The sequence below is a fragment of the Chiroxiphia lanceolata genome, chromosome 10 (assembly GCF_009829145.1).
Source record: "Chiroxiphia lanceolata isolate bChiLan1 chromosome 10, bChiLan1.pri, whole genome shotgun sequence".
Taxonomy (NCBI): Eukaryota; Metazoa; Chordata; class Aves; order Passeriformes; family Pipridae; genus Chiroxiphia; species Chiroxiphia lanceolata.
In genome coordinates this window covers 20991087-21059640 of record NC_045646.1, presented here as the reverse complement: position 1 = coordinate 21059640, position 68554 = coordinate 20991087, and the positions used below count along the sequence as shown (strand labels likewise).

At 51.1% G+C, this 68554-nt stretch overlaps 3 protein-coding genes and 1 long non-coding RNA gene across 4 annotated transcripts; 2 read left to right on the top strand and 2 right to left on the bottom strand.

Moving 5' to 3' along the window:
- Positions 1-9777: 9777 nt before the first annotated feature.
- On the top strand, positions 9778-33837 carry SLCO2A1 (solute carrier organic anion transporter family member 2A1). Its single transcript, XM_032698480.1, has 14 exons — positions 9778-9867; positions 20233-20370; positions 22222-22384; positions 24207-24422; positions 26380-26478; positions 28061-28194; positions 29248-29329; positions 30197-30361; positions 30664-30853; positions 31887-32046; positions 32407-32567; positions 32738-32802; positions 32918-33038; positions 33166-33837. Exons 1-14 carry the CDS (start codon positions 9778-9780, stop codon positions 33284-33286), a joined length of 1905 nt encoding a protein of 634 aa, XP_032554371.1. The 3' UTR covers positions 33287-33837.
- Positions 33838-35855: 2018 nt separating this feature from the next.
- SRPRB (SRP receptor subunit beta) lies at positions 35856-42637 on the bottom strand. Its single transcript, XM_032697619.1, has 8 exons — positions 42513-42637; positions 42288-42382; positions 41450-41527; positions 40279-40361; positions 39634-39770; positions 38748-38802; positions 37340-37673; positions 35856-36534 (listed from the first exon to the last, which is right to left on the bottom strand). Exons 1-7 carry the CDS (start codon positions 42616-42618, stop codon positions 37463-37465), a joined length of 765 nt encoding a protein of 254 aa, XP_032553510.1. The 5' UTR covers positions 42619-42637; the 3' UTR covers positions 35856-36534; positions 37340-37462.
- Positions 42638-44715: 2078 nt separating this feature from the next.
- On the bottom strand, positions 44716-57561 carry TF (transferrin). The gene is made up of 17 exons (XM_032697616.1): positions 57228-57561; positions 54963-55126; positions 54657-54765; positions 53204-53395; positions 52876-53011; positions 52539-52594; positions 51335-51504; positions 51022-51208; positions 49902-50056; positions 49692-49785; positions 49206-49238; positions 48401-48559; positions 47135-47279; positions 46614-46678; positions 46302-46486; positions 45371-45557; positions 44716-44950 (listed from the first exon to the last, which is right to left on the bottom strand). The coding sequence occupies exons 1-17, from the start codon at positions 57268-57270 to the stop codon at positions 44913-44915; spliced, it is 2118 nt and encodes a 705-aa protein (XP_032553507.1). The 5' UTR covers positions 57271-57561; the 3' UTR covers positions 44716-44912.
- A 5947-nt stretch (positions 57562-63508) lies between these two features.
- Positions 63509-65119, top strand: LOC116791530. Its single transcript, XR_004358776.1, has 3 exons — positions 63509-63767; positions 64685-64824; positions 64923-65119. It is a non-coding gene; the product is annotated as an uncharacterized LOC116791530 (long non-coding RNA).
- Positions 65120-68554: the final 3435 nt, after the last annotated feature.

The window sequence follows — 68554 nt, the reverse complement described above, 5'->3', positions numbered from 1 at the left end:
CACAAGGAATGAGGTGGTCTGGGAGCAGAAGCACTGTCTCCATCAGGGTGTTCTCGCAGGACCATGGAATCACAGAATGGTTTGGGTTGGAAGGGCTCTTAAAGACCATCCAGTCCCCCCCCCGCCATGGGCAGGGACACCTTCCACTAGCCCAAGTTGCTCCAAGCCCTGTCCAACCTGGCCTTAGACACTTCCAAGGATGGGGCAGCCACAGCTTCTCTGGACAATGTCTTCCAGGGCCTCACCACCCTCACAGCCAAGAATTTCTTCCCAATATCCCATTTTACCCTGCTCTCCATCAGTTTGAAGCCATTCCCCCTTGTCCTATCTCCTAAAGGAGAAGAGGAATGAAAGGATCCTCTTTCCAACATGTTTGTGAAAGTTTTTTTTTCCCTTCTAAAAAGAAAAAAAAAAAGAGGAAGGGAAAAGAGCACATTTTGTTTCAAACCCAAAACTTTTCACATTCATTTAGAATGGGGGAGGAAAAAAAAAGTTTCAGAGTCCTCAGCCCATTTTTGAAAGGAAACAACAGCAGATTACTTTGACCTGAAATGATTATTTAGGAATGTGAGCTAATCCCATAGTGCTCAAAAAGCCATGATCTAAAGGAAATGTTTTGAAATTGTGAAAAGGTAACATTGCAGCCAACCTGAGATTGCAACTTTCCTCTCTTAATGAAGTTTTTCAAGAACAGGGGTTTTGTTCAGATTGGAGGTGGGAGTGGCCTGAGGTTTTTTTGAGCTCTCCGGATATGAGAAATGTGAGACTACAACAGAGCAGGGCTCAGATTTCTCAATTATTATCTTTTACTGTTCTCCTTTCACTTCTTTATGGAAAACTGACAAGGTTTTTGACTTCTCTGCTCTCCCATGCTCCTCTGGTCCCCTGGACACAGGTCCACAGCCTGTGGAGGAGATGCAAAGAGTCCTCCTCTTCCTGTCAGGTAGAAACCAAGAGCTTTAAATATTATCCCCTGCTGTTTGCCTATTTTACAATTCCAGAGGTCTTGCCACGTCTTAGTACCTTTATTTTCCTAGTTTGTTTGCCTTCCCCCAAGCTCTTGTGGCTCCTCAGTCCAAAACAGATCCCACTGGATGCCTTGCCCCTCCATTTTCCCCATTAAGACAGGGGTTTTCATGAGATGTGCCCACGCTGACTCCTTGGATGGCTCTCCGTCCCCCTGGATGTGGTGGTGGGATGGCTCTCCATCGCTCTTGCATGTGGCTCCATGGATCCCTCCTGCTGAGGCGGGAAGGGCCAGAGGAGAATGGAAACTGTGATGGGATGGTTGATGGTTCCCATGTGCATCAGCAGAAACAAAATGTCATTTCCATTGGAAAATATTTCAAGGTGTTTCAGCCTTTCAACATGAAACAAAGTCTCTCCTTGCAAAATGTCAGTTCCAGCCATTGTTCCAGTTGGACCTGCCTGTTCCAAGGAAAACAATTCCCACTTGCAATGGCTAACGCCGATAGCAGCTTGAAATCAGCCCTTCCCTGCCGCACATTCAGAGTTTGGAGAGGCTCTTGTGATCCAAAACCTTCTTGTTGTTTTGATTCCAGCTTCTCCAAACAGAAAGTTTCCAGGACTTTTTGTACAACGGATAGACTTCACAGCTCTCCATCCTGCCCTGGGTGACGCCCGCGTCCTCTGCTGGGAATGAAGCCTGGGATGGGGCCAGAGCTGCCAGTAGCAAGGTATGGCCAAGCCTTCACCTTAATTTTGGGCTTCCAGCTGCTAAATATAAGTGCTGGATGGAACTCCATGGGAAGAGACACCTCCAAAGGTGCTTTGTGTGGGGATGTAAGGAGCATGTGGCAGCGGCCCCTCCTGGGAAGCCTCTGCGGAGGAGGAGGAGGAGGAACGAGGAGATCCAAGTGCTTTGGGCATGCAGAAATGGGGCTGTCAAACCCAATTTCCAGTGGAGCTCTACAAAACACACGCGTCAGCAGGGCTTGGTGGCTGCCAAATCTCGATGTCTTACTCAGAGCCGCCTCTGCCTCACAACCAGCCCAGGGAGAGCAGGTTTTATGGACTTGTTTTGGGTTTGCTGCTGATTGAAATTCAGGCTGGTTTATGGAGTGGGTCGACCCTTCCATGGTGATGGCCAAAGGCCTCTCACAGCAGCATGGGAATCCAGATGGTTTCGAACCAAACAAGGAGTTTTTTTGAAGCTCCTGAGTAGCTGAAAAAGAAAACAGGAAAAAAAAAAATCAGATAATTATGCAACTTTGTTGGCACTCCTGTCGCCATCATCATTAAATAAATCAATATACAGTATAATAAAAATATTTTGTTGCCTATTAGTGGAGACTGAAGCATTTTCCTTGCAAACACATAACTCTCATTCCATATTTAACAATGCCCAGAGCTGCAGGACTTGCAGGAATATGAGCACGATCTCCAGCCAGATATATTGGGAATGAGATGTGATGAATTCACTCTCGTTTATCCTCTTTTTATTGAATTTAACTTTTTTTCCAAAGGGAAGCAGACAAACATCCAAAGTCTGTGGTTTAACTGTCCTTAGCACGGCTTCAGGAGGGATCAGATCAGAGCTGTGATCGCTGCACAGTGCTTGGACCAGCTCCTGTCATGTAATGGCATAAGAATCATGAAAGCTTTTGGGGATTTAATGTTTTTCAGTTTAATTGCCGTTCAGTGTTGGCTGCCAGAGCACTCTGAGGTCTTTTAGAGGTGGCAGAACAGCTTAAGAAAATAATTACCAAGTTTAAAGGTCACAGAAGCTGTGGCTGCCCCTGGATCCCTGGAAGTGTCCAAGGCCAGGTTGGATGGGGCTTGGAGCAACCTGGGCTAGTGGAAGGTGTCCCTGCCCATGGCAGGGGGTGGAATAAGATGGTCTTTAAGGTCCCTTCCAACCCAAACCATTCCATGGTTCCATGATAACAAGCATCAGCTCTTGGGGAAGGTGAAGATTTCCACTGGGGTGTGACCATGGGCACGTGGGTCTGCCCAGCTCCAAATCCACACAGACCCTCCCAGCCCTCTGCCCCTTCCTGGGCTGTCTATGGGGACTCTGTGGTCATGTCCATCCCTCGTCTGTCAGAGAGCAGAGACTCATCACCCAGAGCGTGTCACAGCTCACACGTCACCTGCCAGACCTTCCCAACAGAAGGAGGGGGCTGAAACCTGAGCTCTCCACTGGCTCTTTCCCTGGGGAGGCCAGTGCAGCTGGATCACACCCAACTGGGAGCAGCTGCTGAGGCAGGTGAGGATGAGATGTCACCACCTTCTTCCCTGGGCTGGGATGTGCCACCAGCCACCAGCCAGGGTGTGGGATGTCCTTCTGGATAGGACCATCCTTGAGCTGCTCGAGGTCTGATCCAGTCCCACCTCTCCCCCTCACAGCTCTACAGCTCTGCTCCCAGGGATTTAGGACACACCTATGAGCAGCAGCAGGTTTTGGTGCTGCTGGATGCAGCTTTCTGGGTGTGAAATAACAGATTTACCCCGAAATCCATTCCAAGGCACAGGAGAGCCTGGAAAAGTCTGTCTCTCCAGAGTGTGTAGGTCCATGGAGATAGGGAGGTTAGGGAATTTTACATAAATATTTGACTCTACCTTTCCAGGCAGCAGAAACCTTGCTTAGGGGCACTGTTTCTGAAATATTTACTGACTGTAAAGTTTATTGGCAGTGGGCAGAGATAATCTAGATTGTCTCATAGTGATCACTTGAAGCAATTTCAAGGAAATGCAATCCTGCTTTGAATGGCTCTGTCAGATCCTTGTCTGCCTCCTTTAATTGCTTTTCCTACAGGATACTGATGCTTTAGATTGCAAATCCTTCGAGGCAAAGACTGCCTCTTTGTTCTGGTGTGCAGAACACATCCTGCAGGGAAGGCCGGGGCTCTGGCCCAGCTACAAACCTCTGGTTGTTTTAAATACTGTGCTCAGAGAGTGCCAGGAGGGCCATGGGGTCCTGGCTGGCACAGCCCTGCTGGGGGCTGACCCTTGATCTCACAGAACCGAGGGATTCACGTCATCTCCTGCCCTCCCAGTTGCTCTTGTTTGTGGCGTGGCAGTGTTTACTGTGCATGCAAATGCCATGCAAATGACTGTATGGGGAGGGTGTGGAATGAATAATCTTCATTCCAATCTCTCACCTCCTCCTTTAACCAACCATCAGTTTCTTCTCTGGAATGTGCTGAGCTAAAGGCCTCAAACGTGACACCTTGGGGTTGGCATCTCCAAGAGTTGTTGGGGAGAAAGGAGAGGTGGGGAAGGACAGAGAGGATGGAGAGTTGGTTCTCCCATGAAAATAATCCATGCACCAGGTCACCTCCAGTTTGATTGAGGAGCCTTTGGTGTGCTATGGCAGGGATTTAACTGATGGTGGAACTCAAGTGTTCTAAGAAAAAACAAAATTTATTTGAAACAGAAAAGGCAGAGGGAAAAAAAAAGGCTGTTTAAGAGATATGAAGCACCATCACAGCTCATTTAAAAGCATTTCTTCCACTCCCCTGTTCACTTACAGTGCTCTTAGAAGTGGAGGAGCTTCTGCTTTCCTCTCTGCTCTTCTTAAACATGCACCCTGCCAAAATCCCAGCCTCCCAGTTCCCAGGCTCTGCAGCCACCCTGCAAAGCCTGCCTTCCCATTTATTCCTCCAGAATGCACCTTGCTCCTGCAAGAGGTTTGATTGCCTGGGTTTGGATGTGGGATGGAATTGCTTGATGTATTTATTAGTCACCCTCTCCTCTGCTCCAGGCCAGCACAGCTGACCATGGCAGAGATGGTTTAATGCTGACACCCACCTCTGCCAGCACCTTCAGATGAGCTCCTGCTCTCCCAGCCCACTTTGGCCTCACTCCTAATCTCTGGCTTTGCTGCAGGGCTGGTGGTGCCTCGGGTGGAGGACAGGCAGTGTCACCTCCCACTCTGGGGCTCAGCTGTTGTTTGTCCCTAAAGAAAATCCCCTGTGGACCTCTCCACCCCTGTGGTGCTGGTGAACCACGTTCCCCTCACTCTCCATCCCCAGGAGCAGGTCAGGCTCTGAGCCAGCCAAGCCTGTTCTTCAGGTACGGCTTTGTACTTCCCTCTGAGCAGTATTTCTGCTCCAAATCAAACACATTTTGCTGGCAAATTAAACCCAGCCTGTCACGCTCTGTAATTCCCAACCACAGGTTCTGGCAGGAACTGCTGATGCCCCTCCTGTCCTTGCTCCCTGCTGTGCCATCCCACCAGCCCTGGAGAATATGGGAGGTTCCAGAGGTGGGTTTGACATGCTGGTCTGCACCCCCAGGGACTGGCTCTGGTAACGTGGCTCTGGTGTTTTTAATCTGCATTCCCTGAGCAACGTTTGTACTTGCAACTCCAAAACCTTCCAGGAGCCCAGGGGCTTCGTGTTTGCTTCCGCAGAGGCTTGTGCTGTCCTGGTTCTGGTGTGCAGAAAGGAAATGAGGGGTCACGTGGCTCCTGGAAGCTTGGTTTTGAGCCGTGTGAGGTTCCTGAGTAAATAGAAGAATCACCTTTTTCTCTCTGCCTGATCCTGCTTGTGATAGCAGCACCCACAAAGCAAGAGACCCAGCTCATGATGGGCAATAACCTCCAGAGCTGCTGGAGCTCTGTGTAGGGCCCTGATCCTGCTCTTGTTCCTTCCTCTCTTGCAGAGCCTCCCTGGGTCTTCCCACATGATGTGTTTGTCCACCCTCACATCTCCTCCCACGGTCGTAGGATCTTCTTCGCTGCTATGTCTGAATGACTAAGTTGCTTGGATCACACATCACACCTCCTTCTGCTGAACTAGGGACTCCTGAGGTCCAGTCCCTCTCCAGCTTCTAGTTTTATCCAAGACCAGAGGATTTCCCAGCTGGGAGATGCATACAGGCTTCTCTGCTATTGCTGGATCACACAAAGCCTCCAAAGAGTTTGGAAGGCAGCTGAGAATCCACACCTTTGGATTTGGGGAAATAACTTCTGACCTAGGAGGAACCAGGTTCCTCCAGCTGTTTGACCACACAGTTCACATTTTTCCAGCTCCAAGACAGGAAAATTAGTTCCTTGTTCCAGTGTTCCCTAGGGTCTGGCTGTCTGGCTCCACACCATGGACGATGCTTCAAGCAGGTCTGTGTGAAGTGAAATACTGAAGCAGCAGCTCAATGTCAGCCCCCAGACACTGACAGGGAGGCTGCTGGGAAAGAAGCACTTTGGATGGGGCTTGGAGCAACCTGGGATAGTAGAAGGTCCCTGCCCGTGGCAGGGGGTGGAACAAGATGAGCTTTAAGGTCTCTTTTATCCCAAACCATTCCATGATTTCTGTGATTTTAAAGCCCAGTGGGCAACTAGTCATTGAGAAGAACAGGTCAGGGATATTGTGGAGAAAAACTGAGGTGTTTCAGTCTCTGCCAGATTGAATCCAGGTGGTGAAGTAGAGTGAGCCCTCAACCCAGGAAAGCATCACTGCTTGGCAGAAAGAAGTGAGGACAATGATGTGGTGGAAGAGTCTTTTCTTTCCTCACTGTCATGTTGAAAGAGTTTGACCCAATCTCCTCCCCAGCAGAAGGGAAGTGGCTTTAGAGAGTTCTGATGTTCTGTGAGCATCCCAAAGTGGGACCTATCTTGGATCCTGCACAGCTGCACCAGTGAAAGCCCACTGAAAACATGCCTGGTGGGCAGGTTCAACTGGTGGCTTGTTTTGGGTGAGGGAAAAGGTTGGGTTAGAGGATGAGCTGGTGGGGTACGTGGAGAGCTTGGCTGAAGTAGCTGTTCCCACTCAGCAGCACAAGGTGTTCTCCTTCCAGCCAATGCCTTGGCCAGGGCAGTGTGGCCACTGTAGGAGGAACTCATTTCAACTCATTTCAAAGGCTGAGGCAGAAGTGCAGCCCCAGGAGCCCTGTAGAATGAACCAAACCCTGCTGATGTGGGATCTTCCCTGCCAGTCACTCAACGCGAACCGTATTGCCCTGACAGAGCACGATGAGAAGAGTCTGAAGCCCAGCTCTCCTCCCCTTGTCAGCACCACTGTAAATCACTTTCCTCCTGTGCACTCCTCTGCAGGATGAGCAGTTCCTTGCCAAGGCTGTAATCCTGTGGGAAGGAAAACACAGCAGAGAATCCTCAAAAAGAGGCAAGAGTCCCCCATTTTCTCACCTGCAGCTCATTCTGTTGCACAGTCTGAAACCCACAATTTAGAAGGAATGTCAGTGTAAGAAAGCTGGAGATGAACTTGTGTCCAAGGGCTGGAGTTTCTCTTCCAGTGGGATAAAACCTGGGGAGATGTTAGTAGTGCTCTCTGATGGTCAGAGATGACTGGGCTTTTAAATTCAGATTTGTCAGCTTTTATTGTGTTACTTACTACAGCTATTTGAGCTGCCAAGGCTTAGGCAGTGCTCCCTGCTTGGGCTGCTTGGGGATGACTTCTCCTCTTTCCAGTCGTGCCAGTGGCCCCCCAGTGTGGTTCATGGACCCACAAACTGGACACTGTTGTTCTACTCCTTGTTCTAACTGAACTCATCAAATACAATCCTGTTCCTTGTACCTTAAAAATCACTGCCCAAGGAATTCTTAGAGCACAAGTCTGATGAGAAGCAGCTGGGGGGGCTCAGCCTGGAGAAAAGGAGGCTCAGGGGGGATCTTCTTGCTCTCTGCAACGCCCTGACAGGAGGGGGGAGCTGGAGGGGGCCGGGCTCTGCTCCCAGGGAACAAGGGACAGGAGGAGAGGGGGACAGCCTCAGGCTGTGCCAGGGGAGGTTTAGATGGGATATTTGGGAAAATGTCTTCACTGAAAGGGTGATCAGGCATTGGAACAGTGTGCCCAGGGCAGTGGAGTCCTCATCCCTGGAGGGATTTAGAAGCTGTGTGGATGGGACGTGGGGACATGGGTTAGTGGTGGGTTGGCAGTGCTGGGGGCCTGTTGGACTCAATTTTCTTGTGGGACTTTTCTGACATAAATGATCCCAGTGGGGAAATGGCATCCAGCTCACAGAGGGGCTCACCAGAAGCTGATTCCCTTTTTACTCACCACAGCCTTTTGCTTCCCCTTGTAGGGGTTACTGACCCCACCACAACCAGGTATCCAACCCCTTGGTCATGGGGCAACAGGGCAGGGGTGTTCCTTCCCACAGACTGGTCAGGTATCTTCTCTGGTATGTTTTGCTGGATGGAGACATATTTGTAGGGAAAAGCTGAAGTCAGCAGACGAAACATCTGCAGCATGGAGGTGTTTGTTATAACAAAGTGAGAGTCATGGGCTGCTCAGGCTCCTCCTGAGCACAGGAACGGCAGTGAGCGGGTCAGGCACTGCCCGAAAAATTAGGTCAGTGGAACGCTGGGCTCATGGGGAGGGTGGGAGAGGAGTAGAGATGTTGGTTTGCTTGAGCTTTTCTTTGGTGAGGCTGAAAGTCTCCATCTCTTGACATAGAATGGTGCATAAAAGGCCTTGGCTAACTTTGATAGGGGAAGAGGGTCTCTTCACATCACATCCTCACCCCAGATGTGGCAAATTTGGGGACTGGAGTGGAAAAGGAGAGATGGAAAACCAGGATGCTTCTATTGCCACCCCAGGGCTGATAACACCCACCTGTCCCAGGACAGGCTTAGGAAATTGGGAAGCTGACAGACAAAAGTAACTCTTTTTATCTTAGCAGTGCTGATTTTCCCACTGCCCTGGGCCTGGTCAGACCCCGGGGGTCCTGTCTTGGGAGGGTTTGGGCAAGGTGGGAGGACGGCGGTGCCCGGGGAGCCTCTCCATGGGTACAAGGCACCCTCTCGTGGTGAGCGCCCACGGAGGAGCCCGGGCGGGACTGGGGTCGGGGGGTGCCCACTGAGAGGGGCTCGGCCCCTCGGCATCATACACAGGGACCCGCCAGCCTTCCCGTGGGGAAACCATTCAGGGGGCTGGGATGGATTTCTCCAGGCTCAGGACACACCCAGGTGGGCTCCGAGGCTTCTCACGGGGTCCCTCTGCTCTCCCCACCTGCTTTATGGAGGGGAAGGCGACAATTTTGACTAAACACTGGCAGCTGCCTCCCTTCGGGCAGAATCAACTTGCCCTTCAGCGTCTGACGTGTTTCCCCCCCGAGAGGAGCCTGCAAAATAAATCAGTACTTTGCTTAAACAAAGCTCCGGAGAGGCGTTGGTAAAAGAAAAAAAAAAAAAAAGGTGCTCAAGAGCTTCACAAATGCAGCTTTTTTTCATGAAAAAAAAAAAAACAAAACCAGGAGAAGTTTCTTTTTTCCACCACAACCCCTTAAGCCAGGGAGGGATTTCTCCGTCCGGCCACCCAATTTCCCCCTCCCACCACCTGGGCGCCAAATCTCAGTTGCTGAAAGGTGCCTCCCCTTCCTCTCGCCCCTTCGGGGGGGGGGGCTTTTAACTAAAATCCCAGTGGCTTTCCCTGCGGGAAGGCTTCATTGCCAGTGCCGTTTCCTTGTCCAGCCCAGTCCCGCAGCCCGGGCCGTGGGCACAGCGGTGGGTCAGGGCTCTGGGTGCCCCCACGGGTGGGCAAACACCGTCCCACAGCCCCAACCGCGCGGGGGTCGCCGAGCCCTCGCTCCCACCTGCTCCCTGCGCTCTGCCCTTCGCTTCCTGCGGCTTTAAAGTTCCCTCGGTGCGCAAAGCAAAAGAGGGAGGAGAAAGAGAAAGCGTTTCATCATCGCTCCCCGGAGCCGACTTATAAAAACTTGGCGCTCACGCTGCCTGGCTCACTCACAGTCTCGGAGGGTTTTCGGCACAGACCGTGAGGGCAGCGGGACAGGCCGGACAGGGACGGGAGCCCAAGCTGAGCCCAACTACTGGGGGCTCCCCGGGAAGCCCTCACGATGGGAGTCCACGCCGAAGCTGGCAAATCCCCAGCTGACATCCCCAAAAGCTCCAGCACCTGCTCCCGGAGTATCTTCTGCAACATCAAAGTAAGGATGGGAGCCTGGCAGGGATGCGCCGCGGGGAGGGAGGAGATGCTTGTGCGGGTAGTGACCCCAGCCCATCCCACGCGTCCCCGCGCCCCGCGTTCGCCCCGCCGGTAAAACGAAGGCTGTTTGATGATGCAGAATTTGAATATCAGCTCCTGGGGCGGTGTGGGGTAACCCCGTCCTGCTCGGTGCGTGGGAAGGGCTGAGGGGCTCGGTGGGGTTCACAGTGGTACCCGGCACTGCACATGGGTGTTGTACCCCACGGGGCAGCTCCCTGTGAGCTTCCCCACAGCGTCCGGTACACGGTGTGCTGCTGCTTAGGGAATGATTAACCACATCCTGGTGTGAAAAGAAAACACTGCCCTAGAATAACATGGGCTTGCTCTAAAAACTTGGTTGAGCAGAGCATTTTGAGTGACAGAAGCAAAGGTTTGGCGGGTTGAAGTGGGTTTTCTGGCGTTGGCTTCCCGGTTACTCACCTGCTGTCATCTTGAAGCCGGTCCCTGCCTGAGCTCCAGGCTCTTGAGCTGGAGTGAGATAACACGGGTCATCCCGGCCACGTGTCACGTTTTACACCCTGCCAACCATCCTGATTTTGCACCACCCATCACCCCGTCTTTTCCCCCCCCCACGCTTTTCGGCCCGTTTCTGGATGTGCACCGAGGCTGCTGCACGTGCTGGTCCCTGTCCCCGGGGCATCAGCCTGCGTTGGCCAGGATTCCCCGGGTGGGGGGGGATTTTCGTGCCTCGTTTGGCAGCACCTCCACACCTCAGCATCCGGAGCAGCCTGGTGCAGTTTTGGGGAACGGCAGCTGCCTGTGGGCGAAGCAGCTTTGGGGATATGTGAGAAGAAACCAGAGGGCAGGACCCCCCTGTGCTGGTGCTACCAGTGGTGCCCAGGGCTGGGGTGTGATTTCCCACCAGTGTTACTGGATCTGAGCCTGTGTGTGATCCAGGGAAGGGTTTGTGAGAGCTTTAGAGCTGAGCATGTTCTCAGGATGTGTGGCCATGGGTAGGGCATCACAGCTGGGATAGGTTTGAGGTTTGTTTGCCATCCATCTTCCCTCACCTTCCCTGGAGGACAGTGCTGCCCACTCCTCCCTGGGCTGTGCTGTAACCCCCGAAGTTCTGTGGGGATGCTCTAGGGTACCATGGGGATGTTCCCAAATGGCTCCTTCTGGGAGATGCCTGGGCTGGAGGCATCATCCCAGATGATGTCTTCGACTCCTACATCCCTGAAGGTCCCCACTGCCCAGGCTGGGCTATTCCAGTGGGTGACTTGATGGCACTTTTTGGCTGAGGGCACCAGGAAGAAGAACTGGAGGTCACCCTGGGTGATTTAGGGCTGCCTCACCCTGGGTGATTTAGGGCTGCCTCTGGCTACATTAATGTGCCTCTGGAGGGGACTGGTGACCTGCTCCCTCCTCTGCTGGAGGTGCAAAAGGTGGCCTTAACCCGCTCCGGGCTGCTGCAGTAACGACCATGACTCTGGGTGAGTAAAGCCACCCAAAAACAGAGCCCTTCTTGCAGTTCATCCTCTGAGGGATTTTTCTCATCCCTCAGAGAAAAATTCTTGCTTTAAGAGCAAATGTATATAAATTGACAGGCAGCAACATCCCCCACTCTTTCCTGACCTGCCCACTCTTCCTGTGCTGTGACATTTGTGTTAAAAACATATATATATTAAGAAAAGAACTGCTTCTGGGTAGGAAAGCATAGCCTGTGTGCACTATCAGTCCTTCCAGCCCCCAAGACAGAGTAGGAAAGCCAAGTGTCCGAGTGGAATTTTCAGGTTTGGGAACTTTTGGAGTGAATGGTTGTCAGCAGCTGGGCACAACATAGTCAGCAGCTGGGTTTGAAGGGTTTTGTAGCTCTTGTTTGTACAAGAAGCTGGGAATGGTGGATTATAAAAAGGCTTCATCCAGCCCCAGATTTTGTGGGAAGCTGCTGGCATCACCCCCTGCCCAGATCCAGGTGCTATAAAGGTGTTTAAATTAGTCAGACACAACATCCTTATATAAGTGATGGCAGTTTCTGGTGGGGACAGTATTTCCAACACAACAGAGTTCCCTACTTTAAGCAGGCTTGGGAGGCTGTGGCTTAGGCTTGGAAGTCTTAAGTACGAAACTCATATTTAATCCCTAAAGCCACTTGTCGGGACCACTTTCAGGGTGCCTTTTGCAGGGCTTGGGCCAAAATAACCAATTATTGTTCTGTGCAAACCACCTCGTCCCTCCATGTTCCCTGTGAGGGGACCACCAGCCCCCTGCACCAGTTCCCATCGCTCTCGGGGTGTTTTCCAGCACTAGACCCGTTGCCGCTGATATTTGGAGGCGTTGGGAGCACAGTGGTGCCAGGGATGGGCATCAGGAAGGGAAAGGTCGTGGTGGACAGGGGTGGTTTGAGGGGTTCTGTGGGAGTTTGAAGAGTGGGATGGGGCTGTCAGTCATGGACTCGCTGCTCGGGATGCAGGAGCAGTGCAGCAGCACTTTGGGAGGCAGTGCCCTGTGGATGTGGCCCTGGCTCAGATCCGTGTGGTTACAGCTGATCTCTGTTCCCTGCGGGAACCTGGCTGGTGACAGTTCCGTGTTGTTGCTGAAAGTTACTCTCAGTCACACGTGGTATTTAATGACTGGCAGTGACACCACTGGGGCTCGGTCGGTGCTGATATTCCCGGGCCCCGCCCGGCTCAGCTGGCAGCGTGTTTGCCGTCGGTGCCGTATCGCACCTGGAATGAGCCCAGAGGTTGTGCTTTCAGTTTGAGTGCCCACTCCGAGGGGGCAGGGCTGCTTCAAGCCCTCGGGAAGCTGTTTGCCTTGATTCACAGAGAGACACAGTAGAAGGGAAAAGGCCTTCCGTTTTTGGGGCTGGGGGTGGCTGCCAAGCGCTGTCCCCGGTGAGAAACATGGAGCATCCCGGTAACCCCCCAGTGGTGGTGATGTGTGATGATGAGACAATTAGAATTGATATTAGGGAGAAATTCTTCCCAGGGTGGGGATGCCCTGGCACAGGTTGCCCAGAGAAGCTGTGGCTGCCCCTGGATCCCTGGAAGTGTCCAAGGCCAGGCTGGACGGGGCTTGGAGCAACCTGGGCTAGTGGAAGGTGTCCCTGCCCATGGCAGGGGGTGGCACTGGATGATCTTTAAGGTCCCTTCCAACCCAAATTATTGCATGATTTCTATGAGGAAGGACAGCTAGAGCTCCCAGGGTTGTGTTGACTGGCACTGGGATTTGGGGAACTTGGAGTTGTCCTGATCAGCAGATGCAGGATGAATCCAATCTTCAGGTGTCACTGCCTGTGCCCAGCATCACTGGGGACACCAAGGACCTCACAGCCTGGAGGAACAAAACAGGTTTGAAAGGTGGAGGAGAGGTGGATGGTTGGTTTTTTGATACCCACACATGGCCATGGACCCCATCAATGTCCCCCAGTCCAGAGTCCCAGTGATGTGATTTAAGCCCATATTGGCCTTGGTGATCCTGGAGGTCTTTTCAACCTTAATGATTTTATGATTCTATATCTGTCTTGCCCTTCCAGACATGCACTGGAAAAGGATTATTTCACAGGAGTTCTCTGTTTACAGAGCCTCAGATATTTTGGCTTCTTTGCCTTTACTGTCTGTTTCATGGTTTTGAGCTATTTTAATTGACTTTGGGATCCCCAGAAACATGACAAGGAGGAGAGCTTTATAAATATCTTGTGATTTAGAGGAGCTGGACTGGTTTCAGCTGGAAACTGGTGAGCTGGAGTGCAGGGGAGCAGCCTGAAAGTGCTGGGAGTGCAGGCTTGTTTTCCATACCTCTGGACTGCCTGGCATGGAAAAGGAAACAGGAGAATAACAGAGAATTATTCTCACTTATGTCAGCCAGAGATAATCCAGGAGAGTTTAAAAGCCCTAGGAGAGGCTTAAATTGAGTGTTATATCATGGCAGGAAGAGGAATGGAATGGAAGAGGGTAGGAGAGGGGACAGCAGGGTCAATAGGAGACTGTGGGCTCCTGGTGTGTGATAAGGCTTTAAAGCATCCCAGGGTAAAGGTGTTGGGAACAAGCAGGGAGCAGCGGACAGGAGTGGGGAGCTCTCCCCTCCTTGGGGAGGCTGGATCCCTTCTGCAGAGGAAACAAGGAACCCTGCCTTTGGGTCTGAGGTCCCAACAGCAGCAGGGCAAGTTTTTTTGTCCCTTCCTTTGAAGTGACTAAAGGAATTTGCTGAAGAGTGTATTTCAGAAGCCTGGAGATGGACCAGTTGTGCTCTCATATCCTGTTGGAAAAGATTATGAATTGTTTTGTTTAGCAAGGACAGGAGATTCATCAAGTCATGAGTGTGGAGGCTGTAGGTTTGGAGAGGGAAACACCAAGAGGACAAAGTCACTGTTGATTAGGGACATTGATTTAAGCAAAAAAATCAAAGCATATTCTAATACTGGACACTGTTCAGGGAGAGATGTTGGATTGGTTGAGTGTTTGTACCAAAGAAACAAGGAGGGTCCTTAGGACAGGTGAGGTGGGGAGAAAGACCTGTGGATCACCAGGAGTCTTCCAGCATCAGACAACAGAGGTTGGGTTTGGATGGATCCCACATTGTGTTATGTCTGGTTTTAGTGGGATCAGCTCCAAAAGGGAAGAACCACCTGGTCTTCACCAGCAACACCAGCAGTGGGATAAGGAAGAAGATGGGAGAGAGGCAGATGGCAAAGCGGGTTTGCAAGTTTAGTGGGATCAAGGTCTAGGAGACATGAAACAAGGTAATTTTATGAGAGGCGAGGTGGTTCGGTGCCCAAACACAAGCAAGGAGTGGTTAGCGTAGATAAGATTGTCGTGAGCAGAGTGGCAGAGGAGCGACGCTGATATGGAGCACGAGGCATGGCCGGGGCGCCGGGCGGGAGCGGTGTTTACACACGCTTGTGGGTCAGGGAAAAGGAAGCCAAGCTGGAGCTGCCGCCTTCAAGGAAGCTGGGATTGGACCCTGATGCACCATAACGAAAAGAGACCTTCAGAAAAAGATGAGAGAGCGAAGACCACCCAAACTGCGGGAGGGTCGGAGGCTGCTGAACGCTCTGCATCGTATTTTACAGGCAGTGTTTTCTTGGGAAGCATCAAACCCTCACACCTCCCACGCTGAGGGTCTGCCTCAGCAACCCTCTGCAGCCAAAAACCTCCATTCTGGGCAAAGCTGGGCTGGCAAGGACCTTGTGAGGGCACTGGGATGCAGTGCTGGGAAATCCCGTGTCTGCGTTCGCTGCAAAAAGGGCAAATATTGCCTTTGCTCGTGACAACTGGGGGCTGTAAAACATGCATTGCTTGGCAGTAGAGAGTCATCATTCCAACGTGCTTCAGGCAATCCCTGATCAGTTTAATTTTTATATTCTTTTATTATTTGCAGTAGAAATAACATTTGGGAGCCAACTTCTGCCACTTGGCTGAGCTCAGAGGTTCTGTGCTGCGGGACAGTCTGTGTGCTGGGTATTTGGTTCATTCTGCGGGAATGTTGCTTTTTTTTTTTTCATCTTTCATGGTGCTTTTAGGTCTCTAAATCCAGGCAGCTGCCCATAGGAAAGCGATGCCGAGAAGGGATGCATTTCCCTGTTCTTTCCCTTTCCATCTGATATATTTCTTTTGGACTGAGTGTTCTCAGCTGTCCTACTGCAGGAGAGTCTCCCAGTGTAGTAAGAGTTGATCATATACAAGCTCTAAAATAAACAGCTTGTCTTCTGCCTTTTAAAATTTTGGGGGTATTCTTATTAATTCCTACAGTTTCCCCCTCCCTTTTCTTTTTTTTTGTCTCTTGGAAGCTTAGGAGATTAAAGTGGAAGGAGCCTTCAGATGTGAGCAAGTTGGGGTCTCCTGACTTTGGGAGGAGTGCCTCCTGACTTTCCCCTCCTGACTTTCCACCACAGTGAAACAATTTTAGGCTCTCTGGAGCCTAAAATGCAACTCCAGTAGTGCCATGTGTAGGGAAAGAGCTAACAGAGCATCCTTGTTCCTAGTTCTTTTCCAGGGTTTACCCCAACCAGATTAATTTTGCTCTGGGCAATGTCCTACCTTGGTGTCATCAGTCACCTGGGGCTGTTTGTATATGTTCTGTGAGGGACTCCACTCCCCAGGCAGTCCTTGTGTCCATCTAACAAAGCTCTGGCTCTTTCCATCCACACTGCTGTGGGAAGGCTATTGGGCACAGGGATTAGCACCAGTGTCAACAGCATTTCCACCTTTTTTATCTCCAGCCAGGCCTGCCAAGGGGAAGACACTGAAAAATGAGGCAAGAGATGACTTTGGACATGAACTGGGGAAGCAGAGCAAGAAATTAACCCTTAACTCCCTGCTCCAGGTGGTAGAGAGGAAGGAACAGTGACCATGCTGCATGTAGCAGCATCTTCCCAAACCCTTGGCCCCTGCAGAGCACAACCAGGCTTCTACCTGGAGGGGTTTTCTCCTGGTTCCTGGAGGAGTCTCCTGGCTCCTTGAGGCTCCATAGAGGTGTTTCACCTTCATTTCACTTTGAAATGAAAGGAAATCTAAATATTTGTTGGACACATCTTCTCTGAAGGAGGCTTGGGTTGGGATTGACCAAATCGTCACCAGCTCTCCTTGTCCAGAGCATGGAAGGACCAGTCCCCTCTGTTCCCTGCAGTAGGGTGGGTTTATCTTCCTTTGGAAAAAGCACTGCCCCGGGAGGTGCTGGTGCCCATGAGCTGGGTGGGGGGAACAGCCTGTCTGCCAGGGACCTTCCCCAGGAGTTTGTTTCCTTTTTAAACGAAGCTCATCTTGGAAAGGAGTCAAGCGTCTTGTATAAACAGCCTGGAGTCAGGATTTCTTCGGCGCTCCGAAGGAAGCGTGGGGATGATTAAGAGGGGATTTTGTGTGTGGATGCATGTGGGTACATGCCTTTCGCCTCTCTGTGCTGCTCCCTGGCTGTCTGCAATTGCTCCTAGCCTGCAGCCTCCAAAATCCGCCAGGCTCTTATGGGAGCATCTGCTCCGGAGGGTCAGCACTTGGGAGTGTCCCCGGCTCCTTAACCTCCCACCGTGCCTTCACCCTCGCCTTGGCTTTGCGTCAGTGAAACCTCCCGGCAAACGAGCTCAGCTCTTCCTTAAAAGCCCCTTTCTGTCATTAGGGAGGATGGATTGTGGCAGCTCTGTCCCCTCCCGGGGCCGCTCGGCGGGTGCATGGGGTCAGCGCAGCACATCCAATGCTCTGCAGCTGGAAGGGCCAGGTCGGGGTTGATTTCCATGGACCAGCGGGTTGTGGGTGTTCAGCATGAACACGCGGGGATGGGAATGCATGGGGAGAAGGACAGGGATGGGAAAGACCCTTGAGGACCTTCAGGGGGACACGGGAGAGTGGTGCCCCCATCTCCACCAGGCTCAGGGCGTTCACAGGCTCCTTTGGGGGAGCCCTCCAAGTAATCACCTCTCCCAACTATTTCCACTCAGAGCCTTCAAGGTTTGGGCTGTCGTTATTTTAATTAAAACTGAGTCTGCTGAGTGCAGGGGAAGTCTTAAATCAGGCACAGCTCTCACCTTTAGACAGTCGGAGTGCATCTGGGAAAGCCAAGCTCCAGCTGCACAAGTCCCAGAGCAAAGGCTGTTTTGCTTTGCTCCAACTGTTCTGGGTGGCAGCTTCTTCCCAAGGAAAAAAATCTCCCCTTCCCATCCCATCCTCAGGCCTCTCGACATCTGAGGGCCGAGGCTGCTGTGTGGTCTCAGGGTGGAATGGATCCCTGGAGCATCCCTCTGGCTCTGCTGCCTTTCCAGTTAACTCCACTCACAGGAGCCAGATTAGAAGGACTCATGGGCAGGGGGAAGCAGCCACACCCAAAATGTTCCTCTCCCTTCATGGATGCTCTCCAGCTGCATTTTTCCCACCTTGCCTTCCCTCGTGGGATGGGGAGCAGGCAGCCCCAACCTGCTCCCAGGCACCTCAGGATCCAGGGCTCCATTTTGTCCATGCCCAGGTTATCACCAAGGCATAAACACATCTTGGTTCATCTCCTGCCAGCTCTGCCTTCTCCCCCCTGCCCTCTCTGACCATGGCTTGTCCCTCTCCTTTCCTGCTGTGGTTCCCATGGTCCTTCCATACCCCCAACTTCTTCCCGTCACCTTCCAACTCCAGCATTCTGGGATGTCAGGCTGCCTTTCCTCCTCATCTTCCCTTCCATCCTTCCATTCTCTCTCTCTCCAACACTTCATCTCTCCATCTGCCCTGGGACTGGGCTGACATTTGCTGCCCTAAATTCGACCTGGGTGATCCACCCTCTTCCCTCCCTGTTGGTAAACAGCTCTGCCTCTGCGACTGGCGCCTCGTGCCGGGAGAGCTCTGCCTCCAGCTGCTCTGCAGCTCAGGAGGTCCCTGCCACTGTTTAGCTGGTGCTTCCTTACTCCAGACACTTCAGCAGGGTCTGGCCAGAGCTGCAGGAACAAAAATTAGCATTCTCAGGCAACAGGATCCCTCCTCCAGTTCCCATCCTCGCAGGAGTCACCTCTCTGCTCCAGACCAGCCCAGGGTGATCCCAGCTCAGAGCTGGGGAAGGGGAAGATGGTGGATCCAGCTACCACCCACAGGACTGTGTGCTGGGATGGGGTTTTGAGCTTGGGAGTTGATAGCTGGAGGGTGGAGAGGTCATTCTGCTTCAAGAGTTCACTGGAGATATTTCACTTCCACTTTGTCCCTTTCTGGGAGGATTTCCCACGTTACACCCATGTCACTGCTCCGTGGCTTTTTGTCAGGGCAAAGTCCCAGCCTGGGAATTTGTTCCCTCCTGCCTGGTTACCAGGCAGCCAGATGCCAGCCAGATGCCAGCCAGACGCCAGCCAGACGCCAGCCAGGTACCAGCCTGTCTGCTGTCACCCCTCTGAGATGTGGCTGGGAAGTCCGTGGTGACAGCCTGTCCCTGTGAGCCTTCTTTCCTCATTTTTGGGGTGTTTACCTTTCTCCTTCGACTTTCCTGTGGTCTCCAGGTTTGTTCCCAGCCTGCCCTTGCACTGTCAGGACTACATTTTCTCCTTCCCTTCATCTCCATCCTCTTGTCTCCTCCTGTCTGTCAGCATCTCTCCTATCCCCTAATGCTTTTAGATACCCAGCTGGGTCTTCTGGCTGGAGCTCTCCTCCCTTGCAGGAGAAGCTTCCAAAGAAACCATCTTCTTGCCCATCTTCTACCCAAATTCTGCCACATTTGCTGGACCTGGCATCCTCCTCTGCTCCCCAAAACACCACTCCACCCACCTGTGGAATTTGCATCCTCCATGTTGGGTGGACAATTTTGGTGGGTTTTGATTTTTTTTTTTTTTTTTTATCACTCAAGGGGTCAGGGCTCCTGGGTGCTACCACCCTTCCAAATAATGAGTATCCCTGCTCTCCTGGCCAAGGACATCAGGAATTTGTCAGGCCTGCAGTACCTTTGATCCCCCATCCATCATCCCGCACTTCCCGCCGTTATCTTTGTGGGACACTCTTCCGGTATTCAGCAAATATTTGATTTCCTATGAATTTAAAAAAAAAAAAAAAAAGACCTTTTCCTTTTTTTTGTTTTATTTTTTTTCTTTTTTTTTTAACGATTCTGAAATACTTTTGGCACCGTGTAGAGGCATTTCATTCCAAGAAAAATAAAGGAAAACTGTTTTGCCTAAATATAGATCAAAAGACACTGGTGAGCTGCCTCTTGCATCCCCGACTGAGAGTGCCTTCCTCTCACAGGCCACCCGGGTTCTTTGGACAAGGTTTCTGCCCTGCCCCCTAAACTCTCTCTATTTTCCCTCCTCTGCCTCCATGCAGCTCTGCTCTTGGCTCGGCTCACAGCCTGGCTCAAGGGAAGATGCTGTTTTTGGAATACTACAAAGGTCTTCAAGTAGTGAGACCATGTGCATATTTCATCCTTTCCCTCTGAGGATTTTAAAACCCTTTTTCAACTTTCTCTAGTAACAGCCCTTGGAGCAGGGTCTGTTAATTGACTTTACAGCTGAGTGAACCCAAGGATGTTCCTTGTCAGAGGTGCAGCCGTTGGCCAAAGCCAACTCAAGTCCACTCCCCCAGGGTGTGATCACCAGCAGTCATGCAGCAGCAGCCAGGCACTACAGCCTCAAACAGCCTCCAGTGGTGCATGGAGAGGTTCAGATTGGATATTAGAGACAATTTCTTCACTGGAAGAGTGGTTAATCATTGGAATAGGCTGTCCAGGGAAGTGGTGGAGCCACCATCCCTGGAAGTCGTCAAAAAGCCAGTAGACGTGGCACTTTGCCATATGGTTTAGTGGCCATGGTGGTTCTTGGTCAAAGGTTGGGCTTGATGATCTTGGAGATTTTTTCCAACATTAATGAGCTTATGATTCTGACAGGGTTCTCACTGGCATGGCACGTTTTGTTTGCCCACAGGTGTTTGTGCTGTGCCATGGGCTTCTCCAGCTCTCCCAGCTCCTCTACAGTGCCAACTTCAAGAGCAGCCTCACCACCATCGAGAAGCGTTTTGGGCTCTCCAGTCTCTCTTCGGGTTTCATCTCCAGCTTGCATGAGGTAACTGGGAGTGGTCAGAACACGGGGGGCACCTTCCCAAAATAGGCTGTCAGAGTTGTTCACACCCAGTGCTTCCTTGGCCGTGCCCACGTGTGCTGGATGAAGCAGCTGTTGTTGTGCACTTGGACACCTCTTCACACTTCACTTCTACTCTACCACCTGCCAGGAGGGTGAATGTAGGGTTATGTGGTGATGGCCCTGTGGCCAAGAGCTGACTTTCACTGGATATAGAATCCCAGAATGGTTTGGGTTGGAAGGGACCTTAAAGTTCATCCAGTTCCAACCCCTGCCATGTGCACTAGCCCAGGTTGCTCCAAGCCCCATCCAACCCGGCCTTGGACACTTCCAGGGCTGGGGTAGCCACAGCTTCTCTGGGCAACCTGTGCCAAGGCCTCCCCACCCTCATATTTCTTCCCAATATCCCATCTAACCCCACCCTCTGTCACAGTTTAAGGCAAGTTGCTGAGCTGGCTGAGGATTTCCTCACAAACCCTTTCCAGTCAATAACTCCTCTGGAATAAGTTTGCACATTCAGATTGTCAGGAATTGTATCCTTCCTGGTAGCTCCTCAAGGCCAACTAGGAAAAGATGTGCAGGGGGAGACTTTATTTTGCTTTCAGAGACAAAGTGCTTGGTGGCAGCTCACCTTGCTGATGAGCTCCCTGGTGAGCACATGGGGTGCTCCATCAGGAATCTGGGCGCTAGGAATCCTCCTAGGTCCTTGGGGAAGTGAATGGTCTTACCTCAGCCAGCACCTACATTTGGGGTTAAAAAGACTGTCTCAGAGCCTACTGAGACTTCCTACTGGCTGTGACTTCCAAGCCTGTCCGGGACAACAATCTTTTTGCATTGGTGCCTGCAGTAATTCCAAGAACAAAAATCATGGAGAGACAAGTAAGGAAGCCCATGTAAACATAAATAGAAAGTTTTCTTAGCCATACATAGAATCGTGTGTTGGAAGGGACCTTTAAAGGCCATCTAACCCAACCCCCTGCAATGAGCAGGGACAGCTCCAACATGCCAAAGTTAAAATCATGTCTAGCTTGTCCCAAGCTGGCAAAGCCCTTGAATGGTAATTTTGTGGTGTTCACCCACTTGCCTGAGTGAGCTGAGTGATTTCACGGCTTTTTAGCTGATTGCATCTGCAGTTGCAAATGTCCAGAGTCACAAATATTTGCAGTGAGCTGGACCTTGTAGCTGGGCTTGTGTCTGTTTGAGTCATAGGAATGGCGGCAACACCCTTCATTTCTTGATGTGTTTTGTAGGAAATGTTAGTTTGTGTCACACTTCTCCCAGGTAACAAGTGACAGGACAGGAGGAAATGGCCTCAAGTTGTGCCAGGGAAGGTTTAGTTTGTATATGGGGGAAAATTCCTTCCTGGAAAGGGTTGTCCAGCCCTGGCATAGCTGCCCAGGGCAGTGGTGGAGTCCCCACCCCTGGAGGGATTTAAAAGCCATGTGGATGTGGCAACTGGGGAAATGAGTTAGTGGTGGCCTTGGCAGCGCTGTGAATGATTGGACTTGATGATCTTAGAAGGCTTTTCCAGCTTTAACGATTCTGTGATTCCTGTGGGGTGGGGGACAGCTGTGGGTACTGAAAGAAACCCCATGCAGACCACAGGGAGGCCATGAAGTTGTTCATGACAGCAAGGGATGCACAGAGGTGGCAGAAGCCAAGGAGGTGCCCTGCTGGTTTGAGGTGAGAAGGGAGCACTGACTCGCTGTGAGCGTGCAGAGTGGAGACTGCGCCGCTCCTGCTCTGTCAAACACCACCGGATAACAGAGCTCTCCACCCAACTGGGCACAGTTATAAGGTCTTAACACCCTCTGTGATGTCTTCTGACACTTCCAGATCGGCAACGTGGTCCTCATCATCTTCGTCAGCTACTTCGGCAGCCGCGTGCACCGCCCGCGGGTGATCGGCGTGGGGGGGCTGCTGCTGGCGCTGGGGGCCTTCCTGGTGACCCTGCCACACTTCCTCTCGGACCCCTACGAGTACACCACGCTCAGCACCGGTAAGGACCACGAGCTGTGCCACCACAGAACCACCTCTGGGCGCTCTGGGCTAGGGTGTGACTGCCCAAGGAGAGGGGTTGTGTCCAGTGCACACGCGATTTAGACACAGTGTTTTGAGGAGAGACTTGAGGTCAGCATTTGCTGATTAAGGCTGAGTTCATTATGTCTTTGAAACCCCTTCTGAGTGCGGTAGTTACATGTGGGATACCTTCTGCCTCTCCTGGGTATGTTATTCCAGCTGTGCTGTGGAATCAAATCATGTGGATTCCAAATCATGGAATGGTTTGGGTGGGAAGGGACTTAAGAGATCATCTCATTCCACCCCCTCCCATGGGCAGGGACACCTCCCACTAGCCCAGGTTGGTCCAAGCCCAATCCAGCCTGGCCTTGGACACTCTCGGGGATGGGGCAGCCACAGCTTCTCTGGGCAACCTGTGCCAGGGCCTCACCACCCTCCTGTGATAGAGCAAAGACCTCCTGTCCTCAGGGCCTGTTCTGCTCTAACCTATAAACCTTACGATCCACACTAAGGAAGGCTCCTGGTTTAACTGGGCAGGCTTTGGGAACAAGCTCATGTATATGATGACACTCTATTTTCTTTGCTGAAAGAGTAATCAGCATCACCTGCATCACCTGCCCCAAGGCTGGCTTTGGCCTTTCCTAAGTGACTTCAGCACCTAGATCCTTGGATGCTGATGAGCCTTAGTCTCCTCAGGGATTGCCACCTCCAAAAACCAGCTCTCTGCTGGTCCCCATCCCCAAGGCTTTTGAGTCAGACAGTTTGGAGAGTAAATCAGGCATCAGATGCCAAGTTTTCGAACAGCTTGAATTCGTGCACCAGGCTATGAACAGGTCAGGATTTGGGACAGGGGCTGCTCTGACTGTGAAGGAAACAGGAGGAAGGATCAGGTATCACCCTGCTCCCTGCCCAGAGCTTTGTGAGTTTTGACTCAGTGTTTATACTCCATATGTTCCCTTGTATAGGTAGTTCTGTGCAACAATAAGGAAACTGGCCAGGAATTATATGGAGAATGAGTTGGTCAAATAATGCTGATGCCCTGATTGACTGGTGTTAGATTTGTGTACAGCCATGGAGGTACAATCAGGAACCACTGAAAAGGTTGAAGGGAAGCACCAAGAACTGTGTTTGACTCTAAAGTTCTGCATGTGGTGCAATTCTTGCAGAACAGCTTCACTAAATTGAATAAGATTAGAGGATGGACTGTGTAAAAATAGACAAACAGGGCAAAGATATTGACATTATGAGGACTGCTGGGCAATGGAAAAGAACAAATTAACCCTGTCAACAGCCCATGAAGATGCTCCAGGCCAGGCCGGAGTTTTCACGGTGGTTTGGAGCAGGTTGAAGACCTCCCCACGGTCTTCAGAGGACTGTTTAAAGAAGCAAGAACCATGTTTTGGAAGGAACCTGAACGAGGAGGGCAATGGAGATTCAGGGACAGTGTCCTCAGGCAAACCAGGTCACCCCGGAGGGCATCACCCCCTGTTCCTGCTCGGGTACCACAAGGGAGCAAAGACCACAGATAACAAAAACCAACCATGGGTTAGGTTTGCCCTCATTAAACTGAGAACTCCATGCCATGAACTCTAAAAGTTTGATTAAAATCACAGCCCGGTTGTTTGCTGCCCTGACCTCAGTGTAATACTCCAAAGGAAGGGCAAGGCAAAGAGAACTGTAAATAAAATGAGCAATCCATCCAAAATCCAGCAGGTTTGGAGAGTCCTGCTATTTTGGGATTTAGTGTGGGAGGAGGCAGAGGATGTGCCCAGTGTTGTAATGCTCACTTTTCTCCCTTTCAGGTAACAAAAGCCAGGGGCAGGCTGAGCTCTGCTATCCAGAGAACAAGTTTGTGTGCCCAAACACCACCCGTGACCCCCAGAAGGAGGCCAACAGCATGTGGGCCATGATGGTCATCGCCCAGCTACTGGCCGGGATCGGGACTGTCCCCATCCAGCCCTTTGGGATATCCTACGTGGATGACTTCGCAGAGGCCAACAATTCCCCTCTGTACGTTGGTAAGTGGGACCATTGCTGTGTATTTTGTCTCCTCCAGACCTTACAGGTGAGATATCAAGGTATTTATCTGGAGAGGAACCCATGGACACAGATTGAGCAGCCAGAGAGACTCAGACAAAATCCTCCCTGATTAAAAAGCCAGATTGTCTCTCCCCTTGACAGTCAGCTGTTCTCTGTAGGGTTATGTTTATGAAGTGGGTGATAGGAAGCCAACAAATCAGGGCAAGGAGATGAGATGGATGAGCTGGGACTTCTCCCTTGCATTTATGAGATCTTGTGCCATTCATGGGGGAGAAAAGTTGCAATGAAAGCTTCTCAGAGACCATCTCCTGTTCTTACTGAGCATTGATTGGTCATGTTTTAGCCAGCAATATGATAGCCTGCAAGAGCCCACTAACACAGGTTTTGTATCAAGGGTCCAAAATCAACACTTTTGCCATGGAATCGGTCCCTGCCCGATGTGGGCTCCCAGGCTCAGGAGGAATTCTTGATTGCAAAGAGAGAGGTCCCGGCTTCCACATCAAATTGTGTTTTATCTCCTATGAATGTCAAACCCCATCTGGTGCTGACCTGCCTACGTGAGCTTTGAGCTCAGTCCATAAGTTATTTAAAAGCCTGATTCCTCCTGGTGCCAAACAATGTCTTTAGAGCAGCCAAAGGTGTCAGAGTGATTTAGGAGTCGAAAGCGGATGTCCCAAAATAAGGTAAGCACTAGAGGAGAAGGAAAGCCTTTGGAACTAAACTCCCAAGGACAGGCTTTGGACAAGCATTGGAGTGCTTGGCAAGGTCTCCAGACCCTTCCAGGAGTACTTTGCTCCGGGAAAGTTCTGCTGCGCCACCAAAGAGCGCTGCAGAGTCTCATGTGTGGGCAGTGCTCGCTCCTCTCAGCTCATTTGGCTGGTAAAAGCAGGGACAGAATCATAGAATTCCAGGATGGCACAGGGTTGGAAGAGACTTTAAAGGTCATCTAGTTCCAACCCTGTGCCACAGGCAGGGACATAATCCACTAGACCAGATTGCTCCAAGCCCCAAGCATCCTTGTCTTCCCCCTGTAGTGAGGGGCTGCCGTTCCCATGACCTCTCAGTGACATCTGAATTTCCAGACCTGTAAGGAAAATGAAGGAAAGGGGACTGAAGGACCATGAAAGGTTCTGAAGATGAAGAAAATGGGACTGGTGTGTTGTGTATAATACAGATGGTCACTTCAGGGCTACTGGAGGTCCAGGTTGCCTCAGTACAAGATAAATGCCATCACCCTGAGTCTGGTTTCATTTTATGGCTGGTGTAGTTCGAGATACTGTTTCCTTTTGAATAGTTTAAGAATGTTATGCAAAGTGTTTCTTTCAAGGAGGGAACTTGGATCCTTTCATTCCAAATGAGTCAAAAGGAAACATTCTGACCTTACAGGTTGGGTACAGGTTGTCTGTTTTGGAACAGGATGGTTCAGCTGGACCCAGGGTGGTCTGCTGGCCTTTTTGCTCTCAGAATCTTTCACTTCCCCTGATGTTTGCACCAAAGGTTTTTGCCTGTATTTGAGGACTGGGATGGGTTTGCTTCGCTGGCCTCCTGTAGGAGGTGAAGGTCTCCATCACCTGTGGGAGCCCAGGACGCCACCGTCCTGCTGCTCCCAGGGGTTCCTCACTTTGTCCCAGTGGATCACAGATATTCACGGTGTAGCTGACAACTTTTAGTGTCCCAGAAAAACCTTGACTGCAGCAGAGCAGAGGGACTTTTTCTACAGCAGCTGCCTTCCCCCTCCTGTTCCTGTTAGCTAAACACCACCTTCAGTGGCTGAGCAATGGGCACCTTCTCATCATCTACCAGGTGCTAAAGGGTGGTTTCTCCCCTCTGTATGTAGTACTATCATTCCTGCCTCACCTGGGAAGACAGAAGCCATATTTGCATTGGAACTACTATTCCCTGCTCACACTGGCTCTCTCTGCTCTCCTTTCCCAGCCATCCTCTTTGCCATCGCCGTGTTTGGCCCAGCTTTTGGATACTTACTGGGATCTGTGGTGCTGCGGCTATTCGTGGACATCGGGAGGGTCGACACTGGTAAGTATTTCTCAAGTAGTGATGGTCCTAAAAACCTTCTGTGAGTCAGAAGGTCACTGTGAAACCAAAGGTGACAGAAGCCACCAGTCCTGTGACCTGTAAAATGCACTGCAATGGAAAGACCACATTCCTCTACTCCATCATCCCATGAAGAAGGATACAGGTGGTCTTGAAGCCACCACTGAAGCAGAGGCCTGTGGTAGGGACAAGCCCAACTCATGGTGCTGCACTGGTGGTCATGGCTGGGTCTGCCCACTGCCACCACACTGAGGAGGTATCACATGACTCCAGCATGGTGGTGGAGAGGAGCAGGGACAACTGAAGCATCCAGGGATGGAGAAAACAACTATAGGGCAACTGTTGCCCTATGGATACCTGGGAGGCTTGAGTCTACTCATCCTCTTCCCCACCACCCTTCACCAGCATCGGCAGAGAGAGAGGGACCAAGCCGGCGCCACCGCAGGGATAATTTTGTTTATCAGCGGCACATGCTTATTATTTCTGGTAACTTAATCACTGAAGAATTCTCCCCAGCTCCATCATTTATGTGGCTCTTCCTGTGTTTCCTCAGAGAGATCAGAGCCTGCCTGACATTTTTGTCCGATGCCTGATAAGAATAACAAATGAACCTGGGCAGGAAGCTCCAAAAAGCCTTGGCCCGCTCCCCGCGGGGGCAGACGGATTTAGCAGCTTCTGCCTGGTCACTCCATGATAATGTCCGAGCTCCAGAGTGGAGTGGTCCTGTTTGGGGAAGTGGGACGATTGTTCCAGTGGGAAGTGGGCTCCTCTCCTGCCACACCCTGGCACAGGGCTCCCACCTGGAGCCTGCCGCTGGTTCCTTCCAGCCACCACATCCCGGCCACAGGGAGCTGTGGGCCCCATGCCAAGCCAAGCAATCTGTCAAACCTCCTGTGAGCATCTCTCGGCCCAGCCCAAGGATGTCTCCGCTGGAGACGGAGCAGCTCTCACCTTCTCCTCCCGTTTCCGGAGAAGGCGCCCAGGGTTTCGTCCACTCGGATATGGGGCTCATTAGCAGTGCTTGTCTGCCGACACGGGGCCTTCCCTTGGTCTCTGCAACCACAGAGTGACGGAGCCTGGAACAATGGGAAAGCAATTTTTTCCAGGAAAGTAGCTGCGGCCTTTCCTGGTCCCTGTCTTGGCTCAGCATCCCTGGCAGGCAGAGTGTTCCAAACCCACTGTATACTCCCAGAGGAGGAGCATGGAGCTGGACCCTGTAATCGCTGCTTGATGGGCTGGCTCGAGAGGGGAAGAGCTGAACCTGTGCCATCGGTGTGCTTTCCACGCTGACTAAATCCATCCTGCAGCCATCTGGGAGGCTCAGCACAGTTGGGATGAGTGGCTGTGCAGGGTCCTGGCCAGGGAAAGGAAAACACAACCAGGGCTGGTCTTGCTGCCAGTGTCGGTGGGAGCTTCCACCTCTGTCCATTTGCTCTTCCATGCCAGTGGAGAGATCCTTGGGCTGTGCCCACAGGGACCCTTTCTGTTCCACCAGTCCATATTTTCATGGACATTTGCCCCTTTTACCCCTGGAGCTCTTATAGTGTGTCCTCGTGTCTTGCAGCGACACTGCGCCTGATGCCGGGGGACCAGCGGTGGATCGGAGCCTGGTGGCTGGGGCTGCTGATCTCCTCAGGCTGCTTGGTGCTCACCTCCATCCCTTACTTCTTCTTCCCTCGGTACATGCTGAAAGGAGAGGTGAGACCTCATCTCCATAGGTTGGAATGACTTGGAGGCAGGGAAGTGCTCAGGGAGGGAATACCTGTCCCCGGGGTGGGGGTGGGGGCGGAGGAAGGGAGCCCAGCAAACCTTTCCACTAAAACAGGTTTTAAAAGATGCAAAATTATTAAAATTTCTCATGTTGGTGTTTTCAAAGCCAAGCCCCAATCTGGTTTTGTCACAAAAGTAATTGAGTTCTGTTTTGAAATTGTTTAATCATCCATTCTTTAAAGGTCAAAATCAAACCCAAAATATTTCATGGTTATGGCTAAAGGACTCACGAGACCTGAGCCTAGCTGACTCCAACTTTCACTTTCAGACTTTTTGCACAGTTAAAAGAGAGGTCTTTTGCCAGGGTTCAGGAAAGAAAAGCTTTCCAACTTCTTAAAGCCTCTCCAAGCAGGAAAAACCGTCTTGCCACTGCTCAGGGGCTGCAGTGAAGTTTGAGATAATTCACTCCTTTAGTCATAGAATCCCAGAGTGGTTTGGGCTGGAAAGGACCTTAAAGCTCATCTCATTCCATCCCCTGCTGTGGGCAGGGACACCTTCCACTAGCCCGTGTTGCTCCAAGCCCTGTCCAACCTGGCCTTGGACACTTCCAGGGATCCAGGGGCAGCCACAGCTTCTCTGGGCAACCTGTGCCAGGGCTTCACCACCTTCACAGGGAAAAATTTTTCCCCAATATCCCATCTTATCCTGCCCTCTGGTAGTGGGAAGCCATTCTCCCCTTGTCCTGTCACTCCATGGCTTGCCCAAAGTCACTCTTGGAGCACCTCTGGGCTCTGGAAGGGGCTCTAAGGTCTCTCTGGAGGCTTCTCTTCTCCAGGCTGGACACCCCCAGCTCTCCCAGCCTGGAGAAGTGCTCCAGGCCAGGTTGGATGGGGCTTTGCTGTGATTATCAGGCTTGGCTGGGGGTGAAAGGCACCTGGGACAGACCCTGCCCCTCTGCAGCCTCACTGTGCCCCAGGATGGTGCCAGCCACCCATGGGTGCTCCCCCTCTCACCACAGCCTGCCCCTCTCCCCTTCTCCAGGACCGGAACGGGGAGGCTGGAATGCTCAGGAAGATGGAGACAGGGGCAGCTGAAGAGACCTCCCTGCTGGAGTTTATAAAAAGTAAAGGGCTGGCATGTCCAGGCGAGGGTGGGCGGGTGGGGACCCCTATGACGGTGATTTCAAGCCAGGGGGTGTTGTGTGGCAATGCCAGGGCCAGCTCTGGCACCTCCAGGGCTGCAGCATGCCCTGCCCTAAGGGAAGGGGGACACAGCCTTCCTCTTGCTCTAAGCAGTGCTGACGTCTGTGGGGCCTGAGCTGTTTTTGATGATTGGTTTGAGGACCTTAAAATGGTGTGAGTGTGCTGGAAAAGGGGCCCCAGCTCCAGGGGTGGGCACGGGGCTGCTGGCGCCACCAGCCCCCCCTTCGAGGAGGTCACCCCACTGCAGCTGACACTGCTCTGTTTATGTGTAGCCGAAATGGGCTTGAGGGGGATGCCAATAGTGAGGGACCAGATTAATGACTCCCTTTATCTCCATGACGATTTCTTCCCAGATAAAGGCCCTCCTCTCTCCTTCCCTCTCCATCCACCACAGTCATATCCTGGAGCTGCCAGCTCCCTCTTCTCCATCTCAATGGGGTTTTGATGGATGATACCGGCTCTCCCCAGCACTCTCTGCTAATTAGAAAAGCTCATTAGAGACCAAATAAACAGAGCTGGTCCCAAGGAGCCTGGAGTCTGTCTGCCTCTGCTGACAGAGCTGGGGGGACACAATGTCCCCCCAGGAAAACACTGTGTTCATCCATAATCCTGCCAGCTGCCGAGACACATCCCACTTTCCCATGGCCGCAGACATCCCCAGCAGATCATCATTGTCCCACAGACATCCTCGCTGGGAACAGCCTAAGGGTGGGGTTTTTTTCCCAGTACAAGTTGCTGGCGTGAGGATCACATGGCTAAAAGTCATTTTTTCTGCTGTTTCCCCATAGGATTCCCGAAGATCTTCCTCAGGCTGCTGCTCAACCCCCTTTTCATCCTCCTGGTGCTGGCTCAGTGCAGCTTCTCCTCGGTCATTGCGGGTCTGGCCACTTTCCTCAACAAGTTCCTGGAGAAGCAGTACGGTGCCTCCTCCTCCCAGGCCAACTTCCTCATAGGTGAGCACGGATGGAGGCAAAAAATACCCATCAGCACAGACCCACCCTCCTGTATTCCCCAGAATTTTTAAATTCTTGCAGTAGAAGCCACTGGAAGCTCATTTTTAAGTGAGACCTGGGGTTCACCTTGGGGTGGTTGGTGACTTTCCTGGCCTGAGGTTTCCCAGCTGCCTTAGGCTGCCTTGGATAACAGTGGGATTTGTGGGCTCTCCCAGCTCCCATGAGGTCCACACAGGCACCCCCTGCCCATGGAGGGGTGCTGGGCAGGCAGGACCCCCCCTAATGCCCTCATTTCCCTGCAGGAGCCGTGAACCTGCCGGCAGCAGCACTTGGGATGCTCTTAGGAGGGATCATCATGAAACGTTTCGCCTTCTCCCTGCGGGCCATCCCCCGCTTCGCTGTGGTGGTGCTCATGTTCTCCATCCTCCTCTGCCTCCCCATCTTCTTCATGGGCTGCTCCACAGGGCACATCGAGGGCATCTACCCCCACAGGTAATGCAGGTCGCTGGGCTGCTCCCAGCTCCCTGTTTCTCCAGCCCTTGTCCCGCTTGTCCATGGGGAGGGATACACGCAGGTGAAGAGGCAGTAGACATGACCGTGCTGCTGCTTGCTCCTTGATCCCATTGCCTGGAGCTGATCCATGCAATTCACAGCACAGAGAGCTTGGGAGGTCATTTATCCCTGATTTTCTATGCCAGACAAGCAGAATGTATTTTTCACTGTGGATTTTTAGGGGGAAATTAGTAATATTAGTGTCTGTGTCCACATCACCTCACGCGCTTCCTGTTCAAGCTGGATATCACCTTTCTCGGCACCTCAGTGGATACTTTTGACCCTTACATGACTTTTTAAGATAAAAATGATATTTAGATACCACCAAGGCTTGATATCAAGTGCATTGTGCTCATTTCCTAGTGGAAATGCCAGCAAGGGTTAGGGTTAGGGTTTCTGGTGCCATTTCCCTGCAGGGATGGAGCAGCCCCATCCCACCCTGCCCAGGGACAGCTCCCTTGTGCCACATTCCTGCAGGATTCCAGCTGTGCCACTTAGCAGATGCACACCCTCAGGTATGAAGGAAAGATAGCACAGATCACTGGATTTGTCCTCACTGTCATCAGGCTTGTTTGGGAATGTGCCCACTTCCAGTTTATGTCTGTGTGGTGTTTCCAGCTGGGGCTGTTCGCACAGCTGCTTGTGCAGCTCTGGATGGAGCCCAGGTCCATTTCTCCAGGAGTTTGGCCGATTAGTTTTCAGCTGGGGAGGGAAGAAAAAAAAAAAAAAAAGGAAAAAAGAAGTGTGTGAGTATTTGTTTGGAGACATAACATAATTCCTGCGACATTCACTGTACACTTCCAGAGGTACCTGCGGTGATCAGGGGCTGGCAGGAGGCCAGGCTGCTGCTGGCAGTGTCCCAGTCCAAACAGGAACGGGAAAACTGGTCAACTAGTAAGAGAGACTTTTATTTTTCTTCTCTCTGTCCTATTTCTTAATTTTTTCCCCATTTTTCCCTCCTTCTTTTTGGCAGTACACTGAGTTCCCAGCAGCAGGTTAAGGAGCCGAGTGGGTGCCGCTGCTCCAAGCACATCTTCCACCCGGTGTGCTGGGAAAACAAGGTGGAGTACATCTCACCCTGCTTCGCTGGCTGCACCAGCAGCACCATCAATTCCTCCAACCCCAACCAAGTGGTGAGTAAAGCACATGGTTTGCAAAGCAGCCTGAACCTTTGCTCGCTGGGGACAGGGGAGTGATGCTGCAGGAACCTGACAGATGCAACAAGGGGGTGGAACCTTTTTGGCACGGTGTGCTGGGAAGTCTACCAGGGAGCTGGAGTCCTGGGAAGGTGCCACGGAGAATTCCTGGGAGTCTGCTTGGAGAAACAGGGATGGTGGCACATCCCATTGCAGGATGCCATGGCTGTGGCCTTAAAATTGGAGCTGATGCTCTCGTCGGTCTCCTGCAAAGGGCTGTGGTTCGATGGGTCACTAAAATCCCTTCTCTTGGCTTTGGGAGTCTTATGTCTGTTCCGTTCCAAATGTTTTCAACAGATCTACAAGAACTGTTCCCAGATCCCTTCTGGGAAGGAGCTGTACTCAGGCTCCTGTCCGCTCAGCTGCTCTGACATGCTCTTTCCTGCCATATTCCTCATCTCCTTCGCTGCCCTGGTCGCCTGCCTGTCCCACAACCCCCTCTACATGATGGTGTTAAGGTGAGCACTGTGTGTGGGTGGAGGCACACAGGAGTCACAGGGGGTAGTGTGATGTTATGGTTCCCCACGTTGGGATCCATGGGATGTCATAAATGTGCAACCAACCCAAGTCTTGACCGAACCCAGAGCCAGCACCACCACTCTGACCTCCCGTGGCTTCTCCCCTGTAGGGTGGTGAACCAGGACGAGAAGTCGTTTGCCATCGGCGTCCAGTTCTTACTAATGAGGCTGCTGGGTGAGTGTCCATCTCCTAATGAGACTGAGGGGAGCAGTGAAGGTTTGCTGGAGCCCCAGGAGGTGTTGAACCTCGTCAGGGACAGCAGCCTGACTCCATCCTCTCTTCTCCCAAGCCTGGCTGCCAGCCCCAGCCATGTTTGGAGCGCTCATCGACTCGTCCTGCATTTACTGGCAGCAGCAGTGCACCCAGCGCCGGTTCTGCGCCTACTACAACAACAACTTCCTCCGCAACAGGTACCCCTGGCACCTGTGCCCTGTCCCCCCTGGCGGCCTCGGCCACAGGGATGGTCCCCAGCTCAGCCTGGGGCCAGCTGGAGGTGCCACGTCCGGACACGGCATCTCCCTGCTCTTCTCCCGGCAGATACCTGGGGCTGCAGGTGGGCTACAAGGTGGTGGGCACCGTCCTGCTCGCCCTCATCAGCTGGAAGGTGAAGAGGAGCAAGGAGTACAACGTGCAGGAGAAGGCAGCGGGGCTGGTGTAGCCCAGGGACTGACTCCACACCCCACCATGCACTGCCAGTTCTTTGTCTCATCTGGGTTCGTTTTACCTTCTTTCGGGAGCAACTTCACCTCAGCAGCTCTGAGCTCCTCTCCTGCAGACCAGGGCACCGCTGTGCTCCCGGGGAGGGACACTCCGTGCCAGCCCTGTCCCGGGAACGGCTTCCCCCGGGCTCTCCAGCTGTACTTGCCCATCACCCTGGGGAGGGGGCAGCCCCCCAGCAGCTGGACCAGGAGGTAGAAAGAGGCTGGAACTCGTGGACCCAGAGAAGTGCCTGCTGTGGGCGATGGTCCCTGTTCTGGCTTGACATTTCCAGCCAGGTAGTGCCTTCCTGGCTGGGACAGGAGCAGGGACGTGGCTGCCAGCCCTGAGGGACTGCCCGGTGTCCCCCCACCCCTCGCAGAGGTCAGCATGGACACCGCACACGCATTGTGACAAGTATATCACAAGGGGTTTGTTGCAGAACATTTGCGGTTTGTTGCTCTTTTTATTTTTTAAATAAAGGTCACTTTTCCAACTGTGGTGGTTCCCTGGTCTCCCCCCACCTCCTGAGCTGACCCCAACAGCCAGGCAAGGCAGGGGGGATGCTGTGCTCAATCAGAGAATATTCTGGATCACCGAGTCCAACAGGAACAGGGCTGCAAGCAGCAGCAATTTTTGACCTGAGGCTCTCCCCCCCTTTGATACATTTCTTGGCACAGACAATTCTGGTCTTTGCTTGCTCGAGCTGGTGCCTCAAAAGCGGGACCATGAACAAAGAAATCCCTGGGCAATTACCCCCTTACAACTTTCATTCCCCCTCCCTCACATGACAGTCCTGACCAACAGCCATATCAGGGGCTGGGGTCCTTCCCACTCCTCATGGCTTCACTGTTTCATTACCAAACTGTTGCTTCAGCCCCTGAGGTGGGTTTTGGTGAGGGTTCAGTGTGTTCTGTTACTCCACGCTGTGACAGGGTTGTTACACTTCACAGACCACAATCTATGGGCTGTTTGCTCCAGCTATCAATTTTTAAGTAATATTTAAGCTGCAGCTTTGTCTATTCTAACTATTAGTAACGATTTTTACTATTATTAATGATCAGATTCCCCAAGTTCCTCTCTGATCCATCTCTGACTGACCCTGCACAGCCACGTGGTTCACTTAAAGTTCAACCTGTGGCCCAACAATTGCAGCTACTTATGTCAAGCACTGAAGCTACTTTTAAATCATATAAATTCCACACTGCAGAGGGCTCTGGGCAGGGTACAATGGGCTTTGGGCTTTCTTTTAGGAGTTTTCTTGGGTAACTGTACTCAGCCCCTGTCCTTATCCCATTGCTATGAGAGGCAAGGCATTGTTCTTTTCCCTGTGCTCTTGGCCCTGCTGCATCTGTGCTCACAAAGGGAATCAAGTGAAAGGGCAGGAGAGGTGGATTTGCTCTGGATCAGCAAGTCTCTATGAAATTGAGGTCTGTCCATGCTATTCCTGCCCCCCCTCCACCTGGCAGATTTTCCCTAAACACCCTTGGAAAACATCATCATCAGGATGATGTCCAGGCATTATTATTTTCGCTTTTCTTCGCCTTTCAGCAACCTCTCCTCCACTGTCAGTTGGTTTCTGCTATCCCAGATCTCACTGTGCTCATCGATCTCCTCCAAAAATATCTGCCTTTTCCAGGGGGACAATCTGGAACACAACCCATAGCAAAAAACATTGACCAAAAGAGCTTTAGAGCACAGTGAGAGCCTCAATCCCTGCAGATGTGTGAACACAGCTGGAGCAGAAGGGACTGAGTTTATCCCACTGTCCTGCCAAAGCCATCCCAACACACCACTGCCAAGCTGCAGCAGCTGAGGAGCATCATGCCCGGCCAGCACAAAGCCACTGACTAGGAACAAGGGCAGAAGAGCAAAGAACAAAGCACAAAGCTGACTGAGGGGAAAAAAAGCCCCAAGAACACAACATTCAGAGTTTCCAGTTCTGCCCTTCTCCCTCTCCTTCAGCCACTGGGGAAAAACAGCCCCGAATATTTGACAGGTAGGTCATGGAGTGAGGCCCAAAGAACACAGGGAGCTCTGCAACAGCTCCAGCATGGGCAGTTCTGGGAGCAGCTCCAGCTCAGCCACACAGCCCTGCAGGGAAAGTTAAGCCATCTCCACCCAGCTGTGAAGCCATGGGGTGCCACAGTCACCTCCATGGCACAGCAGTGGTGCTCTGTCACCTAAACCACCACGCCCTGCAGCTGGCTGGGCTTTTCCCCGTGCGTGTCAGCAAAGAGTCTCCCTTTAAAGTTTTTCAGTCATTTTTTTTGCTATGTGATTGTCAATTCATCAATGAATTTCCCAATTCTCTAACATTCAGACTAAGGTGCAAACACACACCCAGAAACACCCAACCCCAAAGCCCTGTGTGTGCAGAAGAGGATGCTTTTTGACAACACAGACCTGGCCACGGAGGAGGAAGGTTGATCCCAAACATGCTGAGCAGGAGCAGAGCCCCAACCAATTGGATCTGACACCACTGGGAAGGGCCAAGGCAAATACACAGACTAAAGTAAGACTTCAGAACAAACATTTAAGCAAAAAAAATTTTTATTTCAGGAATACTTTTAAAAATAATAACTTAAAACCAACCATGGCCTCACTGGTACCTTTCCATCCCCCTTGCACAGAGGCTGGTGCTTGGCCTCTGCTTTTCAAGGAGGTGCATCTTCACAAGAACAACCACCCAAAAAACCAGCAATTTTTTGCCCAAAACCATGGGCACCATGGATTTGAAGCAGGCAGCCTTGGATCTTCAGCTAAAGGAGCTCAAAGCATGACAAACATGTTCTGACAAGACTCTGGCTGCAGGAAATAGAAGAATATAAATATCCGTGGTAAATATAACCCTCCCCACCTCCTGCATGGATAGTGGAAGAGCTACTGGGTTCCCGAGACTAGAAATACAAGGATCAGCTTTGTTATGGTCACAGGGCTTTGGGAAGGCTGTTCCTGCTCTTCCCAACACTTGGTAATGCTACAGGGAAACAGGGAAAGCCCCAAAGAAAAGAACACAACAGATGAGCTGAGCGATGGAGGAAGCACCAAACTGGAGAAGAGGGGTCTGCAAAGGACAAAAAGAGTCTGCCAGGAGCCAGCCACTCCCTCAACTCTAAAACAATAGAAAGCCACAAAAAAAAAAAGGGAAAAATATTCCTGCAGTAGGACACTGCAATGTGCAATGAGACACAATCTGGGGAAATCTCCCATTTCTTTCCCTTCTTCCTCAAGTACCTTCCTCAGGAGGAGGAAGCACACCCATGTGCTGGCAGGTCCTTGATTTTCCCTCTCACTTTGCCACAACTGGTGATTAATTACATATCAAATAAGACCTTCCTGCAGCCATTGGAGCAGGAGGCAGCAGGGGACTGTAGGACAAATGCCTGACATGGGCAGAGCTTACACAGAGTGCAGGTATGGATCTAAAATCATGCTCACCCCACAGTTTCAAGACAGCCCTCAGCTATAGAACAACTCCCAAGAGCTGACCAAGAGAGGAAATCACCAAGGACACGGGCACAGGGACTAAAGCAGAGCAGCCAGCCTGGTTTGGGCACTCCACAGACCCCTCCAACCCCACAGAAATGGGGCTGCACCAGTTTGGAAGAATGGAAAGGTAGAGACAAAGAGGAAAACAGCCTTTTATACTCTCCTCAATGCTTGCCCAACTGAGGGAGCCTGTGCATCAGCAGTGGGAGGCTGGGGACAGCAGCCCCAGCCAGGAGGTGATCAGTGGCTCTGAGAGGCAGCGGGGTTGCAATGCTAAATCAAGGCAGAAGAAAGTACAGATTTCAATCTCTAAAACCCACCTAGTACACTCCTTCCTAATTTGCTTGGCAACTACCAAATGAAAAGCCTAAAGATGAAGGAGAAACAGAAGTCCAGAGGGTCAGCTTCCCAGAGGAGGACAAAGAGGGGAGAGGATAAAAACACTGCAGTGTGAAGAGACAGAGGAAATCACATCAGCAATTGTCATGTCACTCCCAAGCCCATGAGCAGCAGAGGAAGACACCATAGTCCTCAATTCCAGCTTCAGGTCCTTCTTTCCACAGCCAGATGAGATTTAAGTGCTCCAGACTATCTTCTTCCCTTCAGCCCCCAAGTGTCCTGCCCCCCAAGCCCTGTCTTTCCCTGTTCAGGCGACCTTCACCAGCCATTTCTCCAGGCCCTCCAAGTCAGCATCTCCCTCCTCCCCCTTGCTGCCCCGAGCACTGCACTCCACGAATTCCACCTTCATAGGCAGCTGGGAGAAGTCGAAGTCCTTGCCCTTCTTGCCCAGCTGGGCAGGACCCCCTGAGCTGTCCAGGCTGGTGGGGGCTGCAGAGCGGGTCACCCGTAAGGTATTGCTGCAGAGAGAGAGGGGAGAGGGTCAGGAACTGGGAACCAGGGGAATACTGTGGCTGCTGAGATGCTTGGGATGCAGCTCTACCAGCAGGATACAGCCACACCAAGGACAGAAGGCCCAGGGCTCTGCCCTGGGAGGCACAGGCAGGAGCTTTGGCCACTATTGGAAGTCACAAGTGCAGAGGCTCAAGAGAGCAAGACAGGCAGGAGGGCACTCAAGGAGAGGTGCTTGAGCAGGTTTGGTTTTGCAATAAACAGCAGCACAAGTCAGGTGATGATGTCCTCAGCTCAATTTCCCCACTGATCACAGGAATTACACAAGATTTAGCCTACAGTCCTCAGGGTCTGTGCCAGTTTAACAGGTTAACTGGGAAGGGAGAGGCACCCATGGCATCAGGGATCAGCAGGATCCCTGACACAGCGCCTGGGTGTGCCAATCTGGGGATTGAGAGGGGGATCGAGTGCCCCCACTGCTCCCATATATTTCTTATTCACAGAATGGAGCTAAATTAAAGGGGTAAAGGGAAATAACACACCCAGAGTTCAGGAATAAGTGAGCAGACACTTCCTTGGGTTCTCCACTCATAGACATCTGAGTATGGCAGCTGCCAGGGAAGGATGGCAGCAATCTGCCAGCCTGCAGGAATAACAGTGGTAACAGGGCACATGTGACCTGCCTAGAAACCCAACATCTGCACACAGGCAACTGGAAAATGCTCAACACCAGAACCAAGCAATGCTTATTTCCCTGGAGAACATGAATATGTGGCAACTAATTCCTGCCTTAAAAACAGGAAGGTTGGATATTCAGCCTGGGAGGGAAACCAGCACAAATATCCCTGCTGCCGTCTGCTGGCCAAAGGGGTTATTGGATCACGGAATCATTCAGGTTGAAAAAGCCCTCTAAGATAATCGAGCCCAACTGTAAACCCAGCACTGCTGAGCCCTCAGACAAAAGAGACTGCTTTTTTGCCACCTGAACTCAGACATGGCTCAAGGGAGCTCACCAAGCACTGAGGTAAGAGAAAAGACAAGAGGAGAAGCTCAGAGGGATCGAGATCCCATTCCATACTTACAGCTCTTTCTCCAGCTGCTGTTGAATAAGTTTTGCTGATTTTGCCATTGTGACATCTAGAGAGAGAAAAGAAAAGGAAATCAGCTCTTTGGCTTTCTGTCAGAATTCAGAATGCTGGCTCCCCCTCCTAAAGCAAGGCCAGCTCATGCTGTGCAGTCACCAGAGTTATCGGGACAAGGACAGCTGTGCCTGTGTGGGATAAGGGATGTTGGAGCTTTGGGATCGCAGACAATGGGGACAACAAAACAGCCTGATACAACACAGGGATTTAATTCCTTCTTGCTGGGCAGGGAGCTGCTTCAGAGGATGGGGTTTGATGCCACAGCACTCCCACCTGTCCTGGCACTACAGAGCTCCACACAGCCCCTTTCACGCAGGGCATGTGGAGCCACGAAGGCCTCAGGCAGCTCCTGAATTAGTGCACAAAACAGCTACAAACCCCAGACCTGATACTGCCCAAAAACTTCAGATTGTTACAGGGGGATCCACACTTCCACTGTAAAAACTGCATGGATCTAAAAATCGAGTCCTTTTCAGTAAGTGGGTGTTCCTGCTAGTCCAAATGACTCTTGGCAGCTAAATGACTGGTTTCAACATTGAAGCTGATGAGAGTGTAGGAATAGTTCATTATGTTCAAGCTGATCCTATTTCCTGCTGCCTGGAGTCTGAGGAACAGCTCTGCTCAAGCAGAAAGCACCTGCCTTACTTAAGCCCACACAAAGAGCTGTAGGTCTAAGTGATGCCAAAAACGCTCCTGCTAAGTAGTCTGAGTTTAAATCCAAATTCCAGCCTTCACTTCGCTGAAATCCCAGCTCCTACAGAGTTCAGCACCCATGGTATGAATCCCATTCCCTGTGAGGCTGGATGCCAGGCCCAGGCCAGGGCACCTTGCTTGTTGCAGGCGATGAGCAGCGCGGGTGCGTTCTTGAGGACGGTGCCATCGACCAGGACCTGGTACAGGAACTCTGCCACGTCCTTCACCTCCCTCTGGAAGGCCACACTGTCCACCACAAACACGATGGCTCTGGGGAGAGAGGGAAGAAATGTGCTGGGGCTGCAGCTCTGTATCCATCTTCCCCTGTAAGAATTCCAGCCTGGGCTGATATATTTGTTTCCGTGTCTGATCTTGTCCAACCCAAGTGTAGGGCAGCAGCATTTCCTGGCTGAAACACATCCCATGTCCAGCCCCAGCAGGAATTCCGTCCTTCTCTGCCCCAGGGATATTCCACATCCCCCAACCCTCCCCACTGCAGCTGGCGCACTTCAAGCACAGCAAAGTAAGGAATTCATGGTGTGATTTTTGGGATTGTCCTGTGCAGGGTCAGGAGCTGGACTCGACCCTTGTGAGGCCCTCCCAACTCAATATATTCCATAAAAGCAAAGTAAAAACTACCCTCCATTACCCCACAGCAGAGCTCTGACTGTCAGGGCACCACCAGCACAGCTCACAGCATTCCCAGCACCAGCACTTGGTTTATCCCTTTCCAAAACATCCCCTGCCCCCTGCTGCCCTGCCAACTCCTCCCCGTTACCTGGCTGCAGCCTTGAACCTCTCCAAGAACTGGAGCCTCAAACTCTCATGGCCTGGAAGGTCGATCAAGGTCACATTGGTGCCCTGGGAACAGAAACAAGGTGTTACCCCCACCTGATCTGGGGGTACCTGTGATCACGGACTGGGGAAAACCTGGATCTGTGTCCTGCAAATATAGAATATAAACCCTCTGAACCAAGTTACCTACTCCCACACTGCAGGTCTCCCTAAGTACACCAAACTTCGCTGGGAATAACACAGAAGTGCCTTTGCAAGAGACTTTTTTTTTTTCACCTGAAAGCTGCAAATGTTTCCCTTCCCACAGCCTGACAGCCAAAGCCAGGGCATGAAAGAGAAGGAGTGGCCTGGCTAGGTCCACGTCACTGCTCTGCAGATAAGGCTCCTTGTTCTCCAGAGTGGAGGGAACACTACAGGAGACCTTCCTGCCCACTGCTCCTGGATTTTAATGGAAACCTTGTCTATCATTTAAAAAAAAAAAGAAATGCCTTGCAGCATTCCACTACCTCTCCCCCTCCAAATGCTTGTCTGCTCAATCTCAGAGACACAAAAATGAAAAAAAAAAAGCCCTTTACCAAATTTTTAACCTTATTATCACCACTCTTAGTGAAGACTGACAAGAAGCCACACAAACACCCCCCACTTTCACGATTTCCCAGCAGTTAAGGTGCACCCAGCAAGACTTTTCCAGAATGAAAGAATTGCCGTAAGCTGAAAATAACCAGGTCTGTGGCAGTTTAGGACCTAAAAGCAACAAAATCCTTTCTGAGACCATATAAAGTGCAGCTGGAGACTCTGCTTAAGCCTGATGAAGCTTTTAATTTCAGGTTTTTGTCAGAGAACCAGAAATTACTACCAAGAAAGTAAGGCAACCGTGACTGAACGATGCCCCTCACAAATCTCCCTCATGCTGCCCCCACAGCCATGGTGTTCAGCCACAAAGGTTTCACTGTTTGAGGAGCAAAGTAAAAAGAACCTGCCCTAAATCCCAGCATTTCCCTACTTTCTTCATGTGCACTGCCTGGAAAAATCCTGTCCTGCACCCGGGGCAAATTGGGGACTGAGCAGCAGAAAAAGATCAACCCAGGTTTGGCACAGGGAGCAGGAGAAGGCAGGAGCAGCCCCAGACAATTCCAGCCTCACTGTGCACTCACCTTGTCCCGGCTGACCCGGTACGTGGCCGAGCTGTCGGTGATCGAGGTCTGGGTGTCCCGGTATCTGCCCGACAGCAGCTGTGGGGAACAGGTAGTTCTCACAAAAAGGAGCCTGAGAGGCTTAAAAAACACTCCAAAGCAGTGTCCAGGCTTTGAATCACTGGCATCACCTTTAATCTGCTCAGAAACTGGGATGGTCTGTGAGGAGTAAAGGGTTCCAGAGATCCGATCTCGGTTTACATGCAGGAAATTACTGCAAGGGTCATTTTCCCCAATTAATTAAAAACTGTGCTCCTTGCATTTTCAGACTTTTCAGAATGTTCTGAGCTGCAAGGGACCCACAGGGATCATCCAGTACAACTCCTGGCCCTGAACAGACACTCCAACAATCTCACCATGTTCCTGAGAGTGTTGTCCTTTGAGCTCTGTCAGCCTTGGGGACATGACCACTGTCCTGGGGAGCCTGTTCAGTGCCCAGCCACCCTCTGGGGGAAGAGTCTTTCCCTGATACCCAACCTAAACCACCCCGACACAGCTCCAGCTCTTTCCTCGGGTCCTGTCCCCGTTCACACCGAGCAGAGATCGGAGCTGCCCCTCGGGGGGAAGCTGCAGACCTGGATGAGTTCAAGTACTCAAAAACCTTTTGCTGTGACAAATTCGAAACAAAAGACCATTTCTTTTGACACTCCTTGGTAGACAAAACCCGGTCTCCATCCCTCTTTACATCTCTAAAATCACCTTTTTAAAGGTCTCAGTGAGAGAATAAAACCCGAACTAAAGAGAGAGCCTTCCCCTCTGTACGAGAGATGCCGGAGCCGGGCATCCCCTCCCCGCTCACCCGCGCGAAGAGCAGCGTCTTCCCCGCGTCGCAGAGGCCCAGTAGCAGCACGGCCTTCCTGCTGCTCCTCCTGCCCTGCACGAACCGCCAGATCACTGCGGGAGAGAGGAGGCGCAGGAGGAGGATGAGAAGGGGACGTCCGAGCCCGCGTCCGCCGGCACCGGCGCCCCCTCAGCGAGCGTGGCAGGCCCTGGGGCGGGGGGAGAGAGGGTTCCCGCAACTCACGGAAGGTGATGGCGACGGCGATGAGCGCGATGAGCACCGAGAGCGCGGCAGGGCCGCTCAGCTCCCCCCGCAGCGCCGCCAGGTCCGGCTCCAGCCCGTCCGCCATGGCCGCACACGTGGCCGCACAGCACTTCCGCTTCCGGCCCCGCCGCAGGGCGGGAAGGGTGGGCGCGGGCTCTCATGGGGGTTGTAGTTCCCCCGGGAGACCTGGGTGGGCTGAGACTTGCCGGGGGACCGGGAATGTTAAGCCCGGAAAAACAAGGAATGATGGAATAGTTGGGGTGGGAAAAGCCCTCCAAGGCCATTGAGTCCAACCGTTCCCCCAGCACTGCCAAGGCCACTGCTATCCCATGTCCCCAGGTGCCACATCCACATGGCTTTTAAATCCCCCCGGGGATGGGGACTCCATCGCTGCCCTGGGCAGCTGTGCCAGGGCTGGACAACCCTTTCCAGGAAGGAATCTTCCCTTATTTCCAGTCTAAACCTCCCCTGGCACAGCCTGAGGCCGTTTCCCCTTGTCCTGTCCCTTGTTCCCTGGGAGCAGAGCCCGACCCCCCTGACTCCCCCCTCCTGTCAGGGAGTTGCAGAGCCAGAAGGTCCCCCCCGAGCCTCCTTTTCTCCAGGCTGAGCCCCCCCAGCTCCCTCAGCCCCTCCTGCTGCTCCAGCCCCTTCCCAGCTCCGTTCCCTTCCCTGTACACGCTCCAGCCCCTTGGCCTCCTGCCCACCTGGGCACACCTGGGTTCGTGTCCAGCCGCCGTCACCAGCACGCCGAGGCCTTTCCCCGCTTTCCAGCCTCTCTGCCCCAAGCCTGGGCTGTTGTGACCCAAAAAGGTACAGCCCCATTTGAATCAGAGATCAGGAAGCAGAGCCAGGCTTTTCACGATGGTGCAGGATGAAGAGCAATGGGAATGTGTTGAAACCAGAGAGGTTCAGAGTGGGTGTGAGAGGAACCTCCTCCCATTGAGGGCTGCCAGGCAGTGGGACAGGCTGCCCAGGGAGGTCGTGGAGGTCAAGCCCTGAGCAACCTGGTTGACTCCTGTCTTTGAGCAGGAGGTTGGATTGGAGAACCCCAGAGGTACCTTTCCACCAAAGGGATCCTCTAGTGAGCTTCCTTTTATCCATGCCTTTTACTTATTGGACAAAGCATTACACTTGATACAGAACACAAATGATTTCTCTTCTCTTAGGGATATATTTCTAAGCGCAGCCACAGTGAGCTGTAGAAGCAACTTAGAGGCATTGATTCTCTTTCTTTCCTAGTTTTGAAGAACTGGTTAAAAGAGCCACCTGCCCAGTGTACTTCATCCTACATAAATGTGAGGGACTACATGTCATCCTTTCCCATCACACCCTACATTTCTGTCATCCAAGGGGATCTTCAGTCAGGCTGGTGGACTTCTCACCACACACACCATATGCATCAAAATATTCATTCCCTCAAGGCCAGGAGCTCTCAGCACCTCTGTGCCCTCAACAACTCCTCTGTGTCTGCCATGACAACGGGGCTAGGATCTGCTGGATGACCCCAGACTGCTCCTCTAAAGCAGAGAGCCTCAGCAGACCTATTTATCTCGCCTTTTTGTTTTCATCACCATGGATCAGACTCAGAGAAAACAAACCTACATGTTTGTTTTCAGGTCAGCAGCACATCTGACAGACTTCCAAAACACACACTTTTCTAAGTCCTAGATTTTTTTCCAGAAAGGAATCCTAAGCCTGGACTCTCCTTGTCAATAAGTTTACGTGTTTTAAGAGTCCTGCCAGGTGGAAGTGATTCAGACTCAGCCAGCTGAGATATGAGACAGAGCAGTTCTATTCACACCTCCCATCTTACAACCACTGAACCACTGTATTACTTTGGTTTGTTTGTTTGTTTGTTTTTTTTCCCCTCTTCTCCAGCCTTCAGCTTCCCTGACATAAACACTTTCCCTCTTCCTGTGTCCCAGCCACACTTGGGAACTGTCATCTGCTGGGGAGATAATAGGATAACCCAGGCAAAGAAAAAGCACAGAGAGTACAAAACACCTGTTAATTGGGCTCTAAGATGCATTGAATCCATTTTGCTTTGGCAAATGGTGAAAGTTTCTCTAATGGGCAGCAATAGATGTAAGTGACAATAACCACATTGGTATCTGTCCTACAGGAAGATATGCTGAGGAAGGAATGGGCTTAAGGACCATTTTGAAAAATCTCAGGATGCCTGTTTAGATTAGAGATTTTATTTTTTTGCTGTGATGGCAGCAGAGAACTGTAAAGTCTCAAGGAGCCACTTTCAGAGTGATGAGGGAGGGCAGAGAAAGCAGTGAAGGCAGAGAGCCCTCAGTGTTCAGTGCTGAGGGCACAAGAGGAGTCGTAAATTGAGGTTTTCTCCCCCTTCAGCGAGGAATCCTTCCCAGCTCACTACTTGTCCTCAAGGAAGGTGCACACCTGGAGAAGATCTGGAAAAAGAAAGGACAGGGAGAAGTTCAGATCCTGCCTTTAAACACTCTGGTCCCAACAGTGATGCCAACAATGTCATCACTTGGAAAATCCATGGTGTGCCACAAAAAAAAAGGGCGGTAACCACAGATCACTCTGGGCCCGCACTGATGGGTCCAGGTGGGTTCTTTGTGCCATTTCTCGAAGTGTGTATTTTCTAGAGGTGAGGAAAAATCTTTTATTCATGTTACTGCCAAAACACCAGATTTTAAGTCTGTTCTCAGTTCACCCAAGGACCTTGGAGAAAAGTGTAGTGACATCCTTCTAAGTTATCCTCATTTTGCTTAAAAGGCATTAAATGGACAGTCCCAGAAGAAACTGTCTGTGCCTGTGAGGTAAGAACTGCAATTCAGAGAATTCCCCTTGGGAATTCCAGTTACCTGATGGATTGCAGGTGTTGAGGCTGGCAAGTGAAGCATAGTATTGATCTCCGAGGAATTCCTTGTACGTTATTCCATCGCGGAGCTTCACCAGGCACTTGGTCAAGTCTTTAAACAGGAGATCCTTGGTTTCATATGCAAACATATTGAAATCCTTATTCTTGATTCCTTTTGCTCCAAACAGTCTCTGAAATAAAGGCACAATGAGAAGAGAAGTAGAAAGCTGGCAGGATTCAGCTCATGCAAGCTTAACTCTTGGTTCTGGTCCTTCACCATCATCCTGGGGAGCCCCAAGCCAGGCTCCAGAAATTTAGGAGTGAATTTTCTGTCCATGTGCTTAGAGGAGGGATCTGTCACAGGAGGGCACATTTTTCCCCCCATTTTATCATGCAGAGCCCATCAGCAGGTGCTGCCAGCAGGTGTCGTGCCTTAGCCATGAGGCGGGAGCAAAAGGAACTGACTTCCCAAGGGCCTCTCAGCAGAGCCTGGATGGAGCAAATATTAACGTTTGCAGTGACAAACAGATATGGTTTAACCCACTTATGTTGGCCCCAGTGGCTGTAGAACTGTGTGTGTGCAGGGGGGCTGCTGTGGGGGCTGAGCCTGACTCAGCTGTGGCAGAGACCGGGCACCCCAGAGGAGTTTCTGAGACACACCAGCAAGAGCAGAGCCCAGAAAGGACGTGATAAATTCATGTCACACAAGTATAGTGTGACAGCAGCAGCTACTACGATCCAGCTGTTCCCTGAAGTTGTATTTGCTAAGGTGGCAGAGGAGAAAGAATGGTTTGGGAGGGATGGAGGAAGGGCAAGGACAAGGGACAAGGCTGTCGCCCCATACCAGGTAAAATCTTCCACGTTACTCTGACCTGGGGAAAATCAGAGCATAAAGGCAACCCCAGGGCATTTCTCCCACTCTCAGCACTACAAACCTCTTGTCTCTCCAGCATCTCACGGACTTGTTTTGCTTTCTCAGGACGTGTCACCACGGCGTGTGTGGGAACTTTGGCCAGGTTGCACCTCCTGTAGTCCATGACATTTGCCCGTTGCCCATCAGTGCACAGCAACTCAAATTGGTCCATTTTCAGATCTTTGGCCCAGCTTTCTTTACTTTTGCCTTTACAGAGAAGGGGTTTGGAGATTCAGAGGTCTTGTGTAGCAGGAGAACATCAGCCTCACAACATCTGAGTAATAAGGCAGAAGGGGAAGGCAGCCCTGACGCGAGCTGTGCAATAATCACGTACCATCAGTGTTCTCCTCGACAATGGAATGCTTAATAAAGGCCACATCTCCCTGCTCCACCAGACACCTGGGAAGTAGAAAGAGGCCAGTGATGTGTGTGCTTGAATCCTGGCCCTTTCCTACAGATTTCATTTACACCTGTGTCTTATTTTGTACAATTAATCTCTGAGGACAGCCAGGTCTAGGAGTCCTGCCATGAATATTTTAAAGGTATCTGAAACACTTTACACTCCTTATCTCTATTAAAAGTGGAGCATTGCTGCCATTGTAGAAGGTCTTGTGTCTCTCCTGGTTTGCCTGGGGCATCAGGACATCAGTTTTACAGAATTCACAGATTTTGCATCATTTTTCAGGAAGCAAAGACAAAACATGTCACATATGTATAATATTACAGACACTGCGGTGGAACGGAGAAAAAGAGGGGGTCAGCAAATTAGTGTCAACACGAGGCTGTGCTCCAGCTGTGATTCACCCATAACCCCCGGGATTAGCCAGAGGCAGCCTGAGTGTTCCCAGCACTCACCGCAAAGCTCCAGTGTATCCATAGTACTGCTCGTGGCTGCTGGCCACGCACTTCTCCGGAGGGACCCCCCCAGAGCCCTTGCAGAGCTGGCAGAGGCGGGAGGTGGGAGGAGATCCGGGAGCGCAGCCCTGGCTGAAGTATTCATCTGAAGGCAGAAATAGGGAAAATTCACTTTTCCTCCCCTGGAAAGTTAGGTTTTGTTTTAATAACCTGAGTTAAATGCCCTGGCTTTTTGTTACTGGTCAATGGGGAGATGGAAATCACGTGCATCTGGTTTTCACTGTGAAACCTGTGTCTTGTTATTATTGATAATTATTGTTATTGTTGCCCAGAGCAGCTGTGGCTGCCCCATCCCTGGAAGTGTCCAAGGCCAGGTTGGATGGGGCTTGGAGCAACCTGGGCTAGTGGAAGGTGTCCTTGCCTGTGGCAGTGGGGTAGAACTGGGTGTGCTTTAAGGTCTCTTCCAATCCAAACCATTCTGTGATTCTGTGATTAAACAAGGAAGTAGAGCCTAAGGCTTAAGTGCAATAGGCACTACCTTGGTGTAAAAAGAAGAATGTTTTTCCTGCGAACCTTTCCCAGCTCTCACAGAGCCAGCCTGAGCCTGCACGGCCGCTATGGGTCAGCAGAGATGCACTTGGCAGCAATGCCAGAGCTCTGGGGGGAGAAGGGACAGTGAGAAAGGCAGGCAGAAGGATGGAGAGGCTGAGAATAAAACTTACTCACACTAATACCCTTTTTTGGTTAGAGATTTCTGTTTAGTAATTGTGTTTACTTTGCCTTGGTCAATAACATTTCCAAATTATTTTTGTTGGACCATAATTCTCAATGAATTCTCAGGCAGTCGGATCAGTCCCTTTAAGTTTCTTGAATGAAATCAACCTCTGTCCCCTGTTCTCAGCCCTCCCCCTCCCTCCCGAATTTCATCCTTTAGCCCCACTCCACACCCTGCACAAGCACCAGGGCAGCCCATATTCCATTTTTGGGAATACCTCTTGGTTGGGCTGCTGCAAAGGGAAGGGGAGAGATGCAAATAGAAAGCAAAGCCCCCCAAGGCAGCTGATGTGCTGTATCTTACTCTGAAGCAGCCACCAAGAGCCTAAAATTTTGCTCAGTGAAACCTTAAATAACAGAGCCTTTCCCATTTCCCACCTCCAAGTGGGAATCTTTGAGGCACGAGAAACTTTGAAGACCACATGAAGGAAGGGAAAACATTTTTGTGAGCAGATTCCCAGCTGGAAGAAATGGGTGCCAAACTGGACTCACCGAAGTTGCAGTTCCCTGTCCTGTTGTGAATCAGGCCCATGGGGATGTTCCAGCCGGCAGTTCTCCCCACGGCAGTGTGGCACGACTTCTTACCCTGCAGGTTGTTCCATGTGATGTCTCTGTCAGATTTCTTCACAACAGCCACAGCAAAGTAGGTTGCTTTCAGAGAATAAAATGAAGGAGAATTAAGGCCTGACCCAAGGATCCTACCGTGATCCCTAAGGAGGCCAAAGGCTTCTCTTGGGAATGGGCATATATGAACAGTAAACAGAAATACTTTGCACTTATAAATTGTTGGCCGGGCAGCAACAATGGAAGTGTCTGTAGATGTGATGCGTCTACTTCCACCATGCTTCTGGGAAATTATTATCCCTGACATTTCCCTGCCTACCCTGATACTTGAGTATGCAAGAAGGCTGCAGCAAGACATACATGAGGATTTCTTGTCCCCTCTTGATTTCTTATTCTCTCTTTAGCAAAGGACAAGAACCTTCCCTCCTCTCCCCCTTCCCATTCCCAGAAAGAACAATTCCCTAATGCTACAGCCCAGGCCCTCTTTCCCTGTTCAAGCCCTGATGCTGTCGTGATGTGACCATGCAAATCTCTGCTGTTACTGTTTGCTTTGCCTTGGTATCTCCTTGCAGACCCAGACTGTTAAACCTGACTCCCAAAATTTTAATATCTACATTGGACACCGTGGCTCTTTGTGTGGAGACAGGCTATTTGTTCTCCACTCATGACTGCATATATTTTACTGCTTATATCCCTCAGGACTGTTTTCTGTCCCTCTGTTGGCTGTAATTACCTGGTTCTTCTTCCGATTCACTGCAGTGGTTCTCTGTGGGAGAGGAAAAGAAGAAGATACTGAACAGAAGAGAACTCAAACCCCAAAAAAGGATCAAGCTCACTAATTTCTGGAGAAACTTCATTCTAGAAGTGACTCTTTCAGGAACGCCTTGTGCATCAAAAGAACAAAGCACGACATCCAGCTGCTCCTCTGAGCTAAAACAACTGGTTTTACTGAGACCAGTGTAAAGGGTAGGGACAGGACGTGAACAGGACTAAAACAAAGAAGAGAGGAGTTGGAGGTTGCCATGTTCTCAACTATCCATGCCTGCTCTCCCCCCACCTCATGGAAAGACGAGACGAGTGCTGAGCAGAGTTGCCTCATGTATTTTCTGCAGGATGCAGCACTGAACCTGCGTTCTAGACTCCAGAATAAACCCAGCACTTTGGCACCAGCCCATTCCCCACCACCTGAGCTCTGAGGGACAGAAGGGGCTGTGCTTACCCTCATAGCTCTCTGCCACCACTGGCACCAAGCCACACATGCCGGCAGTGTAGACAAAGCCTCCGTCCAGGCTGATGGCATCTGCTTCACCTTTCTGCAACAGTAATGGAACACTGTGTGTCCCCAGGCCAGGGCTTTTCAGAGGTCAGATTGTAAAAGAAGCAGCTGGAGAGTTCACAGTGAGAAGAAAAGGAGAAAAAAAAGCTATACCATGATCTTCATGATGCATTCCTTGGTGTCTTCTGCCACGATGCACTCCACCTCCCCGTTGCTCATCACGCTCCAGACGTCACACTTCTTCTTCTCATCCCTGCCTATTGCACACCACTGGGTCTTGTTCCCTCTGCGGCTGGGGGTCAGACGGTCTGGAAAGTCAGGGGAAAACCAGGATAAGCCCAGAACCCTATGGAGCAAATGGGCCACTTCCTGGGTGAGAAGTACGTGGGACTCAGCCATGAAACTGCCTGTACACACCAACCTGCTGCTGCTCGGGGCAAGATGTTCCTGTCTAATGAGCTGGCATGAGGAGAAAGGGTGATTTGTAAGCTGAAGGGTGCTCAAAAACCAACTTACAGATCTGAAAGGCGAATTTCTGCATAACACAGGCCACTCAGGCAGATTTCTGTTAGCTAAAACAGCACAACCACTAAACCCCCATATGTCAATAATACTTGGTATTGCTGCCTATAATATATCTCACATTTCTCCACTCCTCACAGCCCAGACAACCATGAGACTAAGACCAGACTGAGCTGGGTAATTACAACCTAGTTATGCTTCTGTGAAACAGCATTTGAATAATCTGATGTTATGTGAAGTCCATAAATGCCACTTCACAGAAGTGAGGTACTTTAAATTGTACTATTCATTCTAAGTGAGTTTCGGAGATACACTTCTGGGATGTTTGACTTTCAGAAAGCCATCAGTAAATGCTTGATGAGTCTAGCTGGAAAAAAAGGACACTGTTTCCCTCAAGTGTCCAGTGCTGGACCTGGTGTTCCAGGTTCTTCCCTCTTTTTGCATCCAGCAATGGCTTTTCTGAGAAGCAGTTTTGACCATGCCCAATCTCTAACACCATTCAGCAATAACCTGTATGGAGTCTGTGCAAATTTTATGTTTTTATCAGAGTGGTGATGATGTTATTTTGGGTTTGGACTCAACAAATTCCTTTTGTAAGTGACGTTTGTGAAGAGTATGTGATTACATGGGAAATATTTTGCAGATGATAAATATGTGTCTGAAAAAATCGCGTTCCTTTTGCCCAGACATATTTGTCAATGCCAACACTTCCACACACTGACAGGACTTTGGTGTTTCATGCCCTGCCTACCTTTCTGAAGGCTCTGGATGGCACCATAGTAATCAAAGCCCAGGTAGAGCTGGGTATCCATCAGTGATGGGATTTGCTTCAGCTGAACTGCAGAATCTTTGAAAAGCAAGTCTTTGAGGGCTGGGTCCTTCTTGCCAGGCGGCCCAAAGAGGTGGAAGGTGCTGGTTGTGCCCACACCAAATTTTTCCTGCCACAGGGGAAAAATAATCAGCATATGACCATAACCAAAACTCTTGGAAAGCTGGAGAGAGCAACCAAAGCCAGAGGAGAGAAGAGGGGATGCTGTGGGAAGGAAAGGAGAGAACAATGATACCTGTGCTTTGGAGAGGAAGTTCCAGATGTCATTGACCTTGTTGTCATCTCGAGCCATCACGGCGTGGGCAGGAACCCTGGCCCAGTGACAGGCTTTGTAGTTGTCCACGGGCTGGCGGGTGCCGTCCAGACACAGAAGCTCATACTCCTCCTTCTCATTCGGGGCATTTTCTGGAGGAAGGGAGGAACTATGAGTTGCATCACCGTGAAAATAGACAAAAAAATCCCATCTAGGGAAGCTTTGTAATTAATTTGTTTCTGCTGGAGCTCAGGGGAGAATTCTTTGCGGGAGACAGGTTGCAATGGGACTGGGGTCACAGTGGTTGTACAAAAGCAATGCCTGAGGAGGAGAGATCATCTCTGCCTCTGTCATGACTAACCCAACAGTAGGAGGATTTATGTGCAAATGGATACAAATAAGTTTACAAACAGCATACAAATGGATTGAACAGGCCAGGAGCTGCACATGGTCTGTGAAGGCCGTTAGGTAACTCAGGTCGAGGCTGAAGAAAAAGCCCAGGACTGAGGTCACAAGGTTACAAGAGAATTCAGGTGGGAAGGGACCTCTGATCCAAGCTCCTGCTTAAGGCAGGGGCAGACCAGGTTGCTCCAGATGGATCTTGAAACCCTTCAAGGATGGAGAGTGCACAGCTGTCCTGGGAAAACTGTCCCATTATTTTCTTGTCCTCAAGGGGAAAAAAATTCCCCAGGCTGACCAAGTTCTCCCCACAGAGCATCTCCTTGCTGGACAGTTGTCCCTGCCCCATGACAGGGACCCTCCTTGGTGACCCTCCACTGAGCTCACTGCAGGTCCTGGACATGCAAGGCCATCCTCCATCTCCGAGAAGTACAGAGTCAGTGGACTCTGGCTGTGGGTGAATTCCCTCCAAAATCCCTCCCAGAGGGATGGGTGACCTGCTCAATTGCTCACATTACGGCTGGCTCTGAGATACAGCACTAAACAGGTTTTCCATATACAAAGAAGAACCTCAGAGAAGAAAAAGTGGACCCGCCATAATCCTGTTTCTCAATAACAAGGATGGCTTAGTCCAGAATGCACAAAACATGTTTCAAGAGATGAAAGAAGAGGTTTTGGGCCAACATGGGGAGGAATGAAAGCTGCACAGTGTAGGCGAATTGCAGGATGGAGTGGCAGCGAGATATTGGACTAGAAAGAGGAGAAACAAGAGATCTTGCAGGCTCACCTTGAACAGTTGTGTGTTTCACAAAAGCCACGTCTCCTTTTCCTTCTTTCAGACAGCTGCAGGGGGGAGGAACAGAAGAGAAGTTAGAAAAATAGACACTGTGGCTCTCTATCTCCTGTTTCAGCAAATTATTTTTGGCACAAACTGCAGCCATAGAGAAGTGGTTTTCCAAAAAAAAAAAAAAAAGCTATGCTGGCAGGGAAGAAATGATAATGGCAGACAAGTAATTCAGTCCTCTCAGGACCCCTGAATACAGCACGGCCCTCCCTGGTTTAATGAAAACTTCCATGTGTCAGAGCTAGGATATTTCCCCAAAGGACAAATAACTCTCACTCACTGAAAAGCTCCAGAATATCCAGAATAAGGTCCCGTGCGGGACATTTTGGTTTTGGAGTCCCCCTTGCACTGACGGTACAGTTTGGGTTCAGTGGTGACACCGGGGACGCAGCTGGCAGAGAAAAAATTGGCCACGGCTGTGGGTGAGAAACAAGCAACAGTGAGTCAGAAATTCACTTTTAGAAGGATGGGAAGGGAGGAGGTGCACAAGGAATGCCAGTGCCCTGTGAGCCACCTCTGGATCCCCCCAGAACATTGGGCAACATCTCTTTCACTGTACCACCACCCCTGGCTTGACTCCCACCGTCGATCCGTCCCTGCCACCTCACCTTGCTCAATGGAGCCCGAGTCTTTGCCATCCCACTCGATGTCTCCCCGGTGGATGAGGATCCCAATCGGGATGTTCCAGCCAGCAGACCTGCCCAGGCCTGTGTGGCAGGAGGTCTTTCCCCTCAGTTCATTTATTGTGAAGTCTGTTCCCTTCTTCACGACGGCCACAGCATAGTAGCTGGTGGTGGAGCCTGCAGTGCAGGAAAAAGCAATAAGGCAATGAGAAAACAGGACTTGGGGACATTTCAAATCCTACTAAACCCCCTATTTCAGGGAACAAAGTGCTGCACTTCCATATAACTAGCAATTTGTTTGAATGCTTATGGTTTTCTCATTTTCTTAGAGATGAGCTACACTGCCAATATTGAACCAATGATGTGCATTTCAACTAAAAAAAAGTGAGCTGAAAACACTATCACACTCAAAGTGCCTTGCCACAGGACAGACATCAGATGTGCCACAGTTTTGTAAGGAGCTTCAACAAGTCTTTTTGGCAAATGTCCCCTGGCAAGTCTCTTCTCAAATGCTGTTGCCCACTGAAGCACATACGCAAGCTTTGTGAAACTGAAAGTCCAATTTTAATCTTTAAAATTATACCTAGTCCATGGATACAGTGACTGAGTTTTAGGGGTGGTTGAGACCTCAGCCTTCCATTTAATATCTGTTTTTCTTAGCTCCCATGTTGAGAACTACTCTGCCATTTTGCTTTGATCCTGCACATTGTGTACAGACAGGCTGAACTCCAGGGCAGAGGTCAAAAGAGATTGGGAGCTTTGGATGTGGTGAGGAAATAGCATCTGTTTGGCTCCCAGGAGAAAGATGAAGGATTGTACAGCAAGTGAGTAGGGATGGAGACATGGATCTAACTCCTATCAGAAGGGATGGCGCAGAGCACTTTTTATACTTCTCTTTTTTTTTCCTGGGTATTGCCTGCACTTCTTGCCTCAGTGATCTCAACTGGGTGTTCCTCCCCAACCACTCATAATGCTGTTGCCTCTTCAATGATTTTTTTTTTGTCTTGTTCACTGCACAGGGGGGTACACAGTTTATCTGTGCCATCTAGCTCTGTGTTTTACCCTCACGGTTCAAGGCCACTTGAAAGCAGAAGATCTCTGGGACCAGCACAATTTTAATGCCATGCTTCAGAAGGACTGTGATTTCTGCTCATGGTGCTCTCCATCCCATCATGGGATCAGAGACTTTCACTGCAGCAAATGACAGAAATGGGGCACTGGCTCTCCCCCTTTCCACTGCAGTGACACTGTGGCCGTGGGTGATGATTCACATTTTACTGAACTGCCCCCTACCCCTTCCCCTCTGAGATCTGTAGGCCAGGGGCAATATTTTGGACCCTCAACCAAAATAATATGGGAACTCTGCGTGGAAAGGATGGCCTTTGCATTCTCAGTTTGTTACCACCACTTGGCTTAAAAACACTGCATGAAAATGTACCTTCGCTGTGTTCATAGACTTCAGCAGCAATGGGCTTCAGCTTGTAGGGGGCAAGGCCTGCCTCAAAAACTTGACCTCCATCCAAGCTAATGGCATCTGCTTCATTATTCTAAACAACAAAGAGATTTCATCAATTAACTAAGAGCAGGAAAAACTCTTCCCAGAGTCTCTCCTGGATCCTTGCGGATGACTCCTTCTCTACAGGGGGGTCACAGGTGACAACCAGTGACTAAAAGAAAACTCCACCTCTGGGTGTAACAGGCTGCTGAAACATCCTCAGTGCCCAGGTATTTGCAGCCCACTCACCGAGATGGCTTTTATGCAGTCAAGGTACGTTGCTTTCTGCAGGCAACTCAATGCAAAGTTGTCTTGTTGCATGTGGTCCCGCAGGGTATTGCATTTGTTCTCTTCTGCTGAGGATATTGTGCACCACTTGATGTTTGTCTTTGGGGGCGCAGCAGAACAGAAAGCTATAGAAAGAACCAGAAATTAGTAGTCTGAGAGAGGCGGACAGGCATTGATCAGAGAGAAACAGCATCTTTGCGAGTACAAGGTCTCTGGTTCCCTGCTGTCATGGCCTTGGGTGATGGCGAGGTGCAGGATCTCCCTTGCACACCTCCTAAGTCATGCAGGAAGGTCCTTTCTTTCTTGCCTGATGTGTGCACCATCAGAAATGTCTGAGAGGATCATTCCTGTCCCTGGACAATCATGATTCAAGCAGCCTGGGCTTACAGCAACATGCACAGGATGAGAACAAATCCGCACGCTTCAACAGAAGAAATTAAGCTCAAACTTTTGCAAAAATGGAAAGCAAAGGCAGACACTGAAGCAGAGCCTTTGCAAATAACCCCAGAGGGAGAGCAGCTCTGACCTGGCCAGGCTGTGTGTAGAACTCTGCTACTCTCACCCCCTTGGCAGCTGGATGATCTGATATATTTAACTGTCTCTTTATATCTCACCTCCCCCAATACACCCACAAACAGAGATGCCACAGCACCACCATAGTCCTTCTACAAGTGCCCTAACCAGTAAATGCAGCTGAGTGGCTGTTCTGGGAGAGCAGAGCACAGCAAAGACCTCAGGTGGACACAGACTCTCACCTTCTCCAGCAACCTGAACCCCAGAAATGCTGGAAACTTGCAGTTCAAGGATGTGGCCAGCTTGTGCTGAGTACCTTAACTTTGCCCCTTCCCAGCAGGGCTGTGCAGACCAAGAGGTCACTTGCACAGCGTGCTCCCTCCAAACCCCCAGTGGCATATTTCATTCAAACATCTCAGATTAACGTGTGCCCTTTCCCTTTTCTCTTTCACCTCCGAAATTTCTTCTCTGTACTTGAGCCATAACCCTGCCAGCAAACGTACTTTTTGAGCCATAACCTTACCAGCAGATGCCTCCCCTCCTCCCAGTGGAGGTGCTGAATTTGGTCACCAATCTTTAACCTTAATTTCTGCTGCCATCATTTATGTTTTTCAAGTCTTGGCCATGGTCGCCTTATTCTAATGCTGGCAACCATCCTGTCCAGGGCAGAGGCTGGATGGGGACCTCCTGAGGGAGTTGGCCCGGCTGCATTGGAGACATTGGGAGGGTAATGGGACCTGAGTGCCTTGGCCACTCTTGCAGGGCTTCTGGGAAACCTCTTTGCTCCTTCCATTCAGGGGAGAAAGAGAAGCCATAAAAAACAACCTTGTGTGCTAATACTCAGAAAAGGTGCTCAAGGACTTTCCAATGCCAGTGGCACAGGCAGCAATTCCCACCAGAAGACATTGACCCCCACCACACTTTATAGGGGGTCAGAAGAGACCTGCTACCTACTCCCAGAAGGGCATCCCTCTTTCCCTTTCCAGGTCAGGTGTAGACAGCAGCAACCTCCTTGCTGTGGCTACCTGCCCACTGCCTGCCAGAGCTGTGAGCAGAAAGAGAGGAAAGAATCACTCCAAGCATAGTCAGCCCTGCAGCAGCACAATTTTGGCATAAAACACACAGGAACCCAAGAAAAGTGTACCTGCAGCAGCAGGACAGAGCCCCGCAGGAGCAGAGGGGGAAGCACAGGGACTCTTTCATTATTTAACCTCAATTTTAGTGTCACTATCTTCAGGTCTAACCCAGCACATGTGGGTTAAAATGTACCAGCCAGTCTTGCAGTAGTCTCTCCCCTCCGGGGGCTGAGCCCATGCTCCTCTCCCGGCACAACTGTTGGCTGGAGGATGATTTTTCCCTTCACCCTGTGACAGCAGGAATGCGGAGCCTCTCCTGAGGAGTCTCCTCCGTGGTGATGGGTGCCGATCATCCCTTCTCCTTGCCTGGCAGCTCGCTGTGGGGAGCTGCAGCCCTCCCCCAGCCCCCACGGGCTGCCCAAGGAGAAAGCTGCTGTCACTAACACTCGAAATACCATCCTCACTGACAGATCCACAGCAGCCAAAGCCAACACCGCTTTATGTCCTGGCTTTTACTTAACAGCTCCCTGGGTCTGGCACCTGCTGCAGCTCTAAAGAAGCCTTGTCTAGGGGGAAGCCCGGGTCCACAATGGTTTTGGCTTCCTTTCCCCAAGCACTGCTTTCGGCAGACACTTACCCACTATCCCGAAGGACAGCACAGTGGAGAGTAGGAGTTTCATACTTGAGCAGGGAGTCGGGTGCCGAGGAGGGGCAGCAGCAGCCTTGGTCACAGACTGTCCCCTCCAAGTCTGTGATGGCTCTGGAACTGCTTTCTCTCTCTTTTATAGAGGAACAGCCTTGGCTGTGTTTGCAGAAGCAATGACCTAACACTGTTTGTCCTTCCTTGTTTCTCAATAGCTCTTAAATCGCCCCCCTCTCTAGATCAGCCCATTTTTAGGAAGCCTTTCACTTTGGCACTGAACCCTTCCGCTGGCAGGACTCAGAAGCAAAGCGCTTTGCATTTTACAAGGGGCTTGGGATGGAAAATTCCCAAGATGTGACATTTGAATTCCCCTCAGGGCTGAAACACCACAGGAGGGGCTATTTTCTTTGTGTTGCCCACCCCCTGCCTTGCCCAGAAGTAATCTCAGAAAGTCCCTGCTGGATCCAGCCCTGGGTTTTGTGTGTTTGCCAGCAACTACTGCTGTGGTGTCCACGGCCCTTTGGCTCAAAACATCGAGTGCCTGCCTGTTCCCTTGCACGCTCTTGGCAATGGCAGAGGGGTTGAAAGGCAGTAAATGATTCCTACACATGATCTGGCTCCTTGCACAGGCAAATAAAGCCAACAGCAGTGACCGGACAGCTCAATAAGTGCCCTGCAGCCAGAAGGAAGCATCACACTGCACCTTGATAAGTTTTTGGGATGAACCCGGGAAGAAATGCTGAGATTAGCAGTCACCCTCCTCCCCCGTCCTCTGCAAACCCTCTGCATCCAATTGTGTTGCTCCTGATCTATCCCCCTGCAGCCAGGACCAGTGGGGCATGGCTTGGTTGATGAAGGTCAGCCTTTGTGGTTCTATCCCAGCTTCAGTGTCCCCATCTTTGCTGCAAGGTGTAGGACCAGCTTCAGATTGACTTGGGTACACAATCTGAGAGTCCCTGGACCGCACCAGCCCTCTAGACAACTGCTAGGGCTGGTCCACCCACGGTGCCCACCCAACACAAGCTACAAGAGTGCTGTTGGAGGCCCAGCAGGGAGGTCCAGCTCCCAGGCTTGGTCTCAAGAGCACTGCCCTCCCTTGGAGAGAGGATCTCCTGAATTCCCTGCACAGGTCCTTCCTCCCCCATAGCCTTCACCCTCTTACATGGCTAGGTTGTCTCTCCTTCCCTCCTCCCAGTAGGCCCAGGGCAAAGGGAGCTGCAGATGGGGGGTGGTGGCCAGAGTGGCTTCAGCACAGGTGGGATCCCAGTGTGAGGTCAGGGATATGGCTCTACAAGGTGACCCAGAAAAGGGGACTGCTGGAGACCCTCAGCCAATGACCACCCCCACCATGGCACGAGGAGCCTGCCCTGCCTGTGCCTGAGCGAGAGGTGCTCATGGACACTGGTTATTCCCACATCATCTGTAGCAGTTCCCTCAGCATGGGTAGTCCCTATTTCTCATTCCTTCATCCCCTGCTTTCCCAGAAGAGCAGCACTTCTTGTGTCCAGAGCAACTCCAAATACGCTGCACCTTTGGGTGGATTGACTTTCTCCCACCTCAAGCCTGTCTTCCCTTTTAAGAGATCTGCTGTCCATATTTACTCCAGCAAGCTGTGGCCTTCCAAAGTCATCCTCTGCTGAGACTGACAGATGCCACTGAAATCCATCCTCAGCTTCCTGTGACTCTCACCTGTCCCTTTCTCATTCAGGGTAGCCTTAGCAACATTCCTATCTGTGGGAAGAGGCACAAGTTCTTCCATACTTGAGAAAGCTGTCCCACACAGTTCTTCCATAGTTTTTTGCTGATTTGTTCCAAAATGCCTCTTCTAACAGATATCCTAAGAGAGCCCAGAAATTACAGCGCCTCTGAAACATCAAAGATATCTGGGCACATAATGGTGAAAATCTTTGGACCTCTTGACTCCACAAGCTAAGCAGTTACAGCACTATCCAGACAGGATAAAGGTATTTGTGCCACATGACAGACGAAGGAAAAGGATAAAGAAGAAAGCTTGGAAAACATAAAGGATCCATTCAAACAACACAACAGTTGCTGGAAGAGCCCAAACTATCTTGCCTGTTGCACATGGTTCCCAGACCTTTTTACATGGACCACCCAATAGTCCTGCCTCCCTTCTCAAATCTCACCTCCATCCCAGTGTACACTGTGCTGATGTGATGGGTGGTTTTCACCCCACATCTCTTTCCCTTGCTCTCCCAGATGGCATCGGGGCAAATCCAGGAACAAAGGAAGAGGCTTGGATTACAAGGTTTGCCTCTTGTCCTCCAGTAACTTCCTAGAATTCCAAATGTCACTGGTCATCTGGAATGGCACCAGCCACCTACAGATCTGCTTCTAGGTCTCCTTTTGGTGCTATCAAATCCTACCTTTCTCCAGGATGGATTCCATTCTCCTGCTGGTGCGCACCCATCTGGTGGCTGCTCCTTCGGTGGCTTTGCCTCCTGTGGCCAAGATCTGCTGCTCCAGCCTGCGGAGAAGAAATTCTTCCAACACACAGCTTGCCTTGGAAATACCCCATGGCAGAAGCACAGCAGGTTGGTGATGTGTCTTATAGGCCACCTGAGCTGAAGGCTCAGACCTTGATCTCCAAAGGACCCAACAGGCCTCCAGGCTGCTCCCACCAAGGGAAGCCTTGGATGGAAAAGGCAAAGTATTCTGTATGGCCTCCAGCTGCAAAAGGCCTTCCTTTTGGAGTCCAGGAGGGACGAACTTTGTGGTGCAATCAACTTCCTCCCCTGGACATCTATCAGACAGCAGCTTTGCCAAATTTTGTGTTAGAAAATGCACGTTTAGTTACATGGTGGGTCCTCTCTCTCACTAAATACTCACAGACGCCTCTCTGCAAGCTCTGGTCACATCCATATCTTGCTGGAGAAGGCTCCTCCCATGCCCAAATACATGTATCTGGCTGACTAAGCTGAGATTGATCAGCAAGGGCCGATTTTTAGTAACAATGGAAATTCTTTACCAGAAAGGACAGAGCTAAGTCGATGCCCCTCAGACTTTGTCCCTGTTATCCAGAAAGCACCAACCCTTCTGTAGTGCCCATCTTCATGAAACGACCGGAATTATTGTTACACATCCCAAGTTCGTTGCATTGCAACACTACACATCCCTGCTGTTCTGTTTTCCAAAAGAGGATGCTGCTAAAAATTACATGACTGATGAAGAAATACAAATTAGCACACCCTCTGCCCAACCACGGGTCATTGGTGATGTATAAACACAGCTGAACCCCGGGGAAAGAACAACGCCAAGTAAAACAGAAGGTAAAATAATACTGCTTATTTCCACATCTCCCTCATTACTGCAAAGCCCATATGTGCACTGTGGTTTGTGGTTGAGACAAGGCTGGACTGGAGTTCTGGTTGTGTCCTAAGGAAAGAACGTTTGTTGTAGCTGGGCTGGGATAAAGTTAGAGCTGGCATGGCCACGTGGGAGAGGGCTTGGCTTTGTCACAGTGAACTCATCCTGGAGCCAGTGCAGCTGAATGGAGGCTGGAGCCAAGCTCTAGTTGTGTGTGTGCATGTGGAAAACATCAACCAGGGAGAGGGAAAGCTGTGATCAAGGCATCAAGCCAGCACAGGCATCTCACCCAACTCTTTGGAGCAGTTATTTCCATAAAAGTGTCCATATCCAGCAGTAGAGGACTTTGGAGTTAATGCTGCTATTCCCAGGGGTCACCAGGCTGCCAGTTGTGTAATGAAGACCCAGCTTACCTTGGGAGGCTGAGGAGAAAAAGCACTGAAAACAGAAGGAAAAAAAAATAAAGGAAACAACTGAACCTCAAGGTGGGGCAGGCTGAGGGCAGAGGGCAATATACACCCACCAGGAGTTTGGGCTTCTCTAGAGAGTTGACTTGTTTCCCTCTAGAAATGGGAATTTGTGGACTGTGGCTTGGAGAAGGCTGGAGCCTGCCCATGACAAGGATGTCAGCGTGGTCAACGACAAAAGCTGGGCTCAGGTTCTTGTCCTGTCCCAACCCCACATGTCACATGAAGGTAAAGCCCGGAAGAGCAGCCTGATGGGAATCCATTTTCCCAGATCATCTTCCCTGCTCCTCTGTCAAAAGCCCAGGGTGGGACACAAGACTGAGACTGGCATTCAACTGGCAAGGGTGCCCATCTCAAGAGATGGGAGATGGTGATGTTGGGTGGTGAATAGATGGAGAGGAGCCCTGTGGAGGAGGACTTGGGGTACCAGTGGGTGACAAATTGGACGTGAGCTGTCACTGTGCAACTGCAGCCCAGAAAGGAAGGTGTCTCTCGGGCTGCACCCAAAGCAGTGTGGGCAGCAGCTCAGGGGAGGTGATGCTGCTCTGGTGAGACCTGACCTGCAGCACTGGGTCCAGCTCTGGGGTCCCCAGTGGAAGCCACACATGGGTCTGTTACAGCCAGTCCAGAGGAGAACCTCAAAGCTGGTCAAAGGGCTCGACATGTCTGCTGTGGAGAAAGGTTGTAAGCCTGGAGAGGAGGTCTTAGAGCCTTTTCCAGCACCTAAAGTTGCTCCAAGAGAGCTGGAGAGGAACTCTGGACAAGGCATGGAGTGACAGGACAAGGAGGAATGGCTTTACACTGCCAGAGGGCAGGGTTAGATGGGAAATTGGGAAGAAATTTTTTCCTATGAGGGTGGGAAGGCCCTGGCACAGGTTGCCCAGAGAAACTGTGGCTACCCCATCCTTGGAAGTGTCCAAGGCCAGGTTAGACTGGCTTGGAGCAACATGGGCTAGTGGAAGGTGTCCCTGCCCATGGCAGGGGTTTGGAAAAAGATGAGCTTTAAGGTCCTTTCAAAGCCAAACCATTCTGTAATTCAGTGTTCAGGTACCCAGGAGGAGCAGGGGGAAGTCAAGGGGCTTCTGCACAGCTGGTTTACCTGGCCATTGCAAGAGCCTGGGGGAAATCCCAGCCCTCCTGCCCGATGCCAAGTCTCTCCAGGAAGAGGGAGTCACTTGTCCCCTGGAGCCCAGGCCAGCATAGGGCTTGCAGCAGCTGTAAGCCACAGTAGGGGAGTGCCAGCTCTGAGAGTGTGGCCTTGGCTGGTGATGGACTGGGACCAGCTTGGCATTCCCCGTGGCTCCCAAGGCCTGACAGATACCTGGAGAGCTGTGGCTGGCTTTCCAGAAACAGGCTTTCAGCCCCTGTTTGGAGTCATGGGTCAATATTGGGGCTGTGCTCCAACTCCATAGTCACTGTCCTTGGTTTATTTTTCAGGAAATGCATCAAACCCGTTTTCCCACTGGTTAGGAGAAATACTTGGTGTCAGGTTTTAACTGTGTTGCAAAATGCTGTTTTCTACCCGAGATGAGCCGAACTGGCCACTGGAGAATTGGAGCTGATGTTGTTTGAACCAATATTTGCTTCTAAGCATTGCTTCTAAGTATTGCCTAATCTCTAAACTGCACAGGGCAAACAAAGAGCTCTCTGTCGACCCTAAGCCGCTCTTCCTGGCTGGGAGCACTAAGCCCAGCTGCAGACTGTGGCCTCTTGTCAGAGCTGCTTACTGTGCCATACCATTACAGATTTACATTCTTAGATTGGAAACTAATGTCAGCTTAACAGCCAGGTACAAGCAGCTTGACCCTCTCTGCCTTGCACAGCAGGTCTGCAGGACAGTGTCACTGCCCCCCATGCCCCCTGTGCACATTGTCCTTCCAGCAAACACCAGCTGCTCCAGCATCGGAGAGGAAACAGGTTTTCTTGACCTTCTTTCCCAAGCAGGCCCCCTCTGACTGCCCAGCCCCCTTGCTGAAGTCAGCAGTGGTTTCTGCTCCACCAGCCAGTGGTCCATGCAAAACTCACCCTCTTGGATATGCAATTAGTGCCATTCCTCCTAGTTTGCTTAATTAACCTAAAGGTTAACAGGATTAACAGAAACTCTGTGTAATCTTGGGAGCTGTGATATTCCTGAAGGGATTTAGGAAGAAAAGGCAGAAATATATAGTGGGTTAATTATTCCTGCTGAAGACACACTTGCAAAGAGACCAGCTGAAGCCTGGTAACAGCCAGCCCTGCTTCCTGTATATTTACCAAAGATCACTGGGAACAAACCAGTAAAAACTGATATCTGGGAAGTAAATGGCAGGAGTGCCAGATGCCCTGTGTGGCCACAGCACCCTCAGCTCCTCTCCCACAGGACCCCTAGGTCCCTTGTGAGGGCACACACCTGGCAGTTGCACAACTCTTCTGTCCACAGAATGGTTGTGTCCAGCTCCGTGGGACATGCCAGACAGTTTCCACGAGGGCATGTCCTCACAATGAGATGCTGGACCATCCCAGAGTTGTGGCTGTGTGAGAACGGGGGGAAAGGTGGCTTATTTCCAGGGGGAGGGAGCTGTGGCTCACATGAGCCACCGTGCACACATCCAGGGACGAGGGAGCAGGAGGGTGAGCGGGGACATTCCCCTGCGGTCACCGAGCCCAGGACACCAGGATGGGGACAGAGAGACGATGGTGGTGGTGGAGCTGGCCAAGAAGACCTTGCAGTGAGAGGGGAGGAAGAGTGAAGAAGCACAAGGTGAACCTGGGGGTGAGCCACTGCCAGTCTGCCACCATAAGGGGACACCCAGCTGGGTGCCAAAGGAGCAGGGGGACAGCACTGCCCAGCATAAGGAAGGTCCTGGCAGATGCAGCCAGGGGAGCAGCTCTGTGCCTGCTGCTAATGCTCTTGATTTGGGTAGACCAACAGTGACTCTTCAGGAGCTGTGGGCACAGAGCTGCTGGTGGAGCAGGTAGCAGAGGCCAGCAGAAAAAAGGACACAAAAGAAGAAAGCAAAGGGAGATACCGAGAAGGGAAAACTTGTGAACCAGCTTCCAGCAGGGCCGGCAGTACAAACCCTTGGGCTGGCAGTGCTGGCCGGCTGCTGGAGCAGCTCTGACTGCTGGGTTTGGCCCAGGGAGCAGGGACTGAACCTCTCATTGTCCTCCACAGCCCACAGACAGCCCAGCTGGGCTGGCATGGCCACCCACTGCTGCACCCAGGGGCTGGAGCTCTTAGGGAGCTGCTCCAGCCAGAAATGAGATTTGGGCATTAAATGAACGGAAAGAGGGTCAGCTCACCAGTGGGTCAAGCTGAACTCTACCACTTGCTGTTCAGCCCCTTTCCAGTTAGTTAATTCATGGTAATCATTAATTCCAAGCCCCTGTCCATGTGGGGAGCCTCACAATAGCTAATTTTTAATCTGTCACCTCAACCACACGCTGTTACACGGGTCCTGGTTGAAGCCACCTTCCCGTTTAAACACTTTTACAGCCAATACAACTCCCTGCTGATTAATAGTGGTTGTTTTGAAACCACCAAAAAATTTGTTGGCCAACATTCCCTTCCACTCTGTAATTTTAAAGCAGCATTAAAGGGAATTAATGGAAATAAAGCTTTGGAATAACAGAGACCCCCTGAACTTTAGTTAAATTAATTTTCCTTCTGCTCTTGAGATTTTCAAAGGCAGATCTGACCATGCAGCAGTCACGAGCCATGCAAACAACTCACCCTTTGGAGGTCAAGAGCGGAGTATGACACCTGTGAGTAAATACTGGGTCCAGGACCTGGGAGGGCACCTCTTCCCTGCCAGCTGGTGAGCACCATACCATGGGTGAAACACCTGCCCTGCTCAGGAATCTTTGAGGAGCCCACAGTCAGGCCTGACCTCTCAGTGCCTCCTCTCACTCCTAGGTGACAGAGGAATTAGTTTCCTGGTCCCTGGTCAAGATGTTCTCATCAAGATAAAATCTGAGGGGAATGGCTCCTCCTGTCCTCACTGCCTGGACACCTGGGGCTGGCAGAGCCTTGAGGCACCGCTGGACCCTGGCTCTCAAACCACCTTGTCCTTTCCAGTAATTACTGTTTTGCAATGTGAAAACAATAAAAGTCTTGGGTCTGTTAAGAGGTCTGGGAGGAGAAGAGAGGGGGGAGCAAAAGGCCAAGCTGAGCAGATTTCAAACCCCCTCCTGAGGGCTTTTGGACTCCTGTGGCATTTTAATCCTCATGGCATTTCCAGCTGCAGGAGCAGAAAACCTAGGCAGAGGTGTAGGGGCTTCAGGGCACAGGTCTGGCTGGGGCTGGTCCCCTGGAGGGAGTTCTGGGACGGGGTGGCCAGCGGGATGCAGCAGCCCTCTCTCAGAATGTGATGGCAGAGCCCAGCTAGAGAGTGATGTGGTCCTAACAGCTCCTGAAAAGTGTTGCAAGAATAAGGAAGGAACAAGAAAAAAATTCTTGCTCCAGATACTTTGCTAAAAGTTGCATAAGATGGAGGGACGTGGCTGCGCTCTGTAGGTGTAATCACAAAATCCTAGAATGGTTTGGGCTGGAAGAGAACTTAAAGCTCATCGAGTTCCCACCCCCTGCCAGGGGGGGGACACCTTCCACTATCCCAGGTTGCTCCAAGCCCCGTTCAACCTGGCCTTGGACACTTCCAGGGATGGGGAATTCGCAACCCCTCTGGGCAACAACGATCACTGTTGTACAATGATCAGTGATCAGCACTTATCAGTTATGTCCTAGGCAAGGGTGCTGTATGGGCTGTAATGGCTTCATTCCACTGGAATTTCCTTTGAATCACAATAGAAAGGGAAAATGAACTCCTTTGGGGGAGTCTGGTCACTGACAGTGACTGAGGGGCTCAGTCCACATGTCCATAGCCTTGCTAGACCTGAGCTGACATCTGTTGTTCTCCCCTTCACCAGAGGTTTTGCCCTTCCATCTGCACCCCTCTGATCACCCACACTCTCCTCCCATCACCTGCATCTGCCAGTGGCATCCACCGCAGGCAGTAAGTCCTGCCACTTCTCTGCCTGGTAGAACCTGGACTGGTACCACAGCCAGAGTGTGCCCGGAACCACGTGCCGAAGGTAGAGAGAGAACAAGCCTTGGAGAAACACTGGTCAGCTGTGTAAGAGACATCACTTACCTGAAGGCATCACCAGCCCTTACAACCCCATCTTCCCTAATTTTCAGCCTCACTGGGGGCCTCCACCAACAGTATTCCAGGACCCTGTTCATGCTCAGCCTATCAGCCCCTGACAGAGCAATGCTGAAGGAGCACTGGTCCCCAGCTCCACCACAGCTCTGCCCCTGCCTGACCATGGCCCTGATAGTTCCAACCACAAGCCACAGACAGACTCCTCAGCCAGACCTTGGACCTGCCTGGTGGTCCCCAGGCTGTGTCCAACCCTGTTATTGTCCCCAGACCTGATCCCAACCTCAGACCTGCCTCTTCAGCTCCATCTTCCCCAGGGATCTGGACTCTGTGCTGAGCCCAGCTGCTGTTCCAGGGCCCATCCTGCTCACATGGATGGAGGCTGTGATGGAAAAGGACCAGGCTGGGGTGCCTCCTTTGGGAGCAGGCAGCCCTTGCAGTACCCTGGCACACAGGCAAGAACACAAAGCTATCTCCTGGTTAGACCAGGGAATAGAAAAGACCACAACTCTCTTGTAGGGCTTTGATCCCATACTTCAATCCATTTACAGCCCACTTTATCCTGGGCAATAATTATTTTGGATGCAGCAGTAGGATTTTTCCATCAAACCAAATGTTTCTACTAAGTCCTGGCCCTTGCAGGAGTCCCACAGCCCCAAGCTGACATCAACACCATCTTCTATAAACATGCCATGGAGACATAACACGAACAAACAGCAGGAAAGGCTTTGTGGAGATCCTGTTACAAGCAAGATATTTGTTCCTTTAGCACATTCCTCTCGAGGTGGGAAATCCCCCAGAAAAGACCAGGCCTTTTGTCAAGGTCATCAGACCTGTGTAATGACAGCAGGGAAGCTGGGGCCACCAAACTTTGTCTCCTTCCTCATCTACCACAAGGAATGCTAGATTTTCATGATATACAGATTTTCAGAGCACAGCAGCAAACAGTTTCTCAGGAGCAAGTTTTATACCAAAAGAATAATCAGCTTTTTACTCATTAGCATAATATTTCTATTAGCAACACTTGCAGGCTCTGGCTGTGACAGAGAACTTAATAAATTGGGGAAGGCAAAAGAAGGGAACATCTTGCTCTGGTTTAGCCCTCTAAAAGTTACATCTAGACTGCCTCTCTCATCCCAGGGTGTTGACATCTTCAGATGATAATTATAGCAGAGTATTTTGTGGACACAGTAGAGGACACAGGTGGTGGCTCAGACGGGGCACTCACCTGCCTGGTGGCCAGTGGAGATTATTCCCATCATCAGCAATCCAAGCTGGGTTAAAGGATTAACTGATTGCAAGTCGAGCTGTCCTGATTTTAAGGGCACCTGGAGTGGTTTGGGGTTACCTCGACTGTGCTCACAAATGCCAAAGTACTGCCTGCTTATTTATCCAGCAGCCATGGAGCAATTTCTTCTGGTCACAGGTGACTGCATAAAAATAAAAGAGGTGGAGGCAGAAAGGCTGGAGGGGAAACACAGAGGATGTGCCATGGCCAGAGTCCCATGGCAGGGGCATTCCCCCCAGGGCACCCTGAGTTCGGGACTGTGGCCACCTCCTGTGCCAGCTCCTGCACTGGCAGATCTCAGGGCCTTGGCTTGAGGGGACAAACCAGGGAGCAGTATCCCAACCCAAACCTTGGACATCATCATCTCCTGAAGGATTTCAGTGGGATTCTGAGTCTGCTAAAGTCACTTTCCTGCATCTGCAGTCTTCATCAGCAGGGTACTTAGCCAAAAAGCAAACTCCAGCATCTTAGGCACAAGACACAGCCCTCCTCTCCAGGAACTGCAGCTCCTTCTGCTCATACAGTTTGACTCAGGACTGCTCTTTGAACTCTAACACATGGCAAGACTGGTTCCTAGTTTGAGGAAAGATCCCTCTTTTCTTTTTTTTTCCCCTTTAATTCAGCCCTTACCCAGTTCACGGTTATCAAAGTCTCATGTTCATGCATCTCCTACTCAGATACTTTGATGGTAAAGGGGAAAGCAGGGGAGATCTAGAAGACCATGGTCTGTAAGATTAGATAAGGTTAAGGAGCAATGTAAAGATGGAGAAAGGGCTTATGCTCTATGTCCTGGTGTTGGTTGTTCAAAGACAAATAATGCTCCCAGACTGGCTGTGGAATATCTGGAAAGAGACACCTCCTGCAGAAGACCCAAAGGTCTCTGAACAGTGATTTCCACTCCCTGGGGGGGCAGGGGCTGTTGGGGAGGAGGGCATCATGCCAACCCCTTCCTGGAGCTACCGTGCCTGGGAGCACAGGGACCATCCTCTGGAGATGGTTTTCCAAGTCTAGTGGAAACCACTGCAGCTACGCAGACACCAGCAGAGCTCTTCCACTCCTTGTGATCTAACCTCGTATCTGTATTTCATCCTAAGTCACTTT

What these genes read in the sequence shown, in the direction of transcription:
- SLCO2A1 (XM_032698480.1), top strand. Translation starts at nt 9,778, where the DNA reads ATGGGAGTCCACGCCGAAGCTGGCAAATCCCCAGCTGACATCCCCAAA. An exon ending in GTATCTTCTGCAACATCAAA is followed by an intron (nt 9,868 to 20,232) that starts GTAAGGATGGGA and finishes GTTTGCCCACAG; the next exon opens with GTGTTTGTGCTGTGCCATGG. An exon ending in CCTGCTGGAGTTTATAAAAA is followed by an intron (nt 29,330 to 30,196) that starts GTAAAGGGCTGG and finishes GTTTCCCCATAG; the next exon opens with GATTCCCGAAGATCTTCCTC.
- SRPRB (XM_032697619.1), bottom strand. Translation starts at nt 42,618, where the DNA reads ATGGCGGACGGGCTGGAGCCGGACCTGGCGGCGCTGCGGGGGGAGCTG. An exon ending in ACCGGGTCAGCCGGGACAAG is followed by an intron (nt 40,362 to 41,449) that starts GTGAGTGCACAG and finishes TTCTGTTCCCAG; the next exon opens with GGCACCAATGTGACCTTGAT. An exon ending in AGGTTCAAGGCTGCAGCCAG is followed by an intron (nt 39,771 to 40,278) that starts GTAACGGGGAGG and finishes CTCTCTCCCCAG; the next exon opens with AGCCATCGTGTTTGTGGTGG.
- TF (XM_032697616.1), bottom strand. Translation starts at nt 57,270, where the DNA reads ATGAAACTCCTACTCTCCACTGTGCTGTCCTTCGGGATAGTGG. An exon ending in GAAACACACAACTGTTCAAG is followed by an intron (nt 51,505 to 52,538) that starts GTGAGCCTGCAA and finishes CCCTTCCTCCAG; the next exon opens with AAAATGCCCCGAATGAGAAG. An exon ending in GACAGGGAACTGCAACTTCG is followed by an intron (nt 47,280 to 48,400) that starts GTGAGTCCAGTT and finishes TTCTGCCTTCAG; the next exon opens with ATGAATACTTCAGCCAGGGC.